Here is a 69,437-nt window from a genome sequence, read left to right as displayed (position 1 = left end):
TTCAGTTGGTAATAGCGCCTGACTAGTTTCTGGGAGGCCTGGGTTCGAATCTTGTCGAAGTCTAAAATTTTTTTAGTGCTTTCTTTTTCTGCAATTGCTTAAATTGAAGCTTACTTGCAAGGATCATTGCTTTATTTGATAACGATACAAGTTACTTACGGGAATTTTTGATGTGCGCAGAAATTCAAGTAAGGCTTCCAAAGATCCTAACGTAGAGGCCTGTACATACACACCACGATCAGACAGCTTGATAGACTGTAGAGTGTCGCGTAGTATATTGGCCACTTCATTCTGATAACAATCAGAAAACAGAATCACAATAAGCCGTCAATAATAACAACTCAATGGACACGACACAATTTTAATTTGAATTGTCTTTAAAGACCGATTTTCACCGTGATCAAAGAGCTCACGTTGCCATTTTGAAGCTTATGTGGCCCCACAGTCAGCCTACATGCAAAGTACCCCTGCAAAAAGGCTGGATATTGCGAAACAGTACATAAACTAAATCCAAGAAAGACAATAGTCTCTTTCTACAGTGTCGTATTTTCACTTTACGTAATCAGACCTTTATCCCTTTGACCGCCAATATGTGATTGCTAATTCTCCTCTCTGGCTACTACACTTTTCCCTGTAAATTTGGTGTTGGATCAAGATAACAACTTCTACCTGATAAGCTTCAGTATTCTCATTACCTGATTCCTGGATGAAGTATGGATATTGTAGCAAGAAAATAAACTTCAGTCACATCTGGTGCAACGTGAAGTGAATACACTACGAGGGAAACGTCGAACAGAAAAAGGGGATTTTTGTATACTTTCACATCGCACAAAATCCATACACAAGAAATAAAAATTTCTCTTACCTTCCAATAATCCACCTCATCTGGTTGCAGGGCAACAAACAGTGGTATACCAGCTAGGGCCTTTTCCAGGTCCTTAGCAGCAATTTTAACTCCCTGGGCCCCCAACAGTTCCTTATTGTTAATATACTGGTTTTTGACCCGCAACTCTTTGAGGGGCTGAGGCGTGAGAAGGGCCCTAATTTGGGTCACAATGGGACCCTCAATTCCAGCCACAATAACTGTGTCCCCTTCCTTGAGTTTCCCATTCACCAGGATTAAATCTATGGTAGTACCGAGACCAGGCAGTGATTTGACCTAAAAACGCAAAACACATTATGCCGTGAGTTATATCCGGGGACTGGATTTGAAACCGAGCTTTATGCTCCTTGGCATAGAGCATTGTTAGGTTTAAAAGCTGATCTCGACGACAAAATTACCCTCCATTACTTTCTATTGGCAAAAGGAGAAGGATTTCATTTTACCGAAGGCCTTTCCCTTCAAAATTACAGACAGTGTCTGAAATTCTTCTCATTGGATAAAAGAAGGACCAAAACCAATCTTTCAAGGAATATTGTCGTCTGATGGAGCTTCAGGTCAGAGTTGATGCAGCTAAAGAGAAATAAGCTTGAATTTCTCAAGTTCATCAGTTCCAGTTTTCCTGGACCGTCCTCATCCTCTTTTCGTTGAGTCCTACCTTGTTAATTATCATTTGCAGGTTTCCTTCAAACGAGCGACAATTTACAACGAAGCAAAACAACAACGTGTAATATCACCATGTAGTTCTTTTAAACAGTTTTGCAATTATCTCTGAAGGTAAATCGCTCATCTGGTGGTAGCCTCCGATCACCGAATATCATAAAAACATGGGTTTGATCTCCTTCGACATCTAAAACTCTAGGTTTCAGCCTTTTCTAATCGATAGTCAAGTCACTTACCTCTAACACCATGCTCTCCATATCCTCTGAGTAGGAGAGCCTCTGTGCCAGTCTTGTTTGAGTAAGCTGCACCACTTGTGAGATGAGGTCTCCCATTCCATCACCCGTGTGAGCTGATGTGGGTACGAGCGAAACGTACGAACGAGGGTCGGGATTGTTGTAGAACAAAGCTGCGTTCAAAGCCTGTGAAAAAGGAGGAAACATGGTGTTAGACAGGCAGGAACTCTTTAAATCCTTTGAGTGACCAAGACAGAATTTCTCCTTACAATATCTTTACAATATCAAGCAAACAGGGGATGAGAATAGAGAAAAATATAAATTAGGGGATTGTTAGTTGATCAAATGGCAAATTCTCCAAACCTACATCATAAGCATTGTGTGGCAGACAGTAAGGAGAACTACTAATGAGATGAAATTAGGAGATCCTCGCAGCTAAGAACACTACTGAAACGAGTAGTTGTAAATAGGACCTGAAAAAAATTTCAGGCCCGTACGGGATTTGAACCCATGACCTCTGCGATACCGGTGCAGCGCTCTACCAATTGAGCTAACAAGCCAACTGGGAGCTGATCAATGACCAGCTCCCAGTTGGCTTGTTAGCTCAATTGGTAGAGCGCTGCACCGGTATCGCAGAGGTCATGGGTTCAAATCCCGTACAGGCCTGAAATTTTTTTCAGGTCCTATTTACAACTACTCGTTTCAGTAGTGTTCTTAGCTGCGAGGATCTCCTAATTTCATCTTTCCACCGCAGTGCAAATATGTGAATTTTCATATATCTAAAATCTTTACTAATGAGATCTTGGGAGTGAAAGGGTTACGGGCTAGGTCACTTCTCAAGTACGTCATTTGCAATCACGTCAATCTTTTACATTCTGTGCTACACTTACCACTTTTTGGTTTATTCTAATCTCTTGTTAGCGACTTCCTTACCACTTGACTATCTAAAGGTTTTATTAGATTAGCAAGTATGAAAATCACAAACCTGCTCAGAAAACTCTTTGATTACGATCTGCACACGTTCATCAAACTCTTGCTTGGTGTTCTTCTTCTGTTTCTTGATCGTGTCTACGATGCCAGAATTAGGTCCTCGCTTCCATTCGAACAGCCTGTCAACCTTAAAAACGATAAAGTTTTGTTTTTCATTCACAATTAAAAATCCGTCCCCATTCAATCGTCTTGAAGTTGCTAGTACCTGTATGTGGTACAAAGCAATCCCACGTCCTAACCAACACTTCCTTCGACCTCTTTTTCGAAACGTTCTCTATACAGCCAGGGATGCTTCACAATACGCTATGGGCTTCAAATTTGAAAACAGATAACCAACTAAAATGTCGTACCTTATTCAGCGCCACAACAAAAGGAGTCTTCCTCTTCTTCAAAAGGTTGAGTGACTCGATGGTTTGTGGTTCCAAGCCGTGCATGATGTCTACCACTAAAATGGCCATATCACACAGCGATGAACCTCGGGAACGTAAATTACTGCAATACAGAACCAGACACACCATGAAGATTTAACCCTTTAAACCCTAGGGTCAGTATGCATATTTTCTATACTTTTCTCAGTACAAAATTTAAGGTTCGGACAAGGATAATTTGTCTAACAATCAAGAGCTTCCTTAGTTGGTGATCATTTCTTTTATTCTCATAACCTTACTGTGTGATTCAGGGATGATAATGTAAGGAGAAATTAGATGCCAGTCACTCTTTGGGATCTAAGGGTTAGAGGTTATCGGGTTCACGTGTTCAAGTTTCAATTCCTTTTTCCTTTTTTACGTTATGTAACAGCTTTTTCAATGAAGTTTAACGATCAGGATCAATTCCGCACTTGCAATCCTGTCTGTTAACTATTTGTGATCAAATCACACGTCATTAATCGTGCTGAGAGAACTGTCTTACCTGAAAGACTCGTGCCCTGGTGTGTCGATGATAAGAAGACCAGGAAGCTTAATGTCAAAAGACTGGAACTGAAACAAGAAATAAGAACAACGTTTTTTCATGAAGCTAGAAAGATCAATTTACTTCCATCACTTAGTTTGTCAAGACACGACATCTACTTCGCACCTCGAAAAAACAGAAATCACGTCATTTTCACTTTTTCAACGCAAGTACAATTTAGAATTGACCTGAAAAACAGTTAAACCAATATATCTTTCGCTCTTCGAGCCTCTTCTGATGTTAACTGTGTGCAAAAGAAGCGATGTCCAGTTCTCCAAGGTTTGTAGCCTCGGCGCTTAGAATTTCCCACAAGTGAATCTGGGCAACAAAAGAAATAACAGCTGCAGAAAAACGACCCTCATAATTACATGCAAGGTTCTTATGACGAAGACCAACGTTCGATGAATAATATAACACATTCATTTCTTACGTCTTTAATCATCTTCGTCTGCTCTCTAATGGCGTCTACAGGGACCATAGTAGCACCGATCTGTTGTGTGATCCCACCCGCCTCTCCGTCTTGGACATGGGTGTGACGAATCTACAAACACAAAATATTAATTCAGTTAACACTCTATCAGGACTCCCGTCCACAGCTTTGTTTCTTGAGAATCTCCTAACGACCCAGCCTCTCCCTCCTCTTCAACGAAGTCGTGAGTTTTGCTGTTCATATAAAATTGATAGCACTTCAGTTCAAGATATTCTTGTATTTGAAAGCTCTCTCTATATCAACTTCCCTCTGAAATATTGCACGGAAATGTAAACTGTGCATATTAAATCTGAGCGACAATCAGAGGAAAAGTAATAACTTGCGTTTCCGCTCTTAACAGTGAGTTTCAGATGAGATCCCCGACCCCCTTGCTAGCCCCCTCCTATATCCACCCACCCACCCACCCCCCCCCCCCCTCTTCTACCCTTTCTTGCGCTTTGGTTGTTCCAGGATCACTGGAAAGAGGCACGGGCAGGGAGGGGTGGAAAGTGGATTTGTGCCTGAATTGGGTAATTTACCTTATCTAAAATCTTTGTTTTCCCGGTGTCCACATGCCCTAGTACACAGATAACAGGAGATCGCAAGTTGTCCGTGCTGCGGTTGGCTTCTGCTCTCACATGCCTTTTCTGAAAACAAAGAAATAACACATCATCAAAATATATTTTTCTCAGACGCAAGATTATCATAAATGTTTGTAATTCTTTCGATCTTCCTCTGGTAATTTAAGTTAAGAAATCCCACCTGTATTCTTTCCCATACAGTCTCTGATTTGCTTTCCTCGTCGTCCGACTCTTCTTCGCTGTCACTGTCATCGTCATTTTCCTCAGAGTCACTTTCTTCTTCACTTTCCTCACTCTCCTCAGATTCTTCTTCACTCTCAGCAGCTACATCTGTGGGCTCTTTGACTTCCACCTTCAAAAAAACCGTCGGATAATTATAACAGATTAAGAAAGGCCTCGCTGTTGATTGGACTGTAATAAATTAAACTGGCCTCTTCAAACTTTTCTAGTATTCTGCTAACGTCCCAAGTGTCCGGTAAACCGACAGATAGTTCTTTCTATTGTTTTATAAAAATTGCTCTAGGTTTATCACCACAATTTACAACAGGTGTTCAACCAATTAGAGTGAGCATTTTGGTTCTTTAGAACACGTTATAATGTTGGTAAATCACTTTTATACTGACAATGTTATGTTACGTACAAAGTATAGGCGCCTCTTACAAAAAGACGAATAGAATAGTCATGTACCTGAACGGTGTCGGCTGGTTTGGCATTAGAATCTACAATAAAAAAGGCCTTTGTTGAGATTACTGCATTTTACAATAATTATATAATGAAACATAAACACCACAAACACCACAAAAACAACAGGACCGTAAAGAACTACTATGGGGTTACACATTTTGTTGAGTTTTACCATGAAAAATAGTTACAGCCATCTACAGTGGTATGTTGTGTGTGATCCAATTTCTCAATTCGCCTGCTGCAGCACGAGTGTTTCTTTACACAAGAATAACGGCCTTGAACAGAGCAAGCCGGTTAGAGGTCTGCAAGGGATCTGGTAACTAGAAAAACAATCAGTGCAAGACCCCAACCAGCTCGCGCTTCTCAAAGCTTCAAACTTCGCTCGTTCTGAAGCGCTTCTAATGAGAGCCTGTCTCCTAAATGTTCATTACGTCTGATATCACAAACGACAGACCACAAATGAGAATTAAGAACTAAGGGTTACCACAAAACTGGAAAAAGGAGGAAGGAAATTTATACCAGACGAAAGTACAGAAAATCGCAGACCTTTACCAGCAGTGCTTTCCTCTGTTTCTTCATCAGAATCAACATCCCAGGAATCCTTAACCTACAGAACAAACAAAAGTTTACCAGAAAACTAACAGTGAGTCACATTTTGCAAAGAAAGACTTTCAGCTTCCAGGGCTAATTAGACTATGCTTACAAGACTTGAATTTAAGATTTAACCCTGTAACTCCTATAGGCCATGATATAATTTTTTCCTTACCACAATACCAAGCAGACAAGAGATAGGAATTTAGAAAAAATTTCGATAAGGGGATTATTAGTTGATCCAATAACAAATTCTCCAAACTGACTTACCTCATCTTCTTCCTCATCTTCTTCATCTTCCTCTTCTTTGTCTTCTTCTTGTTCATCGTTTTCAGCGTCATCATCCTGCAGCTCTGAAGAGGATACAATGAAAAAAAAAAACTGTACATTCTTGAACTTAAAGATTCCCTATGCATCTATTTAGCAAAAAAAGAAAAATTTTCATATTTACTATTAGTCATTCATACCATCAGATTTCTTGTCTTCCTCCCCAACAGCTGCCCTTTCAGTTGTTTCTGGTTTGGGGTGAAATGTAATCACACAAAGTTATGATATGATTCATTATTATTTTTTTTTGTTAATAAAGTCTTCAATTGGTCAAGTTTTGTTATTGTCTGTCCGAGTTTAGGTCAAAAAATCTGTGGCTTGTACACAGCTTGTATGTGAATAGATTACCTTAAGAACTGCATCGCAGCCCTTTTAAAATAAATTTCAAACACAAAATTATTTTCCTAACCAATATCCTCGGCCTCAGCCTGCACTGTTTCTTCCTGATCTTGTTCTTGTTGCTGCTGTGGTTGCTGTTTCTTTGGTTTTTTTGTGCCATACCTCACTGGTTTCCTCACTCCATCCTGCTCTTGTTGATTCAGGGCCGGAATGTTGATTAGACCTACAATTACAAAAGATGTTCAAAGTGAGCATCATTTCCTTGACTCCTTTGCTTAAGAATTCACTCTGCTCAGGGTTGACTAAAAAACCAACTTGCTTTATCGCTTAGGTACCTTGTTTTTTCATTGAGTCTAACATGGCTTGAGCTTGTGCTCGCTGTTGCCTCTGTGATTTAGTAAGGAGTTTTCCTTCCTTTTTAAGCCTCTCTTTCTTCTCCTGCAAATTGCCATTAACAACAAAATTTGTGCCAGTGGAATTGGTGCATAAACTAGTAAAACATGGAAAGGTAGTAGTGACCATGTGCAACCACTGTATTCAGAGTATGATTATGTTTTTCAATTCAAGGTTGAATAATATGCTTTCACTCTTTGATTCCCAAAAGTGATTAACATGTAACTTCTCCTTATAATATCCATTCAATATCCAGCTAACAGCTAATGAGAATTCCCAAACTTATCAGGTAGAAGTTGTTATCTTGATCTAACACCAAATTCTTGTTACTAGATCACAAGGAAATGTAGCAGCTGGAGGGGAGAATTAACAATCAGATCTTGGAAGTTTTAAGGGTTAAGTTCTGAGTTTGTAATGATGAAAAGCACACCTATGTACCTTCTCTTTCTGTTTTTTCTTCTCTTTCCTTTCCTGTTCAAGTCTTAGCTGTATAAAGAAAATATTAATAACAAATCAGTAGGTAAGTAATGATCAATAAGCAAAAACTCAAGTCAGGTCAGTCATTAACTCAAAGTTATCTATGTATATTTTGCACACACAAAAAAAAAAACCATCGCAGGAAATGACAGACAGTAAATCAATTGGTTTAATAGTAAAAGACATGATACCTTCTCAAGTCTCCTGTTCTCTGCCTCTTCAAGAGCTCTTTGTTTCTCTTCCTCTTCCTGTTTCCTTCTTTCTTCCTCAGCCTTGAGCTTCTCCAGCTGCTCCTGCATCTGTTTCACCAAGGCCTTGTTGGGCTTTTTCACTTTCTTCTCTTCTTTCTCTCCTTTTTTCTTCTTTTTCTTTTTCTTTTTATCCTTTTCCTCTCCATCCTCTTCACCTTCTTGGTCTTCACCCTTGTCTTCCAGGTTATCAGGTGCTGTCTTGTCAGCTTCCATGTCACCTGCACCTTATGAAAGAAATGAATTAAAAAAATAATAACAACAAATAAAAAATCTTCTGCAGAAGAAGCAGTTTAGTAACAAGTTACAAGTTATAGCACTGAATAACAAAGGCACATGAATCGCACATTTTTTCTGACCGCATGTGCAAAAATTTAGTACATACGTGTCTGACTACCCTGCATTGGAGCGCATGAAATTCGTCTGTGCAGTTAATGTATACGCGAGCAGTACTGTACATACTTTAAAACAATTGTGAACCATGGGGTCTCATAGGGTAGTTTTCAGTCGAGCTTTGTCAAACTAAAATCAAAGTAATTGCAATAGCAAATTGAAGTGAAGATCAACATCATTGTTAACCAATGAAAACTCAAAGTAAAATGAGGCAAGCTGCATGAAATGCTTCTACAATTGAAGTTGAATTACAGTAATTACAACATGCTCTGATTCTGTACCTTCTCCCTTATCTTCATGGCTGGTTTCAGCTTGGGTCTCACCAGTCCCTTCTCCACTCTTGTCATCCTCCTTGGTTTCTCCTTTACTTGCCTCTTTTGTAGCTTTTGCTTTTGCCTTGGCTTTTTCAGCTTCTTTTTTCTTTTTCTCCCTTTCTTTCTTTTCAGCTCTTTTTTGTGCAGCTGTTTTTATTATAGCACCAGAGTCATCAGGATTAGTGTCAGGTTTCGGAGCTGCAGTATCTTGCTTTGGAACAGGTTTCACTTCGTCATCTCCAGAATCTTCCTCCAAATCAAAGTCAAAATCCTTTTTGTCTTTCTTTTTCTTCTTGGACTTTTTAGATGTGGTGACATTAGGTTCATCTAAAATCTCATTATCATTATTTGTCTCCAAAGTATCATTTTCACTTTTGCCATCGTCCTTGGAAGCAATTTGTTCAATTTCTGTTTCAGTTTCACCTTGTTTCTTTTTTTTGTCTTTCTTATTTTTCTTTGAACTTGTCACTGTTTCCAATTCATCGTCATTTCCATCAGCTTCCATAACCTCATCATCTTCAATATCAAGACCTTGAAACCTACCACCAGCATTTTTGTTTCCCTAAGAAAACACACAAGTTACAAATCAAACTAACAAATAGGTTTTACATTGCCATGCATCAGTTCAGTAATAGATCACAGATGGCGTCAAAATGAAGAACGGCAAAGTAGTGCATAAGGTGTAACTGAAAGTGTCACTAATGTTCTTACCATATTTTGAAAGCATCTGTGATTTATTACTGAACAGACCCACAGCAACATGGAATCTATTTCTTTTATAATCACAACCATTAAAATTTCCTCAAATGTGATTGGTGCATTAGCTGCTTTATTTTTTACTAATCATTCTGTAGAGCTGTAATCAGACTGTGTAATCACACTCCACTCAGCCAAATTCACTATTCACAGAATTAATCACAACAACTATATAAGCGACAACTAATAATCCTCAAAAAAATTGTGGAATTTCCAAAATAGAGAATTATTTTTACTCAGGACATTGTCTCTACCAGAGAAATTTGACCAAAATGTATTTGTTGTTTTCCGAAATTGTAATGGTTATAACTAATTAGTAACAGGACTTCTAGTTGTCCAGTTCTGTCTGTAATCATACTTGTGATTGACAAATTTGACTCCCACATTGTTGTCATCCAATTTTGTTAATCACTCTTATGATTACAGACTGAATTGGACCCCACTTGGTCATATTACCATCATGTAATAAAGAAGCAAAAAAATGTTAATGATGATGTCTTTCATGCAGCTATTTTCCAATAGATTATAAGGACCAATCAAAATGAGTGCATAATTCTGCATATTATAGAAAGTCTTGTAACAACCATTCCAAAGTAAAATTACAAACAAGCCACAAATTACTCACTGCATTGTGAGACATGGACAATCCATATTTGGGTTATAACTGTTTACTTCAAATGAATTTTGTACTTTTCAAAAGAATGTTTTAAAAATAGAAACAGATTGCCATTTAATTAAAGCATCTTACCTTAGGTTCACTTGCGCCATTTTCCTTGTCTAGTCCGTCCTCCTTTAATGATTCAAGATCATTGAGCACATCATCCTCCCTGAAAATGGTAGTTTTTTAGCTCAGTTGGTAGAGCACTGCACTATTGTTGCAGAGGTCATGGGTTCAAATTCAATACAGGTCTGCCTTTTTTTCAGGCCTTATTTTCACTACTGCTTAAGTTGTGTTCATAACTGTGAAGATTGCTTGCAGATTCATTTCTTAAACTGCAGTTCACACATATGATTTTCATATATTTACAGTCATAGATACTGGTCTTTATCAAAACATGGTCACCTTCAGCCTCACTCCAAATGAAAGGCATGGCAACTGAGTACACAGCTGTAAAATGTCTTATTCTGATGATTTTGGTTCAGATAATTTAGTAATAAATCAATTAGTTGATAATTTTCCTTATTCTTGTCACTTGTCTGCTTGAATTCATATTGATGCTGTAAGGAGAAATTCTGTCTCGGTCACTCATGGTAGTTTAAAGGTTAATTGATAGCCAACTAATAATAGTTAGCATATAGTCAATAGAAATTAGACCAATCATCAGCTCATGTCTTCATGTCCCAATCATGAACTGATATCTGTCTAGGTCGCGAAACTATCAGAATAATTTGATGTTTCAGATGTTATTGAAAAGCAAAGGCAATATACAATAATCACTCTGAAACACGTGACAAAAAGTACATCAAGTAATAAATTACTTAAGTTATTCTTACCAATCAGCGTCCTTCTTTTTCCCTTTCTTTGGCTTCCCCATCCTTATCTTGCTTCACTTGCCGCACGTTTTCGTAGATTAAACTATCTACCAAATCATGTGGGGAATAATTCACAACACAGGAAGCAAGTCAAAAAGATGACTGGCGCTATCTCTTTGTTTGTGATTCAGATATTCTATCGATTTCTACCGTTTCTTTAAGTTGCATAGGCAAAAACGTCATTTAAAACCAAATTCCAAAATAAATTTAGGATAAAGAGCTCAAATGGAGTTGGATCTGAACCGTAAAACTACTAAACTTTAAAATAGAATCCACGAAAAAAGTTATTGCATGTGAATTTGTAAGTTCGTCGTAATCTTCTTCCCCAGTCCATCCCTCGGAAGTCAAATGAAATCCCAGAGTTCCTCACTCGCTGAGTCAGCCGAGAAGCACACATGACATAGTATCATGGATGTCGAGGTTCCTGGAAGAGGGATCGGACTTTTACCAAGCCCGTTGAGTTCAAATTAGCCACATTTTCCCCTTAGCGAGAAATATTCTTTATGTCGAACAAAGAAAAGTACTCATCGGATGGTAAGGGCCGCCGTAACGAGTCCAGGTAGGGATATTTTTGCTTGCATCTTCGTCGATAGCTGATTTGATGGCAATGCCCCTCTTTAATACGCCGGTTTACTTGGGGTGATTTGTCATCGGCATGTGTCTTAGTAGTGTACAATTTTGGGCTTGTTAGTGCACTTTTAAATGCACTCTTTTCTTGTCCAGGAACTGTAGCCAAGATAACGTTGGTGATGACAGCGCAGACATGTAAGTTGTACAATCCTGTACTTGTGAAAATCTAATTTATATTACAAGCTTCGATTGAACGCCAAATATGATATTTCAGTGTGTAATTTTATGTGTTGTAAATCCTACTTGTAACGCGTTAGTAGGCAGAGTATTTTGTCTAAACTAAATGCTGATCAGTCTCCCTTTTCACGTGAAACTAAGATCATGTTAGTGGTGTTATTGGCAACTCAAACTTAAAGGCACCAATTCTTTTTATCGTCTTGGCAACACCATGCTACCTCAACGTGGATTTTTATGCTATTATTTAATGTGGTGTAATGCTCATTAGTTCAAACACTTTCGATTTCTTGTATGAGGACCTTCTTTGTTCTGATTTGCGTGTTAATCTGGCTTTCATTGCGTGGGGGCGAGAAAAATTACTCTTGCCATGTGGTGTTTTGAATTTGTTGGACACCATTGATGACGAATTATTTATTGTGTAAAGCGATTGTGTTGTTAATAGCACAGCTACGATGTGAATTATGTAAATCAGTTCGATTTTATTCGTGCACATGGAGTTAAGATAATCTAAGCTTAAAATTACATAGGACGCTCTTGCAATAATTTAAATTTTGGCTAATTATTCATAGAATTTATGTACATGTAACAGATACAGATGCTACTGATGCTTTAATGGTTTTCTTTTGAGGGAGAGAGGAGGGGGGGGGAAGTTCTATTTTCCTCATGCTTTTAAAGGATCATATTCAGAGTTTCCTCTTTAACCCTATAACTCCCAGAATGGGTTAATCTGTAGTTTCTACTTATGATATCCATAATTGTGCAGCAAACAAGAGAATACTCAAACTTATCAGGTAGCAGGTTCCAAGATCTATTTTTAAAATGTTACTTATTGGTGACCTTCATTGTGAAATGGTTGCCATTGAAAATTTTGGTCACTTCACACCCCTCCCCTCCCCCCTTCCCTCTATGGTCACCAAAACAGTCACAAGTTGGAGCACTGTGTAGAAGTAGTTCTCCTGATTTTACACCAAATTTCCAAGGTAATGGGTAGTAGCTTGAGAAGATATTTAACACTCAGATCTTAGCATTTAACGTAGAAACATGTCTCACTATTATTGGTTTCATCCATTTTCTTTGCAAATGGCTGCAAATTTAAAAAAGTAGAAATCAGCATTATATTAGTCTCAGTCTTCATGCATTGTCTTCACCCTCCAACTCCCATTGGTGACCAAGACAGAATTTCTCCTTACCATATTAAAACAATATCAACCAGACAAGTAATCAGAATAAAGAAAAAATATCAATTAGGGAATTGGTTGTTGATCCAATACCAAATTCTCCAAACTAACATCATAGAAATTGTATGGCAGACAGTAAGGAGAATTAATGATGGGATCTGGGATCATGTGCTTGACTGCTTAGAGAAGTCTTTGTATCCTAATCAAACTTTTAACTACCTTTGCCAAAACATTATTAATTGAGAACTGAAGAAATAGTGGGACTTTATTTTTCTACTTTGTTTTACATCACTTAAATTTTTTTGGCTGAGATGATGTAATTTGATGCATAACCTTGAGTCTGAGAAGTGAAATGATTATTTGGTAAAAGTATTGAAAGATAAGTCTTTAATTTTGCTCCCAAAAAAGTGTACAAACCCTATACATTTGAAGGAAAACTTATGTGTGCCAATACAGAAATATGAAACAAAATTAAGATTGAATCTGTATTTCACTGGTTACATCCAGGTATAAGGAAAAAAATAATAGGGAAATAGAGAGCATTTAGGTAAATGCCTTGGCTATTGCATTGTATCATGGGTTACTGGCAATATATTATTTGCAGTGATGTACATTTGCAGTGGCATGTATCATTTATCTTTTTGCAGGAAGCGAGCTGCCGAGCAGAAGATAAAGAACTATTTTTTCCAGCTGACAGATGGTTGTGGCTCCCATGAATGTAAAAATGAGTACTGTGCATCCAGTGGAAGAAAGCAAACCTCCAAGGATGATGCCGCAGCTTTGGCGTTACAGTTATTCATGAAGAAGGCCCGTCTCTGTGAACCTCTGCAAGATAAAAATCACAAAGGTATGATTATACAGTGATTCGGTAAGATTTTAAGGTTTTTAAGAAAGTTCAAGACTTAGTTTATTATCAATTTGGTACTGATGGAATTAAATAAAACCACATAAACTAATTTTAGAAAGTACAGTTGTACATACTTTGACAATGAAGCCCGTAATTGTTAAACAAATCAAATTAAATTATGATGTTTATTATGTATAAAATAAGATGAAAGGAAACTTTGGAGGTTGTCCTTATTGTGGATGTTCTCTGTATAACATAGGAAAAATAGGAAATAAACTACAGTGTGATAAAATAAAATTGTAAGAACTAGCAAGAGTTTAGCTTACTTTCAGCAAAGGCAAACAAATCAGAAACAACCAAATTTTTTTTTCTTAAGGTTGAAAGTGTCAGCTTTTCAGAATTGTTTAAGGCTTTTAATTTACTTTTACCAACATGTAGTTGATATTCAGTGAAGTGTTTCACTTGCCAGAGGGTGCAACAAAACATCTTAGACTTTCAAAACTTTCTTCATTTATTTGTGCTTTATCTTGCTTTTCCTTGGCATCATTAAATAACTTATGTGGTATCACATAATTTTGTAAGAGTTCGTGTCATGACATCATTGATATTTGTTACTCTTTTCCCTCATTTTTATCTAAGGAAAGTTTTTTTGTGACATTAATGAAATATTGTTGCATGGCAACAGCTGTTAGCCTAAGGTAACTATTAATTTAGTTTTTGATGAGTAGGGGAATTATGATATGTAAGCATTGGAGGAAGTAGTAGGGCATTTAACATTACTTCTACTGACTGATCATTTGGCATTGTTTATGATTGTTAGTTCCAACACAGGAGGCACCATTTCTCACAGAAAAATCAGTTTTGAAAAACCTTGACTCATTTGCGGAAGAGGGAAGCTACAAGAAGCTTGTACACAACATTGGCATAGTGTTTTCTAGTTCTGAATCACTGAACAAAAGTTTCCTGTTAGATTCAGCAAGTAGACAAAACTCAGGGACCAATGTTGACATAGAGGCTGTTCGGCGTATGTATGCAGCCCTGTTTCAAACAGGAGATTCCTCTGTGGAGAACTCATTAATAAATTCCCTGGTTGCCTTATCCCCAACTCTGGAAGTGGAAATGCGATTCAAGTCACCAAGCAATGATCCAAACTTCTTGAATCAATTTGTGATTATCATGGAAAACACCATGTTACAGAGTCCAGAATATTTAGATCTAGCTCTTCCTAGTTTTCTGAAGGCCATGGCGTTACTGTCTGCTAAACAACAAGCAAACTTAGTGCATATCTGGTCACAGTTTTCAAGTCAGGAAATTCGACGAATGGTTGAAACACTTCAGCAGCTTGTGACATATCAAGTTTTAACAGGACCTTGTGCTACAAGCACTGCACCAGTACAAGAGGATGATGCAATAGTAGCAGCAACCAAAGTCATGAAACTTCTGTATTATGCAAGTGTAATGGGTGGAATCTTTGATCAAACTTGCTTAAGCAACAGCCATGATGGAGCAACAGGAGGTGATAATGAAGAGGACCCTCTAGTTAAGGAATTGAAAATTGATGTACAAGACTGTCGCCAACCATTAGTTAAATACCAAGAGTTTGTTAATGATCCGTTAAATGACCAAATTGAAGTAGATCGTGATTATACCTACTACAAACATGAGAAGGGGACGAAGTTTTCCTTTCTAAAGTACAACTTCATCCTTTCTACGGTTACAAAGAGCATGGGTTTGTTTTATGACAATCGGATACGCATGTACAGTGAGAGACGGCTGACTATTCTTTACAGTCTTGTGAGAGGAGAGCAGGGAACACCATACCTAAAACTCAAAGTTCGACGAGATCACCTCATTGAAGATGCTCTTGTTAACGTAAGTACATGTATTGTATTTATTCAATTAAGCCCTCAACCTTGAAAAGGCACCCACTTCAAACAAGAGCCCACTCTGAAGATACAGTGTAGTCCCATAAGCACCCAGCCTTGAATAATGCATTGTTTAGCCAGGGAGCAGGGTTTTGTGTTTGGGTTTTGCCTTACTGCCCCTTTACTGCACATGGCTACCTATTACACCATCAGCAACAGCTTATGTAAATGTTATTGAAATCTCTGCAGGCTCTTACACAATCTATGTAACTCAGTCCTTGTGTGGAGGTAGGCCACTGAAACAGTTTCAAAGCTGACATCAGAGCGAGAGATGAAGGGCTAACACTCGAAACATTAGCTTTGAAACTCTTTATGGTGGCCTATTTATTTTTACTTTTCAACTCAGTTGTTCATACTAAATTACCCTGTTATACTCTCCCATCAACCAGCACCACACTTTCTTCTTGTGTGCAGACTTTGATTAGGTACACATACATATGAACTACACTGTTACAAAGTATCTTTTTTCGTCAAACAGCTTGAGATGACTTCACAAGATAACCCAGGTGATCTCAAGAAGCAGTTGTATGTTGAGTTTGAGGGAGAGCAGGGAATTGATGAAGGAGGAGTGTCGAAAGAATTCTTTCAGTTGGTTGTTGAGCAAATATTCAACCCAGATTATGGTAAATATAATTTTTATGATTTTCTTCTCCAACTTATAATAGCACCTTTGTGTTTCTGAATCTACTTTTATGAGAGTAATACAGTGATTAAGTGTGAAAAGTGAGACTTTGGGTTGCCATACTCAAACAGAAGAGGCATTAATCTTTTACAATTTTCTGTTATCTAATGGCTACAGCTACATTAGACTCCACAGCAAGAATTTTATCAATGTATTCAAACAAAAAATCCACCCTATCAGTTTATGTATATGTACAGCTGTAGCTTATTATGATCTCCTTCTGCATACGTTGTACACCTTTTTCCAGGTTTCCAGGAAGTAAGCATTGATGGGACTCGTTAAATTGTGAATGGGTGCAAATAGACTTTTCTTCAAAAGTGCCTGTATTTCCTGCAGTAAAATGATTTCCACAGCCCTTATCTATATTTGCAATAGAGTTATATAGGAGGATGACAAAATCTTCACTTACCAGTAATTGTAATGTGGTGAACCACTTACATGTTAATGCTTACAATGTACAAAATCATTTACAACGAGCATCAAAATTGGTTGACACATTGTGTTTGAAGGGTTTTTTTTGTGGGTAGAATAGTGCTATCATTAACAAGATCCCCTCTCCCCCTGTTCAGTGTTGTCTGCTTGTAGCTAAAAGATTGCAGAACCGCAACACTACATTTGTTTTGGGGGCGGGGTGCAAATAAATTGCAGGTTATATTAGTCAGGACAAAAGAGATAAAAGTAAAGTAGAAGGGTGTTGAAAGGTCAATGTGTCAACAATTTTGTTTCCAATTGTGCATAAGTTTACTTACTTATTGATGAGGTTTATTACCTTTTCAGGGATGTTCACTTTTGATGAGGCCACACAGTACTGCTGGTTCAATCTGAATTCATTTGAGACAGATAGTCAGTTCTTTTTGATTGGTTTGGTCCTGGGCCTGGCAATCTACAACAACGTCATTTTGGATGTGCACTTCCCAATGGTTGTGTACAGAAAGCTTTTTGGCAAGAAAGGGACTTTTGAAGACCTTAAGGTTTCACATGGGGTATGTTCCATAGTAAAATTCATTATCACCTCCTGATGGTGAGTGCACTTGCTTGCCCCAACTTTTTCGCACCTTCTATAATGGCACATACATTTTAAATACTTTGCAGGGTCTTGCTGCTGGTCTCCAGAACATGCTTGATTACAAGGGTGATGTTGAAAGTGACTTTATGTGTACTTTCACCATCGGCTACACAGACATGTTTGGCATGTCAGTGACCAAGGAGCTGAAGGAAAATGGAGCAGAAATCAGTGTTACCAATCAAAATAGACAGGTAAATGGAAATTGATATTGAAGCTATTTGTGTGCTTTTGCCACTTTTTATTGTTAAAAGTTGCACTTTCCCCTAGATGTACCATAATATACCGCTACTCACGTATTTGTTAGCTGGCACTTCTCGTTTGTTCTCCTCCAGTCGCCTCTCCCTTTAGAACTTAAGCTAGCTCATAACTAAACTAAAAATTATTCTTCACTCAAGGAGTATAATTTTATATAATATTATGAATTAATAAATGACAAGATAAAGATTTGATCATAACATGAATACCATAGTGTAACATTAACTTCTTGATACTGTTTAACATTATCAGGAGTTTGTGGATTTGTATGCTGATTTTATCCTGAACAAGTCAGTTGATAGGCAGGTAAAAACAAAACTGTTCTATTGTTATTGACAATGATTTCTTCACAATTTCAAACAGTTTGTGCCCTCTGTTTCTTTTAATAGGACAGTGTTGCTGTTATGCTATTTACCGTGTATAACTTTTATTATTGGTTTTGTTTTGCCCGCGCTCATTTGCATCACAGTGCACATTACGTCAATACTCTAAAAGAGAAGGGAAAATGTAAAACTGAGGTTAAACTAGAATCTCTATGTACACAGGCTGTCTTCCTATGACCTCTTCCGGGCAATCTTTCTATCACCTTCTCTATAAAATTACAGGTGAATAAACTTGTTAATGAAAAAGCCAGCAATCAGACAGTCATATTAGCAACAAAAAACTATGTTGATTTCTACATCCTTTTGGGAAACTTTCTTTCTCTGTTTTGAGAGGGATAATGTGGAAAAACAGTGCAGAGATTATAGGTGTAAATAGTAAGAAGGTGCATCTGTGCTGTTTTAATTTTTTTTTTTGTTTTTTTTTTGACAGTTCAAAGCGTTTCGACGTGGTTTTGATTTGGTGGTGAGTGAGTCACCTTTAAAGACATTCTTTCGTCCGGATGAGGTGGAGCTGTTAGTTTCCGGTTGCCAGGTAACAACTTTGAATGTTATCGTTACGAACATCGCTTGGCTGTTAGGCTAGAAGTTAGGGAAATTTGGAGCAGCTCCCTGAAAAAACCTGTCGGCTGACCGTCGGTCAACTGTTTGTCGACTAAAGGGCATTTCTATTGAATGTGTATAACCAAAACCGAAGTTATGCCAGTGGCTGGGGAAAAGGATATTATGATAAGGAGCATCTGGAAATTCCTTGTAAAATGAAGCAGGCTGAAGGCCTGAACTGCGGGGAAAAAATGAGTAACCAAATCGCAATCGGTTGTTCTATCAGCTACTGGAAATTTCGGTTCAATTGAAAAATTTACCAGTATAGAAGTTCAGTTATTATTGGTTTAAGTATGCATTTGTTCCTTTTTTGCCCTTCAGGATTTCGACTTTGATGCACTTGAGAAGTCTACCGAGTATGACAATGGTCTTTCTGAAGGCTCAACTGTAATCAGGTACAAGCATCGATTTTTTTTACCACGCGAGGAAAATAATCCTGAGATAAGATTAAAGGAATATGTAAACGTTGACTGCTAACTCATCTAGTAACTTTAAAAAAGAAGTTTGCGATGTTATTTACGATGGATTGCAAATCTAACGTGCTGAAGATCTACTTGAGATATTAGAGTCGGGAACTACATGGCAATTTTTTAACAGCACAAACAATTATGACCCGATCACGACCTGAGGGCGACAGATTCATGAACATTTTATAATTTTTCTTCGTAAAACTTACATCCTCCTCCGAGGCCGTCGTTTGTGCCTTTCATGCAGCTGTCCCGTGGAAAGGAGAGTTGCATAAGGAGTGCAGTTGACGGCTTCGAAAGAGGCGGTGGACCTTGAGTGATGCTTGTATGATCTGACCGTAGATGGTTCTGGCAAGTGGTACACGAGTTCACTTTGGAGCAGAAGAAGCAGCTGCTGATGTTCACAACAGGAAGCGATAGGATCCCCGTCGGTGGCTTCTCCAAACTGAAACTTGTTATCGCCAAGAATGGCCCCGACTCGGACAGGTATAAACTGTGACTGTAATGGGGTGCCTATGTTTGGCTTACTACCAAGAAATATTGAAATAATGATCCTTCAGGACCCAAAATGATCTTTGCTATTTTCTTTGCCCCTACTAACGGGAATGTCTTGGAATTTCCACATTTTTCTTTTCGAACGAAGGAGGCTGCTAAGAACGGCTTGAAAGTGAATTAATTTTACCTACGGTGGCTTATTGTTAAGCCTTCAGAACTGCGTACCAGAGGCAACCAAGGTTGGGCCTGGACAGCTCCACCGTTTTGTGCTCTTCGGTAACTCACCGAATTCTCACAGTGCCTCTCCCTCCCCCCGGTAATATATATGGATGCCGACAAACTGCCAGTATTATCAGAGGAAATTCCGTGAGAGGCGGGTAGCCTGTTGTTGTTGTTGCTTTGGTTTCTCACGGTCTTGTTTTCTGTTTTCCTCGACAGACTTCCAACCGCGCACACGTGTTTTAATGTGCTCCTTCTCCCGGAATACTCAAGCAAGGAAAAGCTTAAAGAAAGGCTGCTGAAAGCCATTACTCACGCTAAGGGCTTTGGTCTTCTGTAGTTAAATCACTTAACCCTTTAACTTCCAGAAATGTCCAACATCTAACTTCTTCCTTTAAAAACTGTACATTTTCCAGCAAACAGGCGACGAGAATACTCAAACTTATCAGATAGAAGTTGTTATCTTGATCTAACACCAAATTCTCATAACTAATTTACTTGGAAATGTGTGTGCAGCTAGAGGAGAGAATTAACATTCAGATCTTAAGAGTTGAAGGGTTAAACAAGGATATGGTGTTCCCCTATCAACACATAACTGGCAAAATGGGAATGTCAGCGTTTGAAATATTGGGATTAGTTGAAGACTGTTTTATGTGAAACTGAATGTTACTGCTTGACAATAATGATAGTGAAATATTAGCCTTATAATGACTGATTGCGGACTACTCTAGGTTAGCATACAATTGAATATCCTCTAAATAACACAAATGTTTCCGCTCCAATCTGCACACACGTGTAACATTTTTCGAATTGGGTGTTTGCGACGCAAACAGGGAAACGTACGCTATTAGTGTATTCCAACTGTATTGCCAGGGTATGCCGCGAGTTGCGACGCTTTACAATTCATATTTCAGGGCTGGAACCATTCACCAAACATGTGTATTGGCGAGAAATACTGAATATGGAATGGACGGCTTATCTCTTCTGACAAGGAAGAGTATCATGGCGTAATGCGTATATTAGGATTGCTTAGTGTCATTCATTTCTGCTATTCCCATAATTCTCAAAGAGTTACCTACAAGATGAATGAGATCGGACGCGAAAAACATGTATGCAAAGTTGACTGTTCTCAAAAAAATTGTTTCACCTTAGCATACTAATAAACTCTACGGTTTTTTCCAAGACTTATCGGGTCGATGATCTCTACCTATGTTTATTTCAGAAATTCTTGTTAGTATTTGATCAAACGTGTGCATATTGAAGGAATGACTCTATCGCAAATTGTAGGACATTGTATTCATTTTTCGACTCAGCTTGATGAATTTCTGTCCAAGAACAAAAAAATATAGACTAGTCAGGTTGGACATCTGCTGAACCTTGAAACTGAGTCAAGCTCTCTTTAGGCTAGCACTAATAGTAACGCAACTTTATTAGGGTAAACCTAAGGCACAGTGTAACACGTAGGGCGTGCATGCCAGCATAAATAAGCGTCATAAAACCACCTAACTGGTATCTTCAAGGAGTCCATATGACTGACTTGAAGCAAAGGTTACTGCATTGGTGTTGCATTTGAATGCTGTAGAGAGACGTCTGTGTCGGTTTTAGTGTGATATTGCCGCATGTTCTAAAGGAACGTGGGACATTTACAGGGTCACATTTACTTGTATAGATGTTTGCTTTTAGGTTATTATAAATGTAAAAAATGCTTTCGAGTTTCCGTTTATGAGGTAATTAAAATTGTATTTTTGAAATTGAAGTGTGCAGTAATATTTTCTTAGGAAAACAGGCGTCGAAATTTGAATTTTCATTCCCGACTTGCACTAGCCTCGCAGAGTTTTGGCCTTTTTTTGGTTTGAGTGCTTTCTCTTTTTATGACGGAATTTGATGAAAAACAAACATGGAACAACAACATCCTAAAAGATCTGATGTCTTTTTTGGCAAAAGAAGATCGTTTTAGTCGAGTCGGGGTCGGGGCGACCTTTCCCTAGAGGGCGAGGTACTGGGTAAAGAAATGATGAAATAGTTCACTTCTTTTTTTTTTAACACATCAGGGCCCAGTTGTTCAAAGGCCGATTAATGCTAGCCCAGGGTTAAATTTTAATGCAGGTTTCTATATTTCTTTTTGTCAAAGCCTTTTAGAGAAAATTTTCCCTCTTCTCTTTAGAACATCCAATGATCAAATTGCAAATAAAAAGGTTTTAACTGAATTTTCTTTTAAAGCTTTCAGATCTGAAATCAAATTTCATGCTAACCTTGGGTTATCTTAACCCATATTTGAACAACCCAGGTCAGAATAACAAGCAAACGCGAAGCTGATCGGGAAGAGAAGTCACTTACAAAATTTTCAGCTTTTTTTCAATTTTCAGCTTTTTTCAGCTTTTTCTTTTCGAGCTAAGAAGCCAAATTTTAATACGGCGGACTCCTTCTGTAGCACCACCAAATCAATTCAATATTCAGAGGAGCGCTGACTCGTGTTGCCGCGGGGCACTATCACATCGTTATCTTTTTAGCGCTCTCAACTCAGTTACCTACTTCTGATGGAAAGTTAAATTCCTAAAAAACGTGAACCAAACTGTCGCTGTGAAAAATTGTACGACGAGCGCAATGTTAGATTGAAATCAAAAATGGCCGGTCGAACAAAGGATCGCGAGCTTTTAGCGTTAGCTCGCACTAAAAAGACGCCTGCACTGCAGGGTATTGACACCTGTGCATTTCAACTGGTGGTAACTGAAGACAGATTAATTCTTCATGAAGACAAAAATTTTTATTTAAATTCTAAACCTCCATGCAGTCGTTTCCTTCGTATAAAAGTTTATTACTTGTAGCTTTGTTTACGTTCCAGGAATGGCGTTCATTTGGAAACAATGACGTCGACAATTTTCTGAGTAAAAATCATTCATTGCCTTGGAAGGAAAACCTGAGTAACAGTATTAAACATGAAAACTTTGTTCAATTCGGCTCGAAAATTTCACGGCGTGTACAGACGGAATTATATGCGGAATTAGAGAAAGATCCATTTCAGCAATGGAATTACCGCTCGAGGTGGAGAGAAATGGGCGACTTGAAACTTAACGGTGAATTGATGTCGAAAGCCATTCGACCTGGAAATCCTGTCCGTTTGAAGAACGTGCTCATAAAAGCGGTGAAGGGTCAGCAAATCAATGTTGCAGTCATCGGAGGCTCAAATAGTGCGGGGGGAAAATTGGGAACAGATGAAAAAAGTTTAGACGGATTGTTTTTCAAAGTTTTCGCAGATTGGTGGAACAAAACGATTGGTAAGGTCACAAAGTCGTTCATGAAAAGTTACGAGGTTACTATTGGAGGAACTGGGAGTTACTTCTTCGCCTTTTGCTACAAGACCTTTATCCCAGAAAATCAAACAATCGACCTCGCATTCATTGATGCTTCTATTAATTTCAACATGAGAGGAAAAGCTGAAGCTTTTGAACAATTGACTCGTCAAGTGCTCCTATATCCTTCGGTCCCCGCGATTCTATACGTAAACCTCGTCAGCGGCCTCGGTGTAGACCCAAATACCAAAAAAGTTGTAAACCCAAGATGCATTAACTTAGAAAATTTTGGCCAAACCGAAGTGGCGCGACACTACGGTATAACCTCTTTTAGTTTGAAGGAAGTACTGTGCCGCAAGGAAGACGATAAATGGACAGCGGTCGTCACTAATATGGCCGGCTCTGATGGCCTTCATATTGGTATCAAGGCCCATGCACTTATTTCTATGTTAATGATTGACTATATTCGCGGGGTTTTTGATCAGGTTTTGAATGACCTAAGCAATGGAAACATTACCTATCGCTTTGCGCCTTTACCAGAATTGTTATCACTAAAACGAGACACTGAAGTTCTGAAACAACCGCTTTGCTGGACCAGGATGACACCAAATATTTTCAAAGATCTTCATCGCCCCAATATCCAAATTCAAATCACACAGAACGATGGATTTTCACCATACGGTAGTTTCCGTGATGAAAGAAGCTCAGACGGAAATACAAATACAGACATGCGAACAGATGCACAGGGGGGGTGGGGAACGTGGCGGCGTTACAGTAGTATAAAGTTTCGTTTTTATGTTCCCTCTGTTAGCTCCTCTTACAACACCAGGTCTGTAATAATTTTGACACGAACGTCTGGCAATGGCGGAAAGGCCGAGGTAAGGCTGGATGAGGAGAAGAACAAAACGATTTATATTAACACAAAGTCGATCTATGGACAAACTCGGTTGGATACTGTTGCTACAAGGGTAAAGCCAGGATACCATACTATCACAGTCAGAACAGTTTGCAACGGAAATTTCCTAGTGAGTGGAGTTGTAGTCGGACCGCCAGACTTTGAAAGACGAAAAGTTATATAAACAGCCTTTAACCATGTATAACATCTATCTGCTTCGTTCGGTTACGGTCCGGTAAACAGTCATTATTTATGCAAAGTGACGTAAGTTACTGAAACCTCATCTACAAGGCTCGTCTGCATGACATGTTTCTCCAAGTTTTGCTACCTTTCTGCTTTTTTTGCATATGGTACCTTTAAAGTAATGCTCCATGGTAAAATTGGCCCTTCTGACGTGAATACATCAATCATACCTATGTTGATTAAGAACTACGTAAATGCTAAAAAGTTTGATGGCCGGAAATCCGAGATGTTAAATGTAGCATCACATTCAATTCTTGTCTAGTTTGAAGGGTCAGTTACTTAAGTAATTTGACCAGGACGAAGATAAAAGATTTAACGAAAGAATTAGTTGAGCGAACATAACAGAGAACATAACTATTGGTATGTTACGTTCTTATCACCTGTTAATGATTAGTCTGATTCCAGGAGTAAACGAGATCTGGGAGTAACCGGATGATGCATGTTTTACACGAAGTGGGGTCAAAGATCCTCTCTTGATAAGATAGAGGGTTTAGGGAAAACAACACTGAGAAGACTGCCCACATACAATTCACAAAGTAATGATAAATTGCTGGTCACGAGTGCTTTATGTATCATCACATCTAAAGGTATCAAGATAGCCTATGCACGAATGGGAGCTCTCACCAGATCCTCTCTGAAATGATTTGAGTATCGCCTAACGCTCTCCTACTTATCTCCTGTCATTAGGTTCTACTGATAAGGAATTTAAATGATAAAAATATGCAAATTTATAGTTATAATGGTCTAGTGACGTTTTTATCTTTTTTATATTTCAATATCTAACGGCTTTCGGTCAAAAGAATTGATGGTCCTTCATTAAAGTAATCTAGTGTCCTTGTGGGTTTACACCTCGTCTTAATTTCCGAATTCATCCATCAGTCTGTAATTGCATTCAGGTAATTTAGTGTTAACAACTGGGTTGAAAACGTGAATTAGCCACCGTAAAGGGTAAAAAAGCTGACGTTTCGAGCGTTAGCCCTTCGTCAGAGCGATTAGCGATCGCTCTGACGAAGGGCTAACGCTCGAAACGTCGGCTTTTTTACCCTTTACGGTGGCTAATTTACGTTTTCAACCCAGTTGTTAACACTAAATTACCTGCTATACTCTCCCACCGACGCAGCACCACAGTTTCTTTAGAAACTTACCCCTTTATTCATTTGTAATTGCATTCAGTTCATATCCATGGGATATGTGTGCCAGTAAAAGGCATACCATTTAAAGTTGGCCCTATCTAATCGTATTTTTTTTCTAACAGACATCATAACAGATTGTGCGAGAAATTATGTCTTCCCAAATGAGTATTTCTGCCATCAACATGCTTGACGACGAAAAATGATTATTTATAATTTGGAAATGTTGTAGAGGGAACCTCTTTTTGTGCAGCAGCCTTGTTCTGCAAGAGGCCCGGCGTCTGCGTCATTCGGGCAATTCACCACAACGATGTGGTAGTTATTTGACGACCTTCCAAACCACGGTAAAGAGGCTATTCTACGAAATCACCGTAACCTGGCCAGCCACTGGGAAGCTTAAGCACCAGAGTCCAAACGATAGCACATCCACGCTGGAATAAGCATCAAATCTCTAAGTGGCGAGGAAAATAAGGAGATAGAAGATTTAAACAAGATGTACGCTCAGACGGAAATACAGATACAGACTTGCGCACAGATGCACAATGCTTTTCCTTTTAAGTCGTTTCCAGTCAAAGACTGATCGCAAAGCAAAATACCCCCACGATATGTTTTAATAGCCTTTCTTTGCTGTTTGCTTGCCATACAAAACCTGACTGTGACTAGTCAATAATTAATTCTGGTTTTGTTGGGAAGGATTCGGCTTTTACGGATCATGGAGACGTTAACTCAGCTGCTCAACAGACGTCGACGCCGCCGTCGTTTTCACATGCACCAGCGTAACTTCCCTGAGGCCTTTTTCCGTAGAAACTTGAAAATGTGGAGAGAGTCATTCGACAACTTACTAACACTCTTGAGAGGCTACGTTCAGAGAGAAGACACTCGTACATAATACCATTTAGCCTGGTATCAATTACGAAATATGATGACCAGTTGAAGGGTATCTGTCAAGGAACTATAGATTTTCTCGTCCGACGAAAAATTGTAGACCTCCAAAGCTAGTTGACGGTATCTTTGAAGTTTGATGGCACTTGCGAAAATTTTGATGGGTCAAACAAATCGTTCGCATTGAAAACGATTTCGCGTTGACAGATTTTTTTGCTAAACAAACAAAATTTCGCGTAGTGCGAACTGGCCCTTACTGAAACCTCATCTGTAAGGCTCGTTTGCATGACATGTTTCTCCAAGTTTTGCTACCTTTCTGTTTTTTTTTTGCATATATGAACTTTTTTCACCTCAGTGGTTGCGAATAATTTCTCGTGAAGATATAGCAGCTGGCACCTTCAAAATAATGCTCCATGGTAAAATTGGCCCTTCTGACGTAAATACATCAATCATACCTACGTTGATAAAGAACTACGTAGATGCTAACAAGTTTAATGGCCGGAAATCCGAGCTGTTAAATGTAGCATCACATTCAATTTCCTCTCTCGTTTGAAGGGTCAGTTACTTAAATAATTTGTCTAGAACGAGGAAAGAATTCCACGAAAGAATTAGTTGAGCGAACATAACAGAAAACATTAAAATTGGTATGTTATGTTTTTACCACCTGTTAATGATTGGTACGGACTCCAGCAGTAAACGAGATCTGGGAGTAACCGGATGATGCATGTTTTACACGAAGTGGGGTCAAAGATCCTCTCTTGATAAGATAGAGGGTTTAGGGAAAACAACACTGAGAAGACTGCCCACATACAATTCACAAAGTAATGATAAATTGCTGGTCACGAGTGCTTTATGTATCATCACATCTAAAGGTATCAAGATAGCCTATGCACGAATGGGAGCTCTCACCAGATCCTCTCTGAAATGATTTGAGTATCGCCTAACGCTCTCCTACTTATCTCCTGTCATTAGGTTCTACTGATAAGGAATTTAAATGATAAAAATATGCAAATTTATAGTTATAATGGTCTAGTGACGTTTTTATCTTTTTTATATTTCAATATCTAACGGCTTTCGGTCAAAAGAATTGATGGTCCTTCATTAAAGTAATCTAGTGTCCTTGTGGGTTTACACCTCGTCTTAATTTCCGAATTCATCCATCAGTCTGTAATTGCATTCAGGTAATTTAGTGTTAACAACTGGGTTGAAAACGTGAATTAGCCACCGTAAAGGGTAAAAAAGCTGACGTTTCGAGCGTTAGCCCTTCGTCAGAGCGATTAGCGATCGCTCTGACGTCATCACCATCAATTGCCTCTCTCGTTTGAAGGGTCAGTTACTTAAATAATTTGTCTAGAACGAGGAAAGAATTCCACGAAAGAATTAGTTGAGCGAACATAACAGAAAACATTAAAATTGGTATGTTATGTTTTTACCACCTGTTAATGATTGGTACGGACTCCAGCAGTAAACGAGATCTGGGAGTAACCGGATGATGCATGTTTTACACGAAGTGGGGTCAAAGATCCTCTCTTGATAAGATAGAGGGTTTAGGGAAAACAACACTGAGAATACTGCCCACATACAATGCGCAAAGTAATAATAAATTGCTGGTCACGAGTGCTATATGTATCATCACATCTAAAGGTATTCAGATAGCCTACGTGCGGATGGGAGCTCTCACCAGATTGCTACAAGGGTAAAGCCAGGATATCATAATATCACAATAAGAAATTTCCTAGTGAGTGGAGTTGTAGTCGGGCCGCCAGACTTTGAAAGACGAAAAGTTATATAAACGCCCTTTGACCATGTGTAACATCTATTTGATTCATTCGGTTACGGTCCAGTTAATGGTCATTGTTTATATATGCAAACTGACGTTAGTTACTGAAACCTCATATACAAGGCTCGTTTGCATGACATGTTTCTCCAAGTTTTGCCATCTTTCTGTTTTTTTTCCATATATGAACTTGTTTCACCTCAGTGGCTTTGAATACTTTCTCATGAAGATATAGCAGCTGGCATCTTTAAAGAAATGCTCCATGGTAAAATTGGCCCTTCTGACGTGAACAGGCATTGGGTATATCGGAGCCGCAAAGCTCTACTGAACATCCAGCCAATAAATCGTAAGATTTTTTTTTTCAAATGAGTTGGAAATGCAAACCTACCACCGTAAAGAGTCTTTAAAACTGACATTTTGAGCGTTGTCCTTCATCAAAGCGAATGACGTCAACTCTAGAAACTCGTTACAGTTGATGGAATATTTACAGTCGGAGTTAGAGAGTGTTCAGAAAAGAGCTCTGGCGTGTATTTTTCCTAGAATGCCGTACAGGGAAGCGTTGGAGCGCGCCTGTTTGACCTCTATCAGGGAACACCACGAAGAGATTACAAAGTCTTTATTTAGATCAATCAGCGAGAATCAGGACAGTAAACTACATCACCTAATTCCTGAAGCCTACAGCCCTCATTATAATTTCAGGCGCCAAAGAACGTACAATGTACCAGCAGCCAAGACAAAGCGTTTTACTAATTCGTTTTTCGTGAAGTGTGCGGCTGTAACCAACTCAAGTTTGAGATGAATGAGAACCCCTTTTAATAGAACTTTAAGCCATTATATTTATAATTGTATATTAGTAGCTTGTAAATAATTACGCAATTCAGTATTTTACTGCGATGTGATTTAATAATAAACCAGACCAGTCCAGTCGAATCAAATTATCTTGTTATATCCCCCACCGAAGCAGCACCACAGTTTATAAAATTACCCTTAATTAAATCGTAACTTATACAATGATTTTGTTTCATAGCTTAATACGCAGCTTGATCTGATTACATCAACCATACCTACGTTGATAAAGAACCACGTAAACGCTAACGAGCTTGGAGGCCGGATATCCGAGCAATTAAATGTCAATTTCCTGTCTAGTTTGAAGGGTCAGTTTCTTAAATAATTTGACTAGAACGAGGATAAAAAATTTCACAGAGGAAAGAAGGAAAAGTTTTTCATTGCTGTAGTTGTTCAGTGTGCACGTATATGATCGTGTTCTATTTATAATAAAGTTCGGATATAACGCGCGCTGTCATTGGTTGAAAGAGCGTACTCTGTGAGAGTATAGAGCATAGAGCTGAGCTAAAGCTGTCACGCCATCTGCCAATTGTACTATGTTCGAGCTTTTCCGGGACTTCTTTTAGCTCTTTTCGATAATTGAAAGTGAAATTTTGGAACTGAAGCGAGCCGGCAAGTAATAACAGAAGAATCAAACAAAGATTTGTAAACATACCAGGCGCCGTAATTTACGTTATTAAAACGTGAGCAGATACGAAAATCCTCAAAGGAAAAACAAAATAAACATTCCGAGTTTTAAAGATTTTCACGCTCAGTTAGATTGCAAGCTTACGTACGGTAATAAAAATCAAACACAGCTAACACTCGTATAGTATGTAAAGTTCAGTGTTCAAAGCAAAACAGAACAAAACAAAAATGATGAAAAATTTAACCAAACTGGCATAATTGTTAAAATTCATACTAATCATGACGGTGTCTGAGCGAATATGATCATACTGAAGTTCATCGCGGCTCGCTCATCATAGCGATCTCCGGTCATCACAGTAAAGCAAGCCTCAGAAACTACATCGGCCACCCTTCGAGTGAAAAAATAAGAGCTTGCTCTGATATCCTTTCCGATACGTTGAGTGGAAAGTCACATCAGTCACTGCAGCCGAGTTTTGCGGCGCTGTCATCACGAGTGATCTTCATGTTCCGGTCAATTCGGCTGTCGTTCATTCAAAAAACACTCGCTTTGAACAGTTTGTTTTCTACCTTTTCATGTGAAAAAACTCGCGTGTTTTTATGAGCCATAATTCGGCTGAACTTCACTGAAAATTTCACTTCAAGATTCTGTATAAGAGACTTAAAAACTTCAGGAAAAAGTGTTAAATTCGACTTGCCGTACTATTTTAGTTTGTAAACTATCGTAGAATGTGAACTTTGATGGTTTGACACTTTTGACAGCTTTAGTCTTGTACAGCCAATCAGATTATTTGAACCATTCTAACAGGGATTCTGATTGGCTTATTGAAGCGTGCTTTATGAGAGTATAGAGCATGCTGACGACACTGTTGTTCGCTTTGGAAATAAAGTTTGTTTTGAGAATTGAAAGTAATGCTTGGGTAACTTAACGGATTCTTTATTATAAAACAAATAGAGAAGCCTTGACTGTGCCCTGTTCTGTTATAAAGCACTTAGGAAGCGGCTAGAGCACTCAAGAATTGGGAAAAAACACTCGACTACGTCTCGTGTTTCTCCCTACACTTCTTTCGTGCTCTAGCCGCTTCCTGCGTGCTTTATAACAGAACAGAGCACAGTCAAGGCTTTTCTATTTGTTAGATTTAAAAGTGAATTCAACATTTTTTAATACTTCAACATATAATAAGTTCAGACGATCATTAACCGGCTGACTGACTGAGTTAAGTGGCGCTGGAAGGTGAAATACTCTTTTCTTAGTCATGACGCACACACCTCGCTGCATTCGAACTGTACGTGATCAGCTCGAGCCAAACATTTTCCAGTTCGGCACTCCCAGTAGTTAATTAACGCGCACGAACTTTCTTCTTTCTTTGCATTCTTCCTAGCAGTTAAATTTTTCAAATATGTTGGAGAACTTCATTTGGCGCAGAACGTTCGAAACACAAGAACATCTCTGTGAATGAAGTTTCAGAAACGCAAGATGTTGGATGTTTGGGCCGCAAGGGCTCTTTCACGATTGAATTTTCATGAGCGGAAAAACTACTTTGTTTTGTTATAGGAGGTCCAACCGCAATAATATCCGCCCGGTTGAGTTGTTATAAGCAAATGTCTTTGCAGTAGGATAACCCATTTGTGACGGTTCCTTGTGGTGGCACATCAAAGGTAAACGGGCAGAGGAGACCAGAGCCTTTTGATCAGAAATTGGTATCACTATGAATTTCTTCAGCGGTATTATTGTCTCGTTCAAGCAAGACAGTCTGTGGTCATGGTTTATTTGTGGGCTCACAACTTTGTGCGTGATTCTGACAGTTGGATTTAGCAGTGCTCTCGGCGTTCTTTTTCCAGTTTTCATGAACTCTTTCGGAGAAAATCGTGAAAGTACAGGTCAGTTTATGTAATACTGAACAGGTGTAACAATAAGGGCTGTTTGTGATCTTTCGTAAAGTTTAAGCTCGATCAAACTGACAGTTATTGAATAAGAATGTATTTTTGTATCTGAGACAAAAGCAAAACTCTGGAGAGGGCTGTTAAAACAGCAAAAAACAAACTGCCGAATGAACCACTATATTTGGGTTAAAAGAACGAAGTACTCTCCGTCTAACAACATAATGTAGTCCACTGGACGAATATTTTGCATTATTAACCGTTGGAGCGAGTTATATCTAACCAGTGAACGAGTGATACTGACCTGGCTTCCACGTTCAAACAATTTACGCGTCAAGATAAATTGGTCCATCACCAATGGATAAATATGCAACTGTTTGAGAGTAACAAAACCCCAATCACCTTATGCACGATTGAACAAAAAAAGTCAGCATAATGGGGTTCCAAAAAGATTGGAAACCTGGCTTTTGATCCTACTTGAATCGTCGCTTAATAATGCGAATACATATCACACAGCCAAAATTGCATGATAACAGTAGAATTAGTAGTTTACTGTATAGAGACATGTTCGTGTTACATCAAAGCAATAGCACCGTCAGTCTCTGTTGCGTCTCGCGGGAAAAACATCTCAGACGAAAATCAGTAGTGGTAACTAGAATTTTTTTTGTTTTTTAGCGTGGGTAGCATCGATCATACATGGCTTATCTTTGATTCTCGGTCCTGTAATGGGAGCCTTCCTCAACAAATTTGGCTTTCGAGTTACAACAATACTGGGCTGCCTATTATGCTCTCTTGGCGTCACATTGGGCTCCTTTGTTTCCACTATTTATATGCTATACGTTACCTTCAGCATACCTTTTGCAATCGGTCAGTCGCTGGTCTTCGTTTCGGAAGCAATTATAGTGAACAATTACTTTGATAAAAGAAAATCCTTTGCTCTCGGACTAGTAACGTCCGGACAGGGATTAGGAACGATGATTCTTAGTCCTTCTCTTCAGGCAGCAGTTGACGTTCTAGAGTGGAGGAGCACCTTTCGGGTGTTTGGTGGTCTTTTGGCCGTTTCATCCCTGACTGGAGTTATTCTTCATCAGAATCCATCATCGCAAGAAGGAAGCATGAATTGTTCCTCAAAAAAATGGAGCTGGAATCTATCGTTATTTAAGAATTCGACCATCCTAGTACTGGTCACAACAGGAACAGCTTTCATGTTCTCTCGCCTGGTCCCATATGTGCATCTCGTGAGTATCTAGAACTAGTTGACTATTCTTTTAAGACTTAAAAGTCGTCTAGTTCACTATTTCTTAAGTTCCTAAGTCGTCTTAATTTACGCCAACTTTTAAATGAAATTTCTCGGAAAGGGCTGAAGATGCACTGTTCGTCTTCGTCTGATTACTGATTATTCAGTGTACAACTCAGATTAACCTATTGATGATCATTGATTTGCATAGTCTAACTTACATTTGCTGGCATTTTCAGATGAAGCATTGTGATGACCTTGGTATTTTGGCTGACAAGAGCTCGACAATTTACATGGTTATCGGCATATTTGCCTCTCTTGGCCGTATCGGAGGGGGATTCCTGTGTGACTTGAAGTTCGTAAACAGCCGCCTTCTGCTTCAGGCAGCTATTTTCATTATGGCAGCTTCCACTATGCTTTTGACCCTGGCGAAGACTTACTTTGGTGTATTCGCTTATGCCATCTTTTTCAGTTCAGCGGATGGATTGATGATTACTTCTATGATAGTTGAAATCCTAAAAGCCGTAAAGGAAGATGAAAAGGCTTCCGCCGTTGGATTGCTGATGCTGTTTTCCGGAATTTCTGCCTTGATAAGTCCACCGTTGTCGGGTAGGGGACCAATTTTGTCTTTTCACCCTTAACCCCCCTCCCCCCCGGGGGCTGAGGATATATCCCCCTCCCTTTACAAGCTATATACAGGGTAATTATGAGATGTGCTCCTATGGCGACTCCCTCCCACTCCGGAAAAGTCATAACCGATAATAATAGAGTATTCTGTTAAGCTTCTAAACTCCTATGAGACGACGCTGTTGTTTGAGCATGCATTTTAACAGCGTTGAAAGATTCTTCCCTTTGGCTCTCGTATTCATGACAAAAACTTTGGAACCATCGAATTATACACCCTTTGGTTACCTAATCTTAATGAAGAGTCTTTTGAAAATATCAACAACAATTGAAGTGAGTCAAACAGGCAGATGGGTCGTTAGAGAGACAAACGTGGCATTCTGATGTTTGAAGGACTTCAAAATAGACAGACAAATGAATTAACGGGGTAAGTTTCGAAAGAAACTTGGTGTTGCGTCGGTGGGAGAGAATAGCAGGGTAATTTAGTATTATCAACTAAGTTGATGACGTAAACTGACCATAGTAGAGAGTTTCAAAGCTGACGTTTGGAGCGTTTCGAAACGTCAGCTTTGAAACTCTTTATGGTGGCCAATTTACGTTATCAACTCAGTTGATAATACCAAATTACCCAGACAGACAAAAGACACCTTATATGCCTGCCATTTTGTTTTTTGAGACATTTTGTTGTTATCTTTCTTATCAGGTCTAATGGCTGACACATTCGGTAACTACTTCGTTGCGTTCATTGTAGCTGGTGGAGTTGGAGTGGTTGGGTCTCTCCTTCCATTTATTCTCCTTTGTTTGAAACGTGAAGCAGGGAGAGATGAACAAAACACACAGGAGGATGCCTGAAAAGGGTTTATGTTAACATATCCAATCCAATCATGCGCCAGTTATAGCAACTGATAATTTATAATGATTTAAAGGTTTTTAAGATAACTAAGACTTAACGTGCGCTCTGATTAGTCGATCACCGAATTGTTTTTGTGTCCGTGGCAATATTTTGTAAGTAAGTAGATTAGCTGTTCTATTGTTCATGAGTTACTACTCCTGTAAACCAGCAGAGAGTCACAGCGGTCGTCATTGCTTAAGCGAACAGTGCCGTTGTTTTTTACTTAGATCTTCCTCACTTACTGACTGCCAGAAAAAGTGCATAACTAGTCATTTAGGAAAATGACTCCTTAGTCATATCATACCATTAAAAACGTTGTTGTGCGATTCGCTCTATCAATGTTTCTTTTTACTTAACGAAGTGTTAAGATACTTGATCCCAAAAGTGAAAAACCCAACTGATCTTTCTCGCTAATGGTAAGAATTTAAAAGGTATTCACGTACTAGGCATATCAAACTCAATTTGTTGATTTTATGAACTGAATCTCTGCGAGTTTCATTTTCTAATTTTAATTTATCAGGCGGAAGTTTTTTCTGTTTATTGAAAAGTTGAGTAAATTAAGTCTAGTGTATTATTGGCGAATGTTTTATAGATTTGCCAAATGCCTGAGTCATCAGATCGAAATTCTGAAAGTGAGCCAAACGTCGAAAAGTTCATTCCGTTGAACCCATCGATGGATCCACAAAATGTAGTGCTTAAGAGTTATTTTGGGCTTTCATAGTCAACAAGATCTCAATTTATCCTCGGCAGGTGAAAGAATTTGGATCTGGCCTCGTCACTTCTTAACATCAAGGTCAATCCCATTGGACAAAAAAGAAACTTCTTCTGACAAACTCAAACAGTTTTCAAAAAATTCCAAAAGTCTTTTACAACTGGAAATACTAAAATGAAACCTAAATCATTGGGTGAAAAATTGAACATCGTTATTGAGAGTTTGGAAAAGGTCACTCGAACCGGAGTGTACTTGGATTAGATTTTAGAAGCTTCGCTGTTCACCTGGTCCTTTACTCTCAAAACATTGTCTTTCTCTTCTTTGATCCCGTTGTTTAATTCCTGGTAGCTATCGTTACTGAGACGCTCTCTAATCCGTTCCAAAATTGTCTCTTTATCGTTTAAACGAGCGCAAATCAGCAATGAAAAGCATGATGCAGCATAAAGCTGGTGACCAGCGACTTATTATTACTTTGTGCATTGTTTGTAGGCAGTATTCTCAGTGTTACTTTCCCTAAACCCTCTATCTTATCAAGAGAGGATATTGGACCCCACTTCGTGAAAACCATGCATCATACTTTTATTCCCAGATCTCGTTTACTCCTGGAATCAGACTTATTATTAACAGGTGATAAGAACGTAACGTACCAATTTTGATGTTCTCTGTTATGTTCGCTCAACTAATTCTTTTATGAAATTTTTTTATCTCCGTTCCAGTCCAATTATTTAAGTAACTGACCCTTCAAACGAGAGAGGAAATTGAATGTTATGCTACATCTAATTGCTTGGATATCCGGTCTTCAAACGTAGTTCTTTATCATCATAGGTATGATTGATGTATTCAGATCACGTTTCGTAAAAAGCTACGAAATTAAATCATTTTCAAAGTTACCATTTAATTAAGGGTTAGTTTCTAAACTTGAGGCTCAGCGCCAACGCACTTAACGATTTTTATTTAGGGATTGTCGATCCTTTTATTTCATTCATTAGTTAAGTCGACGTTTCTTGTCAGTAAAGGGCTATTGTGTTTATATGATAAACAAAATAATACATGGAGAAAGGTGTTTTTTTTCGTCTTGTCACCAGCGTATGTATCATCAAAACTAAAGGTATTAAGATAGCCTACGCTCGGATCAAATCCCTTAGTAGCGAAGAAAGTCAGGAGATGGAAGATTTCAACAAGATGTACAAAAATAAGTTTGACTTTCCGTTCGTGACTTGCTCTCGTCTGAACAACAAGGGAGCTAACTCGAAGCAGATTCGGGCGCGTTTGACCAGTGATAAGAACATGGAGCTTAAACACGGGATCGAAGAACTGAAAAAGATAGTAATGCTTAGAATGAAAGATTTGGTTGCGTACGGAAAGTCCAACCTCTAACTAGTTATCTATCGCATGGATAAAACTTTACTAAATGCATCGTCAGTTATAATTGGGAGACAAATTTCGTTTGCGCTTCTCTCCATATTTAGACCAGTTTGGTTGGTCATGTGGACAACAGGTAACCGGTAAATTATTTGAAACAATTTTTCCCGAAAGCTCCATATTAGTAGACTAATCGCACTAAAGTAGCAGCCATTAAAAACTGTTGATATTTAGAGCATATAGTGAGTATTTGAATGAGGCTCACTGGCCCTCACCTAGCTATTAATCTGAAATGGCACGAGAAAGCGCCTGCGTATATAACTTTTATCTATGAGTCGTACGGCCCCGCTCACGCTATCCTAAACGCTGTAATGTGCAGGGCTGGACGGGTTGACGTAGGCCGGTCTTGAAATGAAAGGCCGTCCAGATTCGCACTCACACGGCTCCGTTACATTTTCCAAGAAAGTGAATTCTAACGGTGGACGTAAACTAAAAGGAGAACAGACTTGAGAAAATAAGTCGAGCATTTTCGATTTTACGTGTTTTGACTTTTTGTGAAGAAATATTTCTCAAACTAATTAATTATTCATAAGGTGATCATCCAACCAAGACACGCCAATTTAGTCACGTGCATGTGGTTTGAAACCCCGGTTAAACACTGGAATGACGTGCTATCCATGAGTTTCAGAAAACATCAAACCCTTGAGTTTGATAAAGCATCAAGCTCCAGTGAACTCCTTTCTTAATTTGAATATTAATAACACGTATCAATCCCTCTTTCTTCCATTGTTCGAATATTCCAGAGGCCCATTTACTTTTGTAACGAGTGGACTTAAACACGTCACTTTTTAACAACTTGGCCTCTTTCCATATCTTACTTGCCGAAAATGTGATAAAGCCATTGCAGAAGAGAATGAAGAATACAGTTAAACTTGTTTTTATAATCATCCACAGCTATGTCATAACATTTCTCATACCGTTTCTGAAAAGACAAATCACCATCACAATACAATTTTTCGTAACAACAAACTTGCTGAGAACATGAGAAAAATTCGTGAATATTTCCATTTTATTTTATTCCCGAGGCGCGATTGAGAAGCTATTTCAAAAACTCGTACATCGGGTTTCATCGGGGTTTCCAAACAATCGAAAACAATAAAAGCACTCGGTTTGCGGCTTCGTACTTTCATCAGTTTTCTCGTGTTTGGAAACCCTGATGAAACCCCCGCACTTATTTTTGAAATAGTACATGAAAGGTTTTTTCCTCATATGATTTCTTTGTTTATTCAACACACTCCCGTCTCATGTAGGTCAAGCGTCCCATTTAGGTTCAAACATGACTTGAAACATCAATCAAAGGAAATAGTCACGTTCTTCATGAAGTTCCAAGTTTCTTGTTCTGACTCGTCTTGAGGAAAGAAGGAAAAGTTTTTTATTACTGTAGTTCAATGCGCACCTTTCTTACATATACGATCGTGTCCTATTTAGTTTTAAAAATGAATTAAAAATTTTTAATACTTCAATATATAGTGAATATTTAGATGACTATCATGAACTGGCTGGCTGACTGAGTTAAGTGGCGCCGGATGGTGAAATATCCGGCTCTTTGTCATGACGCACAGACCTCGCTGCATTCAACTGCACGAGTGATCAGCTCGAGCCAAACATTTTCCACTCCCAATAGTTAATCAACGCGCAATAACTTTCTTTTTTCTTTGCGTTCTTCCTAGTTGTTAAATTTTTCAAATATGTTGGAGAACTTCATTTGAGGCAGAATGTTCGAAAATCAAGAACATCTCCGTGGATGAAGTTGCAGAAACGCAAGAACTTCTTCGGATGTTTGGGCCGCAAGAACTCTTTCACGGTTAAATTTTCATAAGCGAAAAACTACTTTGTTTTGTCATAGGAATTGCTCAAATGAAACCTAAATCAATGGGTGGAAAATTTATATATCGTTATTGAAAGTTTGAAACAGGTAACTCGAACCGGAGTATACGGGGATTAGATTTTAGAAGTTTCGCTGTTCACCAGGTCCTTTACTCTCAAAACATTGTCTTTCTCTTCTTTGATCCCGTTGTTTAATTCCTGGTAGCTACCGTTGCTGAGATGCTCTCTAATCCGTTCCAAAATTGTCTCTTAATCGTTTAAACGAGCGCAAATTAATGGAAATGGAAAACATGAATCGAAAGCATGACGCAGCATAAAGCTGGTGATCAGCGACTTATTATTACTTTGTGCATTGTTTGTAGGCAGTATTCTCAGTGTTACTTTCCCTAAACCCTCTATCTTATCAAGAGAGGATATTTGACCCCACTTCGTGAAAACCATGCATCATCACCTTTTATTCCCAGATCTCGTTTACTCCTGGAATCAGACTAATTATTAACAGATGATAAGAACGTAACATACCAATTTTAATGTTCTATGTTATGTTCGCTCAACTAATTCTTTCGTGAAATTTTTTTTCTACGTTCCAGTCAAATAATTTAAGTAACTGACCCTTCAAACAAGAGAGGAAATTGAATGTTATGCTACATTTAATTGCTTGGATATCCGGTCTTCAAACTTGTTAGCATCTACGTAGTTCTTTATCACCATAGGTATGATTGATGTATTCAGATCACGTTTCGTAAAAAGCTACGAAATTAAATCATTTTCAAAGTTGCCATTTAATTAAGGGTAAGTTTCTAAACTTGAGGCTCAGCGCCAACGCATTTGAGGATTTTTATTTGGGGATTGTCGATCCTTTTACTTTCATTCGTTAATTAAGTCGACGTTTCTTGTCAGTAAAGGGTTATTGTGTTTATATGTTAAACAAAATAATACATGGAGAAAGATGTTCTTTTTGTCTTGTCACCAGCGCATGTATCATCACAACTAAAGGTATTAAGATAGTCTACGCACGGATCAAATCCCTTAGTAGCGAAGAAAGTCAGGAGATGGAAGATTTAAACAAGATGTACAAAAATAAGTTTGACTTTCCGTTCGTGACTTGCTCTCGTCTGAACAACAAAGGAGGTAACTAGAAGCAGATTCGGGCGCGTTTGACCAGTGATAAGAACATGGAGCTTAAACACAGAATCGAAGAACTGAAAAAGATAGTAATGCTTAGAATGAAAGATTTGGTTGCGTACGGAAAGTCTAGCCTCTAACTAGTTATCTATCGCATGGATAAAACTTTACTAAATGCATCGTCAGTTATAATTGGGAGACAAATTTCGTTTGAGCTTCTCTCCATAATTAGACCAGTTTGGTTGGTCATGCAGACAACAGATAAACGGTAAATTATTTGAATCAAATTTTCCCGAAAGCTCCTTACTAGTAGACTAATCGCACCAAAGTAGCAGCCATTAAAAACTGTCGATATTTAGAGCATATAGTGAGTATTTGAATGAGGCTCACTGGCCCTCACCTAGCTATTAATCTGAAATGGCACAAGGAAGCGCCCGCGTAGATATCTTTTATCTATGAGTCGTACGGCCCCGCTCACGCTATCCTAAACGCTGTTGTGTGCAGGGCCTGACGGATTGATTTAGGCCGGTCTTGAAATTAAAGGCCGTGCAGATTCGCACTCACACGGCTCCGTTACATTTTCCAAGAAAATAAATTCTAACGGTGGACGTAAACTAAAAGGAGAACAGACTTGAGAAAATAAATCGAGCATTTTCGATTTTAAGTGTTTTGACTTTTTGTGAAGAAACATTTCTCAAACCAATTAATTATTCATAAGGTGATCATCCAACCAAGACACGCCAATTTAGTCACGTGCATGTGGTTTGAAACCCCGGTTAAACACTGGAATGACGTGCTATCCATGAGTTTCATATAACATCAAACCCTTGAGTTTGATAAAGCATCAAGCTCCAGTGAACTCCTTTCTTAATTTGAATATTAATAACACGTATCAATCCCTCTTTCTGCCATTGTTCGAATATTCCAGAGGCCCATTTACTTTTGTAACGAGTGGACTTAAACACGTCACTTTTTAACAACTTGGCCTATTACTATTTTACTTGCCGAAAACGTGATAAAGCCATTGCAGAAGAGAATGAAGAATACAGTTAAACTTGTTTTTATAATCATCCACAGCTATGTCATAACATTTCTCATACCGTTTCTGAAAAGACAAATCACCATCACAATACAATTTTTCGTAACAACAAACTTGCTGAGAACATGAGAAAAATTCGTGAATATTTCCATTTTATTTTATTCCTGAGGCGCGATTGAGAAGCTATTTCAAAAACTCGTACATCGGGTTTCATCGGTGTTTTCAAACAATCGAAAACAATAAAAGCACTCGGTTTGCGGCTTCGTACTTTCATCAGTTTTCTCGTGTTTGGAAACCCTGATGAAACCCCCGCACTTATTTTTGAAATAGTACATGAAAGGTTTTTTCCTCATATGATTTCTTTGTTTATTCAGTACACTTCCGTCTCATGTAGGTCAAATGTGCCATTTAGGTTCAAACATGACTTGAAACATCAATCAAAGGAAATAGTCACGTTCTTCATGAAGTTACGAGTTTCTTGTTCTGACTCGTCTTGAGAAAAGAAGGAAAAGTTTTTTATTGCTGTAGTTCAATGCGCACCTTTCTTACATATACGATCGTGTCCTATTTGGTTTTAAAAATGAATTAAAAATTTTTTAATACTTCAATATATAGTGAGAGTTCAGATGACTATCATGAACTGGCTAGCTGACTGAGTTAAGTGGCGCCGGAAGGTGAAATATCTGGCTCTTTGTCATGACGCACAGACCTCGCTGCATTCGAACTGCACGTGATCAGCTCGAGCCAAACATTTTCCACTCCCAGTAGTAAATCAACGCGCAATAACTTTCTTTTTTCTTTGCGTTCTTCCTCGCAGTTAAATTTTTCAAATATGTTGGAGAACTTCATTTGGCGTAGAATGTTCGAAAATCAAGAACATCTCCGTGGATGAAGTTGCAGAAACGCAAGAACTTCTTCGGATGTTTGGGCCGCAAGAACTCTTTCACGGTTGAGTTTTCATAGGCGAAAACCTACTTTGTTTTTTCATAGGAATTGCTCAAATGAAACATAAATCAATGGGTGGAAAATTTACACATCGTTATTGAAAGTTTGAAACAGGTCACTCGAACCGGAGTATACGGGGATTAGATTTTAGAAGTTTCGCTGTTCACCAGGTCCTTTACTCTCAAAACCATAGTCTTTCACTTTCTTGATCCCGATGTTTAATTCCTGGCAGCTATCTAATCCGTTCCAAAATTGTCTCTTAATCGTTTAAACGAGTGCAAATTAATGGAAATGGAGAGCATGAATCGAAAGCATGACGCAGCAGAAAGCTGGTGATCAGCGACTTATTATTACTTTGTGTATTGTTTGTGGGCAGTTTTCTCAGTGTTACTTTCCTTAAACCCTCTATCTTATCAAGAGAGGATATTTGACCCCACTTCGTGAAAACCATGCATCATCACCTTTTATTCCCAGATCTCGTTTACTCCTGGAATCAGACTAATCATTAACAGGTGATAAGAACGTAACATACCAATTTTAATGTTCTCTGTTATGTTCGCTCAACTAATTCTTTCGTGAAATCTTTTATCTACGTGCCAGTCAAATAATTTAAGTAACTGACCCTTCAAACAAGAGAGGAAATTAATGTTATGCTACATTTATAATTGATTGTTTGGATATCCGGCCTTCAAACTTGTTAGCATCTACGTAGTTCTTTATCATCATAGGTATGATTGATGTATTCAGATCACGTTTCGTAAAAAGCTACGAAATTGAATCATTTTTAAAGTTACTGTTTAATTATGGGGAAAGTTTCTAAACTTGAGGCTCAGCACCAACGCACTTAACGATTTTTTTTTGGGTATTGTCGATCCTTTTACTTCATTCATTAGTTAAGTCGACGTTTCTTGTCAGTAAAGGGCTATTGTGTTTATATGATACGCAAAATAATACATGGAGAAAGATGTTTTTTTCGTCTTGTCACCAGTGTATGTATCATCACAACTAAAGGTATTAAGATAGCCTACGCACGGATCAAATCCCTTAGTAGCGAAGAAAGTCAGGAGATGGAAGATTTCAACAAGATGTACAAAAGTACATTTGACTTTCCGTTCGTGACTTGCTCTCGTCTGAACAACAAGGGAGCTAACTCGAAGCAGATTCGCGCGCGTCTAAACAATGATAAGAACATGGAGCTTAAACACGGGATCGAAGAACTGAAAAAGATAGTAATGCTTAGAATGAAAGATTTGGTTGCGTACGGAAACTCTAACCTCTAACTAGTTATCTATCGCATGGATAAAACTTTATTAAAGGCATCGTCAGTTATAATTCGGAGAAAATTTCGTTTGCGCTTCTCACAAATTTTAGACCAGTTTGGTTGGTCATGTGGACAACAGATAAACGGTAAATTGCTCGAAACAATTTTTCCCGAAAGCTCCTTGCTAGTGACTAATCGCACTAAAGTAGCAGCCATTAAAAACTGTCGATATTTAGAGCATATACTGAGTATCTCAATGACGCTTACTGGCCCTCACCTAGCTATTAATTTAAAATGGTACAAGTAAGCACATGTGTAGAAATCTTTTATCGCATGAGTGATACGGTTCCGCTTACGCCATCCTAAACGCTGTCGTGTGTAGGGCCGGACGGGTTGACGTAGGCCGGTCCTAAAAGTTATGGCCGTTCGGATTCGCTCAGTGGACGTGGACTAGAAGGAAAGCAGACTTGAGAAAATAAGTTGAGCATTTTCGATTTTACTTGTTCTGACTTTTTGTGAAGAAATAAATAAAAAGTTTTTTTTATCACATGAATTTTTTTTAATCTGGCACACTGCCGCCTTAGGTTGGTAAAGTGTCCCATTTAGGTTCAAACATGACCTCGCTGCGGTCGAACTGTACGTGATCAGCTCGAGCCAACATTGTCCCGTTCGGCACTCCGAGTAGTTCAACGCGCAAGAACTTTCCTTTTTCTTTTCTTTGCGTTCCTCTTAGCGGTTAAAATTTTCAAACATGTTGGTCAGGAGAACTTCATTTAGCACAGAATGTTCGAAACACAAGAACATCTCTGTGGATGAAGTTTCAGAAACGCAAGAACTTCTTCGGATGTTTGGGCCGCAAAGACTCTTTCACGGTTTAATTTTCATAGGCGGAAGAACTACTTTGTTTTGTCGTAGGAACGGTCCAACCGCAAGAAAATCCGCCCGGTTGAACTTTTAAAAGCAAAAGTCTTTGTAGTAGGATAACCTATTTGTGACGGTTCTTTGTGGTGGCACATCAAAGTTAAAAGGGCAGAGGAGACCAGAGCCTTTTGGTCAGAAATTGGTATCACTATGAATCTCTTCTGTGGTAATATTGTCTCTTTCAAGCAAGATAGTCTGTGGTCATGGTTTATTTGTGGGCTCACAACTTTGTGCGTGATTCTGACAATTGGATTTACCAGTGCTCTTGGCGTTCTTTTTCCCGTTTTCATGAATTCTTTCGGGGAAAATCGTGAAAGTACAGGTCAGTTTATGTAATACTGGACAGGTGTAACAATAAGGGCTGGTTATGGTCTTTCGTAAAGTTTAAGTTCGATCATACTTGTAATTATTAAATAAGAATATATTTTTGGATCTGAGACAAAAGCAAAAATCTGGACAGGGCCACTGCTAAAAAAAGTAAAAAAAAAAAAAAATGCCGAATGAACCACTATATTAGGGTTAAAAGAACAAAGTACTCTCCCTAACAGCATAATTTCAGATTCAAACACAATCTACGCGTCAGGATTGGTCCATCACCAGTAGATAAGGGAGTAGCAAAACCCCCATTCGTCCTGTGCAAAACTGAACAAAAAGTTAGCATAGTGAGGTTCTAAAAAGATTGAAAACCTTGTACTTGATCATATTTGACTCGTCACTTAATAATGCAGGTACATATCGCAGAGTCAAAATTGGGTGATAACAATAGAACCTTGATTTTAGGAGGAGATTACTGATTAGAGACATGTTTGTAATGGTGGTAACTAGAATTTTTTTGTTTTCCAGCTTGGGTAGCATCGATCATACATGGCGTAAATTTGATTCTCGGTCCTGTAATGGGCGCCTTCCTCAACAAATTTGGCTTTCGAGTTACAACAATAGTGGGCTGCCTGTTATGTTCTCTTGGCGTCACATTGGGTTCCTTTGTTTCCACTATTTATATGCTATACGTTACCTTCAGCATACCTTTTGCAATGGGTCAGTCGCTGATCTTCGTTTCGGAAGCAATTATAGTGAACAATTACTTTGATAAAAGAAAATCCTTTGCTCTCGGACTAGTAACGTCAGGACAGGGATTAGGAACGATGATTCTTAGTCCTTCTCTTCAGGCAGCAGTCGACGTTCTAGAGTGGAGGAACACCTTTCGGGTGTTTGGTGGTCTTTTGGCTGTTTCATCCCTGACTGGAGTTATTCTTCATCAGAGTCCATCATCGCAAGAAAGAAACATGAATTGTTCCTCAAAAAAATGGAGCTGGAATCTATCGTTATTTAAGAATTCGACCATCCTAGTACTAATCACAACAGGAGCAGCCCTCATGTTCTCTCGCCTGGTCCCATATGTGCATCTCGTGAGTATCTAGAACTAATGGACCATTCTTTTAAGACTCAAAAGTCGTCTAGTTCACTATTTCTTAAGTTCCTAAGTCGTCTTAATTTACGCCGACTTTTGGACGAAATTTCTAGCATAGGGCTTGAGATGCACTGTTCGTCTTCGTCTGATTTCTGATTATTCAGTGTACAACTCAGATTAACCTATTGATTATCATTGATTTGCATAGTCTAACTTCCATTTGCTGGCATTTTCAGATGAAGCATTGTGATGACCTTGGTATTTTGGCCGACAAGAGCTCGACAATTTACATGGTTATCGGCATATTTGCCTCTCTTGGCCGCATCGGAGGAGGATTCCTGTGCGACTTGAAGTTCGTAAACAGCCGCCTTCTGCTTCAGGCAGCTATTTTCATTATGGCAGCTTCCACTATACTTCTGACCCTGGCTAAGACTTACTTTGGTGTATTCGCTTATGCCATCTTTTTCAGTTCAGCGGATGGATTGATGATTACTTCAATGATAATTGAAACCCTAAAAGCCGTAAAGGAAGATGAAAAGGCTTCCGCCGTTGGATTGCTAATGCTGTTTTCCGGAGTTTCTGCCTTGATCGGTCCACCTTTGTCGGGTAGGGGACCAATTTTGTCTCTCCACTTTTATACTCCACCCCTCCTCCGGGGGACTGAGAATATATCCCCACTCTTTTCAAGCTATATACGGGGTAATTATGAGATGTGCTCCTATGGCGACTCCCACCCACTCCAGAAAAGTCATAACTAATAATAATAGAGAGACGACGACTATGAGACGACGCTGTTGTTGGAGCATGCATTTTAACAGCGTTGAAAGATTCTCCCCTTTGGCTCTCATATCCATGACAAAAACTTTGGAACCATCAATTTGTACATCCTTTGGCTACCTAATCCTAATAAAGAGTCTTTCAAAAATATCAACAACAATTGAAGTGAGTCAAACAGGCAGAGAGGTCGTTAGAGAGAAAAACGTGGCATTCTGATGTTTGAAGGACTTCAAAATAGACAGACAAATGAATTAACGGGGTAAGTTTCGAAAGAAACTGTGGTGCTGCGTCAGTGGGAGAGTATAGCAGGGTAACTTAGTATTATCAACTAAGTTGATAACGTAAATTGACCACCGTAGAAAGTTTCAAAGCTGACGTTTCGAGCGTTTCGAAACGTCAGCTTTAAAACTCTTTATGGTGACCAATTTACGTTATCAACTCCGTTGATAATACCAAATTACCCAGACAGACAAAAGACACCTTATATGCCTGCCATTTTTTTTTTTGAGACATTTTGTTGTTATCTTTCTTATCAGGTCTAATGGCTGACACATTCGGTAACTACATCGTTGCGTTCATTGTAGCTGGTGGAGTTGGAGTGGTTGGGTCTCTCCTTCCATTTATTCTCCTTTGTTTGAAACGTGAAGCAGGGAGAGATGAACAAAACACACAGGAAGATGCCTGATCATACTATTAAAAACGTTGTTGTGCGATTCACTCTATCAATGTTTCTTTTTACTTAACCACGTGTTTAGGTACTTGATCCCCAAAAGTGAAAAACCAACTGATCTTTCTCGCTAATGGCTAGAATTTAAAAGGTATTTACGTACTAAGCATATCAAATTCGATTTGTTATTTTATAAACTGAATCTCTGCAAGTTTCATTTTCCAATTTCAATTTATCAGGCTGAAGATTTCTCTGTTTATTGAAAAGTTGAGTAAATTAAGTCTAGTGTATTAGTGGGGAATGTTGTATAGATTTGCCAAAGGCCTGAGTCATCAGATCGAAATTCTGAAAGTGAGCCAAACGTCGAAAAGTTCATTCCGTTGAACCCATCGATGGATCCACAAAAGGTAGTGCTTAAGAGTAATTTTGGGCTTTCATAGTCAACAAGATCTCAATTTATCGTCGGCAGGTGAAAGAATTTGCATCTGGCCTCGTCACTTCTTAACAATAACGTCAATCCCATTGGACAAAAACAAATTACCAATGGAAAGTATGATGCAGCATAAAGCTGGTGACCAGCGACTTATTATTACTTTGTGCATTGTTTGTGGGCAGTTTTCTCAGTGTTACTTTCCCTAAACCCTCTATCTTATCAAAAGAGGATATTTGACCCCACTTCGTGAAAACCATGCACCATACTTTTATTCCCAGATCTCGTTTACTCCTGGAATCAGACTAATCATTAACAGGTGATAAGAACGTAACATACCAATTTTAATGTTCTATGTTATGTTCGCTCAACTAATTCTTTTATGAAATTTTTTGCCAGTCAAATTATTTAAGTAACTGACCCTTCAAACAAGAGAGGAAATTGAATGTTATGCTACATTTAATTGCTTGGATATCCGGCCTTCAAACTTGTTAACATCTACGTAGTTCTTTATCACCATAGGTATGATTGATGTATTCAGATCACGTTTCGTAAAAAGCTACGAAATTAAATCATTTTCAAAGTTGCCATTTAATTAAGGGTAACTTTCTAAACTTGAGGCTCAGTGCCAACGCACTTGAGGATTTTTATTTGGGGATTGTCGATCCTTTTATTTTCATTCTTTAATTAAGTCGACGTTTCTTGTCAGTAAAGGGCTATTGTGTTTATATGATAAACAAAATAATACATGGAGAAAGATGCTTTTTTTCGTCTTGTCACCAGCGTATGTATCATCACAACTAAAGGTATTAAGATAGTCTACGCACGGATCAAATCCCTTAGTAGCGAAGAAAGTCAGGAGATGGAAGATTTAAACAAGATGTACAAAAATAAGTTTGACTTTCCGTTCGTGACTTGCTCTCGTCTGAACAACAAGGGAGCTAACTCGAAGCAGATTCGAGCGCGTTTGACCAGTGATAAGAAAATGGAGCTTAAACACGGAATCGAAGAAGTGAAAAAGAAAGTAATGCTTAGAATGAAAGATTTGGTTGCGTACGGAAACTCTAACCTCTAACTAGTTATCTATCGCATGGATAAAACTTTACTAAATGCATCGTCAGTTATAATTCGGAGACAAATTTCGTTTGCGCCTCTCCATATTTAGACCAGTTTGGTTGGTCATGCGCACAACGATAAATGGTAAATTATTTGAAACAATTTTTCCCGAAAGCTCCTTACTAGTAGACTAATCGCACCAAAGTAGCAGCCATTAAAAACTGTCGATATTTAGAGTATATACTGAGTATTTGAATGACGCTCACTGGCCCTCACCTAGCTATTTATCTGAAATGGCACAAGGAAGCGCCCGCGTAGATATCTTTTATCTATGAGTCGTACGGCCCCGCTCACGCCATCGTAAACGCTGTTGTGTGCAGGGCCAGACGGGTTGACTTAGGCCGTTCTTGAAATTAAAGGTCGTCCAGATTCGCACTCGCACGGCTCCGTTGCATTTTCCAAGAAAGTAAATTCTAACGGTGGACGTAAACTAAAAGGAGAACAGACTTGAGAAAATAAGTCGAGCGTTTTCGATTTTACGTGTTTTGACTTTTTGTGAAGAAATATTTCTCAAACTAATTAATTATTCATAAGGTGATCATCCAACCAAGACACGCCAATTTAGTCACGTGCATGTGGTTTGAAACCCCGGTTAAACACTGGAATGACGTGCTATCCATGAGTTTCAGAAAACATCAAACCCTTGAGTTTGATAAAGCATCAAGCTCCAGTGAACTCCTTTCTTAATTTGAATATTAATAACACGTATCAATCCCTCTTTCTGCCATTGTTCGAATATTCCAGAGGCCCATTTACTTTTGTAACGAGTGGACTTAAACACGTCACTTTTTAACAACTTGGCCTCTTTCCATATCTTACTTGCCGAAAACGTGATAAAGCCATTGCAGAAGAGAATGAAGAATAGAGTTAAACTTGTTTTTTATAATCATCCACAGCGGTGTGATAACATTTCTCATACCGTTTCTGAAAAGACAAATCACCATCACAATACAATTTTTCGGAACAACAAACTTGCCGACAACATGTGAAAAATTCGTGAATATTTCCATTTTATTTTATTCCTGAGGCGTGATTGAGAAGCTATTTCAAAAACTCGTGCATCGAGTTTCATCGGGGTTTCCAAACAATCGAAAATAATAAAAGTACTCGGTTTGCGACTTAGTACTTTCATCAGCTTTCTCGTGTTTGGAAACCCTGATGAAACCCCAGCACTTATTTTTGAAATAGTACATGAAAGGTTTTTTCCTCATATGATTTCTTTGTTTATTCAGTACACTTCCGTCTCATGTAGATCAAGTGTGCCATTTAGGTTCAAACATGACTTGAAACATTAACAAAGGAAATAGTCACGTTCTTCATGAAGTTACGAGTTTCTTGTTCTGACTCTTCTTGAGGAAAGAAGGAAAAGTTTTTTATTGCTGTAGTTCAATGCGCACCTTTCTTACATATACGATCGTTTCCTATTTAGTTTTAAAAATGAATTCAAAAATTTTTAATACTTCAATATAAAGTGAGAGTTCAGATGACTATCATGGACTGGCTAGCTGACTGAGTTAAGTGGCGCCGGAAGGTGAAATATCCGGCTCTTTGTCATGACGCACAGACCTCGCTGCATTCGAACTGCACGTGATCATCTCGAGCCAAACATTTTCGGTTCGACGCTCTCAGTAGTTAATCAACGCGCATGAACTTTCTTTTTTCTTTGCGTTCTTCCTAGCAGTTAAAGTTTTTCAAATATGTTGGAGAACTTCATTTGGCGCAGAATGTTCGAAACTCAAGAACATCTCTGTGGGTGAAGTTTCAGAACTTCTTCGGATGTTTGGACCGCAAGAACTCTTTCACGGTTTAATTTTCATCATGAGCGGAAACACTATTTTGTTTTGTCTTAGGAGGTCCAACCGCAAGAATATCTGCCCAGTTGAACTTCTAAAAGCAAAAGTCTTTGTAGTAGGATAACATATTTGTGACAGTTCCTTGTGGTGGCACATCAAAGGTAAAGGGGTAGAGGAGACCAGACCCAATTGTCGTCAGAAATTGGTATCACTATGAATCTCTTCAGCGGTATTATTGTCACGTTCAAGCAAGATAGTCTGTGGTCATGGTTTGTTTGTGGGCTCACAACTTTGTGCGTGATTCTAACAATTGGATTTAGCAGTGCCTTTGGCGTTCTTTTTCCCGTTTTCATGAACTCTTTCGGGGAAAATCGTGAAAGTACAGGTCAGTTTATGTAATACTGGACAGGTGTAACAAGAAGGGCTGTTTATGGTTTTTCGTAAAGTTTAAGCTAGATCACACTTGTAGTTATTAAATAAGAACATATATTTGGATCTGAGACAAAAGTAAAAATCTGGACAGGGCTGCTAAAACAGCAAAAAACAAACTGCCGATTGAACCCCTATATTTGGCTTAAATGAACAAAGTACTCTCTCTAACAGCATAATTTCAGATTCAAACACAATCTACGCGTCATGATTGGTCCATTACCAGTGGATAAGGAAGTAGCAAAACCCCCAATCGCCCTGTGCAAAACTGAACAAAAAACTCAGCATAGTGGGTTCTAAAAAGGTTGGAAACCTGGTTCTTGATGATACTTGACTCGTCACTTAGTAATGCAAGTACGTATCACACAGCTAAAAATTGCGTGATAACAGTAGAACCTGGATTTTAGGAGGAGATTACTGATTAGAGACATGTTTGTAATGGTGGTAACTAGAATTGTGTTTTGTTTTCCAGCTTGGGTTGCATCGATCATACATGGCTTAACTTTGATTCTCGGTCCTGTAATGGGAGCCTTCCTCAACAAATTTGGCTTTCGAGTTACAACAATACTGGGCTGCCTGTTATGTTCTCTTGGCGTCACATTGGGCTCCTTTGTTTCCACTATTTATATGCTTTATGTTACCTTCAGCATACCTTTTGCAATGGGTCAGTCGCTGATCTTCGTTTCGGAAGCAATTATAGTAAACAATTACTTTGATAAAAGAAAATCCTTTGCTCTCGGACTAGTAACGTCAGGACAGGGATTAGGAACGATGATTCTTAGTCCTTCTCTTCAGGCGGCAGTTGACGTTCTAGAGTGGAGGAACACCTTTCGGGTGTTTGGTGGTCTTTTGGCTGTTTCATCCCTGACTGGCGTTATTCTTCATCAGAGTCCATCATCGCAAGAAAGAAACATGAATTGTTCCTCAAAAAAATGGAGCTGGAATCTATCGTTATTTAAGAATGCGACCATCCTAGTACTGGTAACAACAGCAGTAGCCTACATGTTCTCTCGCCTGGTCCCATATGTGCATCTCGTGAGTATCTAGAACTAGTTGACTATTCTTTTAGGACTTAAAAGTCGTCTAGTCCTCTAGTTCTTAGGTTTCTAAGTCGTCTTAATTTACGCCGACTTTTGAACGAAATTTTTAGCATAGGGCTGGAGATGCACTGTTCGTCTTCGTCTGATTTCTGATTATTCAGTGTACAACTCAGATTAACCTATTGATTATCATTGATTTCCATAGTCTAACTTACATTTGCTGGTATTTTCAGATGAAGCATTGTGATGACCTTGGTATTTTGGCTGACAAGAGCTCGACAATTTATATGGTTATCGGCATATTTGCCTCTCTTGGCCGCATTGGAGGGGGATTCCTGTGTGACTTGAAGTTCGTAAACAGCCGCCTTCTGCTTCAGGCAGCTATTTTCATTATGGCAGCTTCCACTATGCTTTTGACCCTGGCGAAGACATACTTTGGTGTATTCACTTATGCCATCTTTTTCAGTTCAGCGGATGGATTGATGATTACTTCTATGATAGTTGAAATCCTAAAAGCCGTAAAGGAAGATGAAAAGGCTTCCGCCGTTGGATTGCTGATGCTGTTTTCCGGAATTTCTGCCTTGATCGGTCCACCTTTGTCGGGTAGGGGACCAATTTTGTATTTTCACCCTTAACCCCCTTCCGGGGGCTGAGAATGTATCCCCCTCCCTTTACAAGCTATATACAGGGTAATTATGAGATGTGCTCCTATGGCGACTCCCTCCCACTCCGGAAAAGTCATAACCGATAATAATAGAGTATCCTGTTTAGCTTCTAAACTCCTATGAGACGCCGCTGTTGTTGGAGTATGCATTTTAACAGCGTTGAAAGATTCTCCCCTTTGGCTCTCGTATCCATGACAAAAACTTTGGAACCATCGAATTATACATCCTTTGGTTACTTAATCTTAATGAAGAGTCTTTTGAAAATATCAACAACAATTGAAGTGAGTCAAACAGGCAGATGGGTCGTTAGAGAGACAAACGTGGCATTCTGATGTTTGAAGGACTTCAAAATAGACAGACAAATGAATTAACGGGGTAAGTTTCGAAAGAAACTTGGAATTGCGTCGGTGGGAGAGAATAGCAGGGTAATTTAGTATTATCAACTAAGTTGATAACGTAAACTAGCCATAGTAGAGAGTTACAAAACTGACGTTTCGAGTGTTTCGAAACGTCAGCTTTGAAACTCTTTATAGTGGCCAATTTACGTTATCAACTCGGTTGATAATACCAAATTACCCAGACTAAAGACATCTCATACGCCAGCCATTTTGTTTTTCGAGACATTTTGTTGTTATCTTTCTTATCAGGTCTAATGGCTGACACATTCGGTAACTACTTCGTTGCGTTCATTGTAGCTGGTGGAGTTGGAGTCGTTGGGTCTCTCCTTCCATTTATTCTCCTATGTTTGAAACGTGAAGCAGGGAGAGATGAACAAAATACACATGAGGATGCCTGACAAGGGTTTATGTTAACATATCCAATCCAATCATGTGCCAGTTATAGCAACTGATAATTTATAATGATTTAAAGGTTTTTAAGATAACTAAGACTTAACTTGGGCTCTGATTAATCGATCACCGAATTGTTTTTGTGTCCGCGGCAATATTTTGTAAGTAAGTAGATTAGCTGTTCTATTGTTCATGGGTTACTACTCCGGCAAACCAGCAGAGAGTCACAGCGGTCGTCCATTGCTTAAGCGAACAGTGCCTTTGTTTTTTATTTAGATCTTCCTCGCTTACTGACTGCCAGGAAAAGTGTATAACTTAGGAAAATGGCTCCTTAGTCATATCATACCATTAAAAACGTTGTTGTGCGATTCACTCTATCAATGTTTCTTTTTACTTAACCACGTGTTAAGATACTTGATCCCCAAAAGTGAAAAACCCAACTGATCTTTCTCGCTAATGGTTAGAATTTAAAAGGTATCCACGTACTAGGCATATCAAATTCGACTTGTCGATTTTATGAACTGAAACTCTGCGAGCTTCATTTTCTAATTTCAATTTATCAGGCTGAAGTTTTTTCTGTTTATTGAAAAGTTGAGTACATTAAGACTAGTTTATTATTAGCGAATGTTTTATAGATTAGCCAAATGCTTGATTCATCAAATCGAAATTCTGAAAGGGAGCCAAACGTCGGAAAGTTCATCCCGTTGAACTCATCAATGAATCCACAAAAGGTAGTGCTTAAGAGTTATTTTGGGCTTTCATGGTATCCTCGGCAGGTGAAAGAATTTGTATCAGACCTCGTCATTTCTTAACAATAAGGTCAATCCCATTGGACAAAAAAGAGACTTCTTCTGACTAACTCAAAAAACGTTTAAAAAAGTCTTTAAGGTTTTACAACTGGAATCGCTAAAATGAAACCTAAATCGGTGGGTGGAAAATTGAACATGGTTACTGAGAGTTTGGAACAGGTCATTTGAACCGGAGTATACGTGGATTAGATTTTAGAAGTTCGCTGTTCACCACGTCGTTTACTCTCAAAACCATTATGTCTTTCACTTCTTTGATCCCGTTGTTTAATTCCTGGTAGCTATCGTTGCTGAGACGCTCTCTAATCCGTTCCAAAATCGTCTCTTTGTTGTTTAAACGAGCGCAAATTACCAACGGAAAGCCGAATTTCTCTTTGTAGAGTCTGGTGTAGCTTTTCAAAAGCTTTATCTCCTCGGCGCCGAGTGATCTAATACCAGCCTCCGTCTGCTCTCTCTGGGACTCACTTGACAAAGATTCCCAATGATCAAATAGATCCTGATAACTGCGCAGGATTCCCGCTTTTGCGCCGTCTGGCAGACTGTCAATAAACCGACAGATCTCAGTGACGAAACTCTCAGAGGATGAAAACGGCGCCTTGGTGCAAACGGCAGCCGCGCAAAGAGACGTGTGTTCGACAACATTTGCGAAGGTTGAAATAACATCTTTATAGTTGAGCTCGTTCACGGCTTGAATACTCAGCTTCCGGGCCATATGCTGCTCGAGAAACTTAGAGAGATCTCAACAGTGTCCTTTCCTTTCGATATGAACGTCTGTCTTCTTCAGTTATGGCTGAATACAAGAAACCTTCTCCTCAAAGGTGTGAACTACCAGTCTGAAGGACAAAGGTACAAGTTTATGTCTATCCTTTCCAAACAAGAAAACTATCATAGTCTGCCAAAGAGGGACAAAAATTTCAAAAAACATAAAGACTTAAGTTTCGAAGCCACAAGGATTGACATCTGGAATACAAATGACTGGAATTGGACAAATTCAGTTGTCTCAGGAGCTAAAAATCCAGAATCCAGAAGGTTTTGATCCGAAATCCTACTCCATTACGCTTTTTATTTTTATTTATCCCATGAGGCGAACCTGACCGAGAGAATGCGTCTGGCTTTCTTTTTTTTTTTTTCCTCGATGCAAAGGAAATGAAAACAAAGGAAATGAAAGCTTGGCTTGACAAAGGTATAACAAAGCAAATATATTGCTAGACGTTATTTCCAGGCCAAAGTATCTCTCAGTGTTGGTTTTGTGAATTTTATCTCGCAGAAACTTAAACAGTACATAGAGAATAATTACATGGGTACGCGTAGATATGGAATCTCCCTTCGAATGTTTGCTTGATTGCTCACGAGTAAGATGTCGAGTTGAGCACGAGAAGAAAAATTTCATATCTACAATCAACCATGTATTATTTTGTTTATCATATAAACGCAATAGCCCTTTACTGACAAGAAAAGTCGACTTAATTAACAGATAAAAATAAAAGGATCGACAATCCCCGAATAAAAATCGTAAAGTGCGTGGGCGCTAAGCCTTAAGATAAAAAAAAAAAGAAATGATTTGAAACACTACAAAAACAAACAACGGGCCTAACTTTCAATATGCAAAATTCTTAGTTATTTACTTGGTCCTTACCGACAGAAGAAATCTTTCAGGTACACGGCCAAAAAGCGGCTGGTGACAAATATTCCAGTTGTCGATTTTCGTTCTCAGCCGCGAGAAATGCCATTACTTAAGCCACTGAATACGCAACTTTCGGTTTTTCTTTCCGTATTTTGGTTTTCTTCCCCTTCTAGGAAAGTTTGAACGTCGCTTTCTGTAAGTAATACGGATTTTTCAGTGTTTTGGTAGCCATAATCTGAAAAAATTCCAACAAACGACTTCGGATTGAGAATGTTGAAGGCTCCGCTGTTCATTCATCAACCTGACTGAGTGACGCGGAAGGTGAGTGACGTGTCAGCAGCTGATTGGCGATATCATGTATACAACGGGTTAATATTACCAGGAGTATGAAATTCTGATCACTATTATGGAGAATTCATGCATCCAAGACACCTGAAAATGTTTTTCAAAAACCAACCATGTGTTTTGGTCTGTAATGGGCTTTAATAGGGAAAGAATTCAGCAGCGCAGCACGTTTGACGTAGAGCAGAGTTATTAAAATCCAAAGTTCTATGATGCTGTTAGGCCTTTCTCGTTAAATAGAATTCATATCAAATAGGTTAATTATTCCAGAACTGAAAGATCATTATTAACAAACTTGATGAAACCAAACAAATCGCAAATAACAGAAACCCACCTTTGGAAAGGCTCAGGCGCAAACTACATGAGCTCAACCAAGGAGTAGGTATATTAGCTCGAGAAGCTCGCGGTTAGTTATCCGCAACACCCTTACAAAATTTCCTATATTCAGCTTCATTGGTGAAGCAACTCAGTCGGTTGGCCTCCCCAGGAGCCAAAGTAAACCGGCCACCCAGTGTTATTTGATTAAGGGGGCAATCGGTGACACTATCCAAGATACACTGCGAAGGTTTTACTGGCATGTTTGGCTTTTGGTGTAAGTGAAAATCTCTCCATGTTGTTCATGCCAAGTGAACTTAACTTTTCTTTTCATCAATATGTAAACCAGGTTAAGAGATTTTCATATGTTTTATTTGTACGAATGATACTTTTAACCGTATTTAACTTAGAAATAAAGTTTTTTATATAATAATATACTTAAAATCTTCCTATTTTTTGAACAGCTATAAAACAAACATAAGCGTCACTATATGAATGCCGTCCAACCTAGGAATTGTTATTTGTATCGATTCTGTGTTGCAAAAATATAGACAATAATTGATTCCAACCTCTTTGCTGGATAACGTAACCAAAGGAAAACCCTTGAACCACGATTAACATCAAGAAAGGATTATCTTCTCTTGCTAACTTGGTAATTTAAAGCCGGGAAAATTTATCAAGACTTCCATTCCCTGTTGGTATTGAAGTATTTTCTGTTCCAACCTTGTTAGTAGGTAAAAGTTCATTGATATACATTACGCCCAGCTTATAATTTGGGAGGTATTCCTACTTTCTGTGCAGTGAGGATGCGTTAAAGTTTCCATCCACGACGTAATTGATTCGAATGTCGGTCGCCTAGATGGCTCTTGGTCCCAGCACTGAAGCATCAATTTATATCTGTAGGAATCAAGTGATCATGTTGTTAAGATAACAAATTGTCCGAATGAATGTAGAAGCATTGCCTTTTTCTGCTTTAATGATCAGTTTTCGCGGGGTAAAACCAAAAACCCAACTGTCAAAACGGATATAAATTCAGGGGAATTTGTGATTTACAATGTAAACACAGACGTAACCAATTAAAGATATCTGTAAAGTCATGAGTCAGTCTTTACTCACCAAAACTCGATATAACCAGCGACTTGTTAAAAAAAACAAATAGTATGACGGTTTGAACTGTTGGGTCAAAAATCCGGTGTTTTAATGACATGTGTGGCAATGAGCCTCAATAATACGAGCGGAAGGTAAAATAAAAATACATTCCTTAGGTCAGTAGAACCTTTTGGAGCATTATTTCCATGTATGAAACGCACTTACTCAACTATAGTTTTTAATGCAGCAATTTTCAACTGATTGTCGAAAGTTATCCGGATTGTATTGGTTTTGCTTTACTTTGCCATTTGATTGGTTCAGAAAACTTACGCCTCTCTCTCAACCAATCAAATACAAAACTGAAAGCAATCACGAATTGATCACCCGCGTTTTCCCGCGCTTTGGGCAGTTTGTTCGTTTTTAATTTAAGGTCTGATTGGCTCTTTGAGACATTTTCTTTCTTCTGATCAGCCGTTATAATTATTTATTAATTATTATTAATCCAAAAGGGTTCTGGGCCTCACTTATGAATAGGCCTATTCATAAGTGAGGCATATTCATAAGTGTGAATCTAGCTGGAACGTGATTCTACGTACAATTCTCGGCTCACGCCTGACGACCTTCGCAATTTATGACCATGCGACACGTATGTAAATACTTCTTGTCCGCTCATTCCATCGTAAGGGTTCCCCCCTGCAAAGATAAAAAACACTGCGTATTTGACTCAGAAAAAAAAATAATAGTTTGTATGCTTGCGAAGAACTTAAAGATGTCAGCTCCCAGAAAGCTGAAGAAAAAGATTCTGTAGAAAAGATAGTACTGAGTAATAACAGACTTGCAAATTTTCTTTTCAGTAGAGTGAAAGGTTTGAAATCAGCAGTTGATTGTGTAGTCTACACGTCCGGATTATAGTAGTTCTGAAAAGGATTGTTGTCAGTGACAATGGTTGACTTATCAACATCCTCGAATCTCCGTCACAGAGACCTCTGATGATGACTTTCGCTCGTATTGTTCTTTCCAGGACTACCCACGCCCGAATGATCACAATGATACTTTCTGTTTGGGTTCGATAGCAGCCCCCCACGATCGCACTTGAAATTCCAGTTTAACGGTCTATAATCAGCACACGGATGATTGTCAGGCCTCCTCGACAAGAAGTGACTTAGTTAGGCTGATATCGTGTTCTCCTCAGGCTTTCTCCGCCATCTCACGGTTTTTACTCCGAAAATAAAATATGACGACGTTTGAAATTGGAGTCCAAATAACCCCAAGTCTCCCAAAAATCTGAAAAAATTTCATTTACCGAGTGTGAATATCTCATGTAGGACGATGCCATAACTCCACCTGAAAAAAAAGGAAAGACAAAAAGAAAAAAAATTATATTTATATTATGTTACCGCTATCTGTCTCAGATGATTATCACCATTTTTGGTTTGCGAAGAGTCTCTTGTAATGTAGACCATCGAAAAATCTATCCCATACAAGAAACTTTTCTCGCTTTCTTACATGATCAGGTTACTGTTCAGCAGGAAACATCGGAGGGGAAACATGAAGATTTGATTTCACGCTAAAGAGACATTGAATTCTTAAAAAGGGCGCTGAGTTAATATTCCTTTGGGAAAGTGTTATCACTTTTACTTCAAGCTCATCAATCTACTTACACATCACTTTCTGTGGTAAAAACTTGTTTTGTTAGTGATTCAACTGCCATCCACTTCACTGGTACAACTCCCTATGAAATAACGCAATGAACATTTAATCACTTTCGGTATAGAGCCAGAATGAGTGTTCTGTAAGTTCAGTTGTCAATAAATTTCTAAGTTCCAAAAGTTTGAGATACTAGGATCAATGTGATCAAGTCTGAGAAGTAACGAATTTGAAAGGTCGTGGAAAGGAGGGGTTGGGGGGAGCAGTACGCACTCATCGTACCTGTAAGTGGGTACATGCTTACTTACATTCGACCTCCTGACATAAATTTTATCTTTGCCAAGATCTCTTGCCATTCCAAAGTCAGTGATTTTACAGCGCAGACCCTCGCCAACCAACACGTTCCTCGCTGCTAAGTCTCGGTGAACGAACTACGAGTGAACAAACAATTTGATAAATAATATTTCGCCCAGTGTTTAACCTCGTGTAGTAAATTTCTCAACACTATCGCTTTGAATTATCGTCATTCCTTGAGAACTGAATTTCACGAAGGTTTTCTCAATTCAGTTTGAAATGTTGTATTTTTAATTTTGACAAAGACTTGCACCTCTTATTCTTAATTCTTAACTTTGTGTTTGTCCATGTTTAGTTAGTTTCCTCTCAAGCGTTCTTAGCACGAGAATAAAATGTCTGTTAGTATGAAAGCTGGATATATAAAAAAATTGAAATATCGCATATGGACGAAGTGTACACTCGAGTTTAGTATATACTAAACAGTGGATAGTGTTGAAGACGCCCTCTTATTTGCTATTCAATCTCCAAATATCCTTTGCTATTCACCTCTGAACAACTCGCACGGGATTTGAGCCCGAAAATATCGTAATCGTTGCAGGAATAAATTAGATAAAATCATCTTTTCGTGCTATGTTATCTAAGTATTTTAGTATATACTTACACAACTTTTCACCTTAGTGGCCGTGGCTAGATATTTAATCGTTAAATATATCGCTGAGCAATTGTTAAATATATCACGTGTGATGAAAATGGAACAGATTAAGTGAAATACCACACCTGATGAGCAGATATGAACGCCATTCCCCGTGCAATATCACAAGCGAATTTGTAAAGTTGTCCTGTTGGTATTTTCAATGAAGTTTCTGCGCATTCAACGTCGTAGTAGTCATCTGTCTCGCCTCTACTTTTCTTTAGATATCCAAGGAGATCACCATGAGGGACAAACTCCAGAATAACAAGAGGCGGCCCTGAATATGCAAAGAAAATGAATCCTTGGAGTCGAAGTTATACAATGGCATTCTGACGCAGAGAAAGATCGATTATTTTCCTACTCTAGCCATCAAATAACTGCATTTAGCCGCTAATACAATTTATTTTTTTATTTCCGATCAGCTCTGGTTTTTGAAACAACAATTTCTGAAGTAAAAGCGACTGTCCCAGTCTCCTCGTCCCGTCGAAGAACGCAATCGGGGTGTGATTATGAAAAAACCAACAAACAAACATACAAACAAGCAACAATAGCAAACAAAGAAATCAAATCTCTTCAGGGTGCATGTTTTTCAGTTTTGATATAACAAAGACAGACTTTTCCCTTCCCGACTATATCTTTACTTCTCGCATATAGGATAGAAATAATCCGACTCACTAAATTCACGCCCTCCTTTACATCGGAGTATGTCTTTAGTCAAGCAGCCCAACAATTGTATCACGTTAGGATGGGGTTTAAGTTTCTTCAACAAGTCCAGCTCTGACAACAAATCCATTCGATCCGACTTCGAGGAATTTTCTGCAACAGCGAATGTCACGAGAACTTTAGTTACAGTATTTCTAACTTAATCTTGTTCATTCGCTCCTTCAGAAAACTTGGTCCAAAGAATTTTTCTTTTCAAAGTTTTTGTTTTGAGGCTTTTACTACGTAGCTTATCCTTACACAAAAATGAAGAGTTTTTCTGATTGAGTTGCGACTTCCTCAATAACTTATTGATACGACACAAAACTCTTTCCTTCTTTTTGAAGAAGTACTGCTTGCATTACAATGTGCCTTTATCAATTCTTGTTACTGGTGATCCAGCAGCACATGCTACTAATTCCTCACTCATTAGAGAACGAAGATGAATCTTAAATTTTAAGCACTTTTAATGTAACATTACCTCTTTGGTTTTAAATAATAACGTGTTTTTTGTGTGTGTAAGAGATAGCGAAATTAGAAGCTGCATGATTATGTGATGTTTCCCAGTCCTAGATTAGTTATCTCAAAGAAAATATCATTTACGAATCTAAGATTTTTAGCAGTGCATGCAAACACCTCTGAGATAATTATATGAGGTATTAGATTTAGTGCTCCGTCCTTTCGCCTTAAAAGCTGTCGATAGTCAGGACGGATTTATAGGCATTTTTATATTTTGTTAGCAGTAGCACGTACCCTTTAGCATTTTAACAGCTGCAATAGACCAGCCTTGAGTATTACGCACATCCAATACAGCACCTTCCCACACTTGACCGAATGTTCCACCGCCGATCCTTTTAAATAGTCTCAAGCGTTTGCCGGGCACTTCCCAGTTGGTGTTGTTCTGCACTTTCGTGTATGGTGACTCCCTCCTGGAAGTAGAAGGTAAAACTGATTGTGGATAACTTGGGCTCTCATACGGGGTTGCTGCACATCTATCATTCAGATAACTGTGTTCACCTTGTAGAACTCTTGGATGAGGAGTGCAGAACCTTGATTGGTTAACTCGTTCGACATCTGCTTGTTGTTGAACCCCTTGCCTGCGCGAATTTGACGTCATTCCTGCAAACGTGGACAATTTTCCTCTGGGCTTAGGTACAGGACGACCTTGAGGCAAGGTTTGTATCTTTCCACGACAACATCGGGAGCTACTTCCGTTTTGAAACGCAGCTTGTAAGTGTAAGTGCTCCACCGGTTGCAGGTAATCTTCCGAATGATTCACTCCTTGAGTTGTGTTATTTGGAGGTTTGTTCTCTCTGAACGTGTCAGGACGTCGAACTGTTTCCTCTTGAACTTGGACAATGTTTTCATTCCCTGCATTTGGAGCTGCTGCAACTTGGGCGTTCACTTCAGTGGAGTTGTGCAACGCCTCATAATTTTCACGTGAAGAACACGTCGTAAAAGACATGACCTGCTGACCACATGAGCATGCAGCAGCAATGGAGCTCATCTCAGGTCTCTCTCTTGTTTCTTCCCCAGTGTTGGCCACTATTGCTGATACTGGTTGTTCTCTCGTCAACGAGGATTGTGAAAGACCCAGTGAAGTCAACACTGTCGTCACTGGTTCTCTTTCTGAAGAACTCTCATAATTTTCACGTGAGGAAAACGTCGTTAAGGACATGACCTCCTGACCAGAGGAGCATGCAGCAGCAACGGAGCTCATCTCGGGCGTCTCTCCTGTTCCTTCCTCAGTGTTAGCCACTATTGCTGATACTGGTTTTTCTTTCGTCAGCGAGGATTGTGAAGGTCCCAGTGAAGTCACCACTGTCGTCACTGGTTCTGTTTCTGTAGAACTCTCATGAGCCTGCAAACAAATCATTCAATAAATTGATTTTGTCAGAGGTTAGATACTTAGGTCTCTGGAGGCGATGAGGTTACGTCAAGGGTAAAAGAGAATATTTCAGTAAGGCAATTCTTATTCTTCAATTTTTCAGGACTGGGTGGTACTTGTGGTGAGTCGATCAATGTATGAATCGGTTTTTGTTCTTGGCATGAACTGAATTTCAGGATGCCATTCCAACAAAAGTGACCTTAATCTCTTCATGGTGGCTAATTCGCATTATCAACTCAGGTGACTAAACCAAACTATCATGAAGCATTCGACCTTTTTGTGGCAACGAGAACAACTGGAAATAGTAATAGTGAAACAATCTTTGGATTAAACCAACGGTAGCTTATAACTATTCACCGTAGTAGAGAATGTTTTGCGGTAGATGAATGCTGGTGGTGGACGTTTACCAAGTCGTGAAGCGGCGAGGTAATTATCCTCGTTAACCACCGACTCTGAGGTGGATAGTTGTTTAAGTAAATACTAAATAGCACAAAAAGATGATCTTAACTTATTTATTCCTTTAACGATTACGATATTTTGGATCTTAATCCCCTGCGAGTTGCTCAGAGGTGAATAGCAAGGGATGTGCGGCGTTTAAGTGGCCAATCAGAGCGTGCCTTGAATGCCTTGAGCTGTTTCAGTATACACTAAAAGAGACCATACAGGTTATTCTTTCCCCACCTGATCAAACGCAGAATTTACTCGTAAATTTGAAAACGATGTGGTTAACCTGAAAAAGCAATCCATATCAAATAATGAAAATCTATATTTTTGTTGTTTATCAACTCATCGACCGGACGTAACTTTTGGTTCAATTCGAGTACTTATCCTAATCAATGAAAAAATAACATTGATTGATACAGTGTTTAATCCTAACCACTACAATTTCCTCAAATGTGATTGGTGTATCAACTGCTTCATTTTTCACTTATCATTTTGTACAGTTGTAATCGGACAGTGTAATCGGATAGTTGGCTGTAATCGGACACCTGTAATCGGACAGTTGAAGCAGCTAATCATACAAGGTCCAGTCAGCTAAATCCACCAATCACAGAATTGATCACAATAACCTTAGCAACAACCACTTATCCAAAGAAAAACGAGGCAATTTCCAAAATGGAGGAATATTTAACTAAAGACACTGTCTCAACTGGAGATATTTGTTGAAGGTGTATTTTTTTCGGAAATTGAAATGGTTATGATTAATTGGTAACAGGATTTCTTGTCGTCCAATTCTGTCAGTAATCATACTCGTGATAAACCAATCGGACTCCGCTTCGAGGTTGTCCGATTTTGTTAATCACTCGTATAATTACAGACCGAATTGGACTCCATACGGTCCTATTACCATTTTTGATACATATATTTTTTGATGTCTAGCTCGATGAACTACAACTTTTTCCTGCGAATCTACAAAATTAAAGAAAGCTGAATATCATATGATTAAATATGATTAAATTTCTTCAATTTCCCGTTGATAAGAGACAGAAAGATATTGAAATAATGCCTCGTAAAGATTAATTTGCCACTGAATACCTACCCTCCGTTCCACAAATCTTGGGGTCCTATGGAGTTTTGGAGAGAAAAATAGAAAAATTGTTACTCTTTTTAACGAAGATTTTTCGTTCCCTTTGACTCTAACATGATTTCACGTCTTCAAAAGACTGAAAGCTTTATCCTCGTCTTCTTCATCATTGATGGTTAAGCTATCTGTAACTGATTTATAAGGCATACATTATTTAAAAAATATCTAAATTGTAATGGTTTACTTCACTCTGCTCTGCGATTGTTCTAAAATAACTCCCCAACCAATCAGATGCAAAACTAAAATCAATGGCGGCTCGAATGAATTGTGTTTTCTTGCTGTAGAGGCAATTTGCCTGTTTTTGTTTTGAACTCTAGGTGACTCCATTTCATATGAATACAAAATTATCCTTTTTCCTGATAGGCTCTGTTATAACATGTATTACAGCTTTTTCTTACAACATTCAATCAAAGGGCACGCTTTAAGTTACTTACTTTGACCATCTTCTTTGTCTTGGATAATTTTTTTCCGCAGAACCACAATTGCAATTACCATTAAAATTATGATGCCCACTACTATTAAAATGATGAAATCAATTTTCCACGAGGAATCGACGTCTATTTGTCCGCTGCTGGAGAATGGAGTCAGTGTAGTCTCAGTCTCTGTTGAATGAAATTTAAAACAGTTAACATCTGGGAAATGGGGTGAAGTTTTGATTGGTTCACTAGATTGGCATGTCCATGGTTTTGAGCCAGACCGCGGTCATTACTTTGTGCCTCTTCCCCTCCCCAGCTTTATGCTCTTGGCCAAGAAGATTCAGTCACGTAGTCTCTCTCTACATTCACCTACAAAACAACCCAATTTCTGGGCTTTAAAGTCATTCATGTTTATGTGGCATTTTGTCTACGATAACCATGAAATGTTCAGGTACACAATTACGCCTATGAGCAAAATTGAGTCTAGTGGCAGCCACCATGTATCTGCAAACTTTTATGTGACCTATTGACCGAAAATAAACTGACTAAGAAGAAACATATAGGGCAGTAATGATGATTTTTTTTTTCCATTTTCTTACCTGTCGGAACCATGTTTTCTGTTGGAACTGTTTCGCGAGATATGACGCGATATCCTTGTGAAACTTTGTTTTCAAAGTCGGTGGATATGTTCAGCATTTTGTCTCTGTCCAACATACTGTCTCCACATTTGTTCCAAGCTTTCACCACGAACGAGTAAGATGTATTATCCTCAAGTCCAAAGTGAAATATGTTTCTTGTAACATTTTCCAGTTGCCATGATTCTTCACTATCACGTTTTTGCCAAACTGTATACGTCATCTGCAGCTCTCCTTCACTTTCAACCGCTGACCATCGTAGCGTCCAGTTGGGACTGGTCACTATTTTGTCTGAATTCAGTATAGTTGGGCTTTCCGGAAGTACTGTTTCAAGCAGGAAAATTAGTTTTTTAAGAGGAATTCCAGGGGAAATACGAAGGGCTAACGCTCGGAGCTTCATCCTAAGGTGATTCCTCAGTATTGCACTGCGCATCCTGTATTGCGCATAAGAATCATGTAATTAGGGGAATGAGCGCGCGCGCATTCCGAGAACACGGTATATTTAAAGAGGTACGATGGTCTTCAGCTCTTGAATGAGGAAGGTGACCTATATTTTTATTGCATAATTTTGATGAAAAAATTATCCCCTTTAAATTAGGGAAATTAAAAAAAAAACTTCGAACGGAAAAAAGATAAAGCTAAAAGCGTGCTCGAAGCCCAATACAAATCATGAACTCGAAAGGAACGACTCGTGGAACGTTTTGAGTCAATATCGTTTAAATTTGCGTGATTTTCTCACAAATTATGAACCAAATTGTTCCATACGCTTGAGAATTTCTACCTATCTTTTTTTTTTTTTACGTGTTACTTTGAAAACCCTTCCTTCCAGCTGCACCATATATACCATAAACCTGTGAAATGACGCGTGTGATTAGTGCCAGTACCTGACGCATATATCTCCTAAACAAGCACGGTGACTTATCTAAAGTTTAAAAAAATTGTGCGATAATTTTTTTTATTGAGGAATCACCTTAAGAAACTTCGTCTGGCAAGCGTATGGGAAACCATTTACCTAGTAGGATAACAGTCCTAGTATCTTCTCCGGCGGTGTTTTTAGCGACAGAAACGTAATCGCCGCAGTCCTCAGCTGTAATATTTCTTAGGGTCAATATGGCTTTAGAAGTACCGCTGACTAATACTTTGTCATTTCTTTTCCACATGACTTGAACAGGAGACAAGCCTTGGGCAATACATGTAAGGTTCACGTTCTGTCCTTTCCTGAGCGGCGCCGGTTTACTGACGTTCGTGATTCTCGGTAGATCAGGCATGGCTGCAAACAAATTTATCTGGATCAATCGTACTGTAACTAAATGTAACTAGAAATAACCTTTATCGATTTATTTTGATAATTCAGAGACCCCTCCGGTCAAGGAACTCTAACTTTGATCCCGACAGAACAAAACAATGACCCTCTAACCTTATCAATTGGTGCCTTCATTGAAGAGACATGCATGTACCTCTTTTCAGCGGACTCCGTCTTATAACCTACAGATGAACCATAATGACAGCAACCAAAAGTATCATTTTGAGTTAGCCAACATACTCCGAGTTGTCTTCAACGATATTACTTACTAACTTGAAGCTGAACTGTGTCGGTCAACGGGGTATGCTGGAGACCATATTCCACCACAATTCCATACTTCTTGCTATCTTTTAGTTTTACATTGTAAAGTTCAAACACTGCGATAGAGGATGTCAAATTTCCTGCCCAACCCACAGATGACTTATATGAAGACCTCGTTGAGGCAAAACCAGTTGAGTTGACAGCTATCAACTTTGTTTTCAGGAAGCCAGGACTCTTCCAAATACCAAACACCACTTCGAAAAGATCATTCTTTAGATCTCCTGAATTGTAATGCCACTTTAATGACACAGTGTGGCCGGTGAAGGCTTTTGTTGGCTTTTCTGGAGCAGAGATTATACTTGGATAAACTATAGCTTGAATGGATCCTGTAAATGATATTGCAAGGCATCGGTCTTTATTTATCGCAAGGGGGAAAGGGAAGGGAAAATTTTGGTTGCGTTACAATAAAATCTACCTGATCCCCCATAAAGGCTCTGTAGCATCCTTATAATTCCCCCCTCAATGATTTTGATTGAGTCAATGATTCTGGATGATTGTCTAATACTGGTAATATTTTTTAGGTATATTTCTAGGTTGAAGATTTTTCGGGCTCAGCAATTGATTATTAGTTGATCTGTTATTTAACAATTCAACAATTAAATATAAATTGGGAAATGACAATTATTTTATTGGCTTTTGCTTTTTTGGACAAAGCGTTTTTCATGTGATACGTCTAATATTAAGCCGGAACGCATAAAAAGACAAACCACGAGAGACGAATAATTCATAGTATTATGGGCGGCCAAATTAAAACGAACAGTCGCCGTGGTCAATGAAGCCTCGGCCGTGTTGGAAGTTGTGAAATTGTCTTCTGGCAAAGGAAAAGAAAAAGAAGTCGCTACGAAGACCATGATTTCAAAAAGAAACAGAAACGAGCATGATGTCCTGGGGAGTTAAGAAACAGAAAATGGATGATGAATAAATACCAAATCTGAGATGAACCTTCTCTCAAAGAAAGACTGAGGGTATCACAAAACAATTGAATTTCTTCTGAGCGACTTTAAAGACCAATCGTGAAGGAGCCCATTTACTTCAAGCACATAACTGTGGCTCTTTTTCTAATTATACACGACCTCATTTTAAAACGTGCTTTGCCCGCCTTTAAACAAAGAGATTCATTATGCGTTCATATGGACTAACCTTGTATTGCATCTTCAAGATGTATTAAACGCGTAATGCAGGTCTCTCCTTCAAAGAGCCGCATTATGCGTTCAGATGAACTACCTTTCTACTCTGTAGAAGCATGACATATTTGCAAATACTATTATTTCCCCAAGTTCTTTTAGAGGAATAATACGTCTTGAGTATAAAACGACCATCGATCCATAAGGAAATGGAAAGTGATAAGTGCGCAATTCTATCAACATTTCTGAGTAGTAATGCTCGATTGACTCCCGATTTCCTAGAAATGAAGAGGTGAAGTTCAGGGTGAACTTAAGCTATTTCGCATCCGTTGGATACCTTGCTTAGTTATAAAATAAAAAAAGGTTTCAAGTTTGAAAACCACCTTTCTGTTGTAAAGCTAGGAAATTTGTCGGGAACATGGACCAGTCGACATAACTTTCTTTGTTTACTGAATTTTGTACCCAAAGGTCACTTTCACTTAGTAAACGGATGTTCACACATAATATTTCCATACAGCAAAATGCTTTTACTAAATATCTATTTGTCTAAACAGAAATGTTTTGATTCAAACGGTATAGTCACAACATACAATTTAAACATTATGGAGCGGAAGAGCACTTAATTCGTAATCTGACATCTCACGACAAGCTCATTACATGGTAAGCAGTGGCACTAGACTGTGTAGAAACTCGAAACTCCGCTTTCAAAATCTCGGGACCCCAGCTTTCGCGGGGGTTTGCGAATGCTCTCGCTCTCCTCAGTTGCTCAAAGCATCATAAAACCACTATTCGTCGATTAATTTCAAGCCTTTTTCTCGGGTTATAGTCCTTTGATTCTCAGCTCCTTTGCCAGGATTCCCCGATGTGGTTGGAGGCCTGAGTCAGAGGCTTAATTCACCTCAAGATATCTCATTTAATGCACATTCTGTCCTCTTGTTGTTATACTTTTTCTTGTGAATAAGCTAAGTTCAACTAGAGTCATGTTTCTTGATATATTATCTGCTAGGCTGATACCTGATAAGTTTACCTATTCACGTTACTTATGAACCAGATAACATGTTGTTGTTAAGGAAAGTAAAGTGTAAAGGACTCCTTATGATGAGTCGGATTAATTACGCGCGAATGCAGGAAGATAACACACGACACTTCCTTTTCTGGTTATTTGTTATCGACGACTCTTTGAAAGATACTGCATTATGCACTTAAATATGTTGTTGTTGATTTTTTTGTTGATAATTTCCCTCTCCTGTCCTAAATACTGCTTCGGCATACTTGCATTTACATTTCGATTTACTGAATTTCATGTATACAAAGTGAAAGAGGAAGCTGCACTTGATGGCTAGATGCAGTGTGAAAAATGCGCTTGGACCTTACTAAATACTTTACAATTAGGAATTGCTCTTGTGTTGAATGCTTGAGGAACTTGTTATCGGTTAATGGTACACAAAATTGAAAATATCAAATTGCATAGTTGGGATAGCTTGACTACAGATCGAAACCACATGATTTTGGTAATGAGGTCGCTTTCAATAAACAAATTAATTCCATTGAATGAATGCAAACTAGGCTACTATATCATACACTTACGCATACCTGTTGCTGCAAAAATACAGGAGACAAAAAGGACTTCTTTCGGCCATCGGTGCATTTTGTTCATGCAGCCGTCAGTTAGTTCATCGGGTGCTTCTTGGTGCAAGTCTTGATTATCCGGCACAAACAGTTACTCTTTGTTACCGAGCTCTTAGCTTAAACGGTCAATAAGTCTGAGATATACTTGATAAGCAAGGAAGTAATGCCTTATCTAAACTGTTCAAGTGTTGTTTTGACGTCTTGAAGCATATACCTTGGCGAACATGATCGAAAATGGAGCAGAAGTGAGTGGGTAGAGTGTTTCGAGGAAAAGAAGAACGACTCGAGGCGGTTCTATGAACTTTTGTCTCGTTTACATTTCAGCAGAAAGTCAATTAGCCATTCGACCGGGTTATTTTAGTATACCCTCTAAGCCATATTGACGTAAAGATTTATATTTGTTCTCAGACTATCATATTTTTCTTAGAATTGTGACGGAAATCGTTGGTCACGCCTTTGAATCAGTCAACTGAAGGAGTGTTTTACATTGTTTTGCTGTATGATATTTGCATTGGCTTCAGTTCAAAATTTAGTAAAGTGAAAGTAACACACTGTCTAGCAGCAAAGCCACTCAATAAAAGGAAGTTACAGCCTTCAAGC

General features: G+C 38.6%; 8 protein-coding genes across 10 annotated transcripts in view; 5 read left to right on the top strand and 3 right to left on the bottom strand.

The window, feature by feature from the left end:
• Positions 1-11,126, bottom strand: part of LOC131778319 (eukaryotic translation initiation factor 5B) — a 14,945-nt gene extending 3,819 nt beyond the window's left edge. The window contains exons 1-20 of one of the 3 annotated variants that reach the window (XM_059094731.2): positions 10,781-11,126; positions 10,035-10,113; positions 8,498-9,092; positions 7,767-8,050; positions 7,537-7,584; positions 7,041-7,143; positions 6,776-6,928; positions 6,507-6,554; positions 6,310-6,392; positions 5,995-6,055; positions 5,452-5,483; positions 4,946-5,116; positions 4,723-4,830; positions 4,145-4,255; positions 3,676-3,743; positions 3,117-3,258; positions 2,762-2,893; positions 1,780-1,962; positions 866-1,159; positions 160-291 (exon numbers count right to left, since the gene is read on the bottom strand). In XM_059094731.2, the coding sequence (XP_058950714.2) occupies positions 160-291; positions 866-1,159; positions 1,780-1,962; positions 2,762-2,893; positions 3,117-3,258; positions 3,676-3,743; positions 4,145-4,255; positions 4,723-4,830; positions 4,946-5,116; positions 5,452-5,483; positions 5,995-6,055; positions 6,310-6,392; positions 6,507-6,554; positions 6,776-6,928; positions 7,041-7,143; positions 7,537-7,584; positions 7,767-8,050; positions 8,498-9,092; positions 10,035-10,113; positions 10,781-10,821 (2,868 nt within the window). In that variant the 5' untranslated portion in view covers positions 10,822-11,126. The remainder of the gene's footprint in view (positions 1-159; positions 292-865; positions 1,160-1,779; positions 1,963-2,761; positions 2,894-3,116; positions 3,259-3,675; positions 3,744-4,144; positions 4,256-4,722; positions 4,831-4,945; positions 5,117-5,451; positions 5,484-5,994; positions 6,056-6,309; positions 6,393-6,506; positions 6,555-6,775; positions 6,929-7,040; positions 7,144-7,536; positions 7,585-7,766; positions 8,051-8,497; positions 9,093-10,034; positions 10,114-10,780) is intronic. The other 2 variants (XM_059094732.2, XM_066161225.1) reach the window with 2 other exon arrangements.
• An 87-nt stretch (positions 11,127-11,213) lies between these two features.
• Positions 11,214-21,485, top strand: LOC131778324 (ubiquitin-protein ligase E3A). Its single transcript, XM_059094738.2, has 12 exons — positions 11,214-11,378; positions 11,543-11,584; positions 13,452-13,651; positions 14,472-15,523; positions 16,055-16,199; positions 17,036-17,241; positions 17,351-17,515; positions 17,832-17,885; positions 18,393-18,494; positions 18,884-18,957; positions 19,372-19,515; positions 19,963-21,485. The coding sequence occupies exons 1-12, from the start codon at positions 11,323-11,325 to the stop codon at positions 20,081-20,083; spliced, it is 2,361 nt and encodes a 786-aa protein (XP_058950721.2). The 5' UTR covers positions 11,214-11,322; the 3' UTR covers positions 20,084-21,485.
• A 1,172-nt stretch (positions 21,486-22,657) lies between these two features.
• LOC131778294 (uncharacterized) lies at positions 22,658-24,225 on the top strand. The gene has a single exon (XM_059094703.2). It carries the CDS (start codon positions 22,796-22,798, stop codon positions 24,110-24,112), a length of 1,317 nt encoding a protein of 438 aa, XP_058950686.2. The 5' UTR covers positions 22,658-22,795; the 3' UTR covers positions 24,113-24,225.
• A 6,774-nt stretch (positions 24,226-30,999) lies between these two features.
• On the top strand, positions 31,000-34,399 carry LOC131778316 (monocarboxylate transporter 4). Its single transcript, XM_059094726.2, has 4 exons — positions 31,000-31,311; positions 31,987-32,549; positions 32,788-33,157; positions 33,876-34,399. The coding sequence occupies exons 1-4, from the start codon at positions 31,140-31,142 to the stop codon at positions 34,022-34,024; spliced, it is 1,254 nt and encodes a 417-aa protein (XP_058950709.2). The 5' UTR covers positions 31,000-31,139; the 3' UTR covers positions 34,025-34,399.
• An 8,958-nt stretch (positions 34,400-43,357) lies between these two features.
• LOC131778315 (monocarboxylate transporter 4-like) lies at positions 43,358-46,223 on the top strand. The gene is made up of 4 exons (XM_059094725.2): positions 43,358-43,638; positions 44,160-44,722; positions 44,961-45,330; positions 46,038-46,223. Exons 1-4 carry the CDS (start codon positions 43,467-43,469, stop codon positions 46,184-46,186), a joined length of 1,254 nt encoding a protein of 417 aa, XP_058950708.2. The 5' UTR covers positions 43,358-43,466; the 3' UTR covers positions 46,187-46,223.
• A 3,197-nt stretch (positions 46,224-49,420) lies between these two features.
• On the top strand, positions 49,421-52,806 carry LOC131778313 (monocarboxylate transporter 10-like). Its single transcript, XM_059094724.2, has 4 exons — positions 49,421-49,892; positions 50,409-50,971; positions 51,210-51,579; positions 52,289-52,806. The coding sequence occupies exons 1-4, from the start codon at positions 49,721-49,723 to the stop codon at positions 52,435-52,437; spliced, it is 1,254 nt and encodes a 417-aa protein (XP_058950707.2). The 5' UTR covers positions 49,421-49,720; the 3' UTR covers positions 52,438-52,806.
• Positions 52,807-53,398: 592 nt separating this feature from the next.
• LOC131778295 (2-oxo-4-hydroxy-4-carboxy-5-ureidoimidazoline decarboxylase-like) lies at positions 53,399-53,947 on the bottom strand. The gene has a single exon (XM_059094704.2). The coding sequence runs from the start codon at positions 53,945-53,947 to the stop codon at positions 53,399-53,401; it is 549 nt and encodes a 182-aa protein (XP_058950687.2).
• A 1,937-nt stretch (positions 53,948-55,884) lies between these two features.
• LOC131782822 (uncharacterized) lies at positions 55,885-69,228 on the bottom strand. Its single transcript, XM_066161019.1, has 15 exons — positions 68,802-69,228; positions 66,033-66,410; positions 65,473-65,730; positions 64,425-64,784; positions 63,844-64,011; positions 63,365-63,389; positions 62,506-62,554; positions 60,690-61,797; positions 59,913-60,053; positions 59,324-59,514; positions 58,561-58,683; positions 58,267-58,337; positions 57,909-57,949; positions 57,202-57,298; positions 55,885-56,413 (listed from the first exon to the last, which is right to left on the bottom strand). Exons 1-15 carry the CDS (start codon positions 68,863-68,865, stop codon positions 56,272-56,274), a joined length of 3,216 nt encoding a protein of 1,071 aa, XP_066017116.1. The 5' UTR covers positions 68,866-69,228; the 3' UTR covers positions 55,885-56,271.
• Positions 69,229-69,437: the final 209 nt, after the last annotated feature.

This window comes from Pocillopora verrucosa, chromosome 14, assembly GCF_036669915.1.
Source record: "Pocillopora verrucosa isolate sample1 chromosome 14, ASM3666991v2, whole genome shotgun sequence".
Taxonomy (NCBI): Eukaryota; Metazoa; Cnidaria; class Anthozoa; order Scleractinia; family Pocilloporidae; genus Pocillopora; species Pocillopora verrucosa.
The sequence above is the reverse complement of the archived record's forward strand: the minus strand, read 5'-3'. Positions and strand labels throughout refer to the sequence as shown.

Coding starts and splice junctions, on each gene's coding strand:
- LOC131778313 (XM_059094724.2), top strand. CDS start 49,721: ATGAATCTCTTCAGCGGTATTATTGTCACGTTCAAGCAAGATAGTCTG. Junction 49,893..50,408: donor GGAAAATCGTGAAAGTACAG/GTCAGTTTATGT, acceptor TTTGTTTTCCAG/CTTGGGTTGCATCGATCATA. Junction 51,580..52,288: donor GATCGGTCCACCTTTGTCGG/GTAGGGGACCAA, acceptor CTTTCTTATCAG/GTCTAATGGCTGACACATTC.
- LOC131778316 (XM_059094726.2), top strand. CDS start 31,140: ATGAATTTCTTCAGCGGTATTATTGTCTCGTTCAAGCAAGACAGTCTG. Junction 31,312..31,986: donor AGAAAATCGTGAAAGTACAG/GTCAGTTTATGT, acceptor TTTGTTTTTTAG/CGTGGGTAGCATCGATCATA. Junction 32,550..32,787: donor TGGTCCCATATGTGCATCTC/GTGAGTATCTAG, acceptor TGGCATTTTCAG/ATGAAGCATTGTGATGACCT.
- LOC131782822 (XM_066161019.1), bottom strand. CDS start 68,865: ATGAACAAAATGCACCGATGGCCGAAAGAAGTCCTTTTTGTCTCCTGT. Junction 60,054..60,689: donor AGCTGTTAAAATGCTAAAGG/GTACGTGCTACT, acceptor TCGCTGTTGCAG/AAAATTCCTCGAAGTCGGAT. Junction 57,299..57,908: donor ACATGAGATATTCACACTCG/GTAAATGAAATT, acceptor TTATCTTTGCAG/GGGGGAACCCTTACGATGGA.
- LOC131778295 (XM_059094704.2), bottom strand. CDS start 53,947: ATGGCCCGGAAGCTGAGTATTCAAGCCGTGAACGAGCTCAACTATAAA.
- LOC131778315 (XM_059094725.2), top strand. CDS start 43,467: ATGAATCTCTTCTGTGGTAATATTGTCTCTTTCAAGCAAGATAGTCTG. Junction 43,639..44,159: donor GGAAAATCGTGAAAGTACAG/GTCAGTTTATGT, acceptor TTTGTTTTCCAG/CTTGGGTAGCATCGATCATA. Junction 45,331..46,037: donor GATCGGTCCACCTTTGTCGG/GTAGGGGACCAA, acceptor CTTTCTTATCAG/GTCTAATGGCTGACACATTC.
- LOC131778324 (XM_059094738.2), top strand. CDS start 11,323: ATGTCGAACAAAGAAAAGTACTCATCGGATGGTAAGGGCCGCCGTAAC. Junction 11,585..13,451: donor GGTGATGACAGCGCAGACAT/GTAAGTTGTACA, acceptor ATCTTTTTGCAG/GAAGCGAGCTGCCGAGCAGA. Junction 18,958..19,371: donor GAAGGCTCAACTGTAATCAG/GTACAAGCATCG, acceptor ATCTGACCGTAG/ATGGTTCTGGCAAGTGGTAC.
- LOC131778294 (XM_059094703.2), top strand. CDS start 22,796: ATGGGCGACTTGAAACTTAACGGTGAATTGATGTCGAAAGCCATTCGA.